General features: G+C 40.2%; 1 long non-coding RNA gene across 2 annotated transcripts; it reads left to right on the top strand.

The window, feature by feature from the left end:
- Positions 1-19,881: 19,881 nt before the first annotated feature.
- LOC141954536 (uncharacterized) lies at positions 19,882-54,291 on the top strand. 2 transcript variants are annotated; one of them, XR_012632199.1, is made up of 3 exons: positions 19,882-19,941; positions 41,539-41,666; positions 53,717-54,291. It is a non-coding gene; the product is annotated as an uncharacterized LOC141954536 (long non-coding RNA). The 2 variants fall into 2 exon arrangements; XR_012632200.1 differs by lacking the exon at positions 53,717-54,291 and adding an exon at positions 41,760-41,934.
- Positions 54,292-72,089: the final 17,798 nt, after the last annotated feature.

Genomic DNA, 72,089 nt, shown 5'->3' with positions numbered 1-72,089 from the left:
TAGAGGTCTGGAGGCATCGTAGAGCTCCAGGAGGCAGCTTGCTCCTTGGTGAACCATGTTCTGTGCGAGGCTGGGAAACTTCTGATGGGATCTCACCAATTGCCCTTCTGCCAAGGAGTCACCTGATACTCCCTTTTTTCTTCCACTCCGGAGCCAATGTCATCAATTTTTGAGAAGGATCATTGAGAAGCCTCCTGTGGGCTTTGCCTTTCCAGGCTGGTAGGACAAGGCTGCAGCCCCAGCTGGCCAGGGAGTGCAATGGCAGAGCTGTCTCCAGCAGCTTGTGGGGGCTCCTCATGGTTCCTTTGAGGTCCCTAGCTAGGCCTGAGAGTTTGACACCTGCTGAGCATACATGCTTTGTGCATACATGTCTTTTCAGAGGAGAAGCACGCCTGTGAATATTAACCTTACTAGTTGTAAGTTGTCGAGACTGGCACAAATTGAAGGCAAGACCTAGTGGGCAGCTGGCCAGCTTCTCATCAGCTGAATGCAGTACAGGGAAGGCATGCTGGGTAGCAAAAGAAGGTGGTGGTTGAAATTACAGCTGAAATACAGGGAAATACATCCAACTCCTGAGAATTCTTTTGAAGGTGACAGGGTGAAGGATAACTTTGAAATTCAAAGTTGAGATTTTGCTTTTCATTGAGTCTCTGGTGTATGACTAGGCTCTGTCTCAGTTTTGCAGCAGTGGGAAGGTATGACAAGAGACCCCATACCTGAGCTTGGCTCCCTGAGAGATCAGTGATCCTACTGAGGCACCCAGATCCTCTGACATGCAGTCTCTGTAGCAGACTTTTAAGTTTGCAGGAAACTCCCATGGCTTTTATGAGATGCAGGTAGAGCAGCAAGCCTGGTTGCTACTAGTGGCAGAGTCAGGCCTTTATGTGGTTAATAATATGCTATGTGCAGCTTTAGTAATCAGTTGAGAGAAATTTTGGCTTCTTTTGAAAAATCAAAGTGATCATTAACTTACACTGAGCTGACACCAGAAATGAGTCAGAAGGGATCTTGATCTGAAAACTTCCCTGTAGGGCATGTAAATGTGTCCTCAAGCTTTTCTCTTCTTTCCCTGGGAGGGCTTACCATCATCCAGTTCGTAACACTTTGACTTTCTGCCTGATGTTGGTAACTTTTGAAAAGTTGCCAAGAGGCAGAATTATCTGATTCACAGGAACCTCTGCACATTCTCAGTAAGAAGGATTTTAGTGAAATACCTTAGTAGAGTGATAATTGTTTCCTGCTCAGGCCATGGAAAAGAGTCAATTTAAGCACTTAGCTGATGTATAATCATGATTTGTTGTACTGTCTGGAATCTTATATCAAAGTGGATGAATGGAGCAATACTGAATAAAGAAAAATTTGAAGATGGGACTTTTCAAAGTGGATTGATCTTGTTATGTTTCCACTTTGCAGGCTTTAACTGATATGCTAGGCCAATATTTGCTTCCACATGTTTTCCTTAGGACTGCTGTATGTACTAAAAAACCTAGGCAGAGGGCTGGAAAAATTATGAAACAGTTTTGCAGTGAAAATAATTTTGCTGCAATGACTTTTAATAAGAAGGAGAGGCACTGAAATAAGACAGCAAAATGAATCAAATAAACTGCTGGTTTCTCTCAGAAGCTCCAGAGTGTTACTTCTTGTAACATCATCAGGAGCTGTAAAGAACAAAATCTGCATTTAAAGGCCCTGCTTGGTTTCCAGAATAAGCGCTGTAGCATGAGGAGAGGGATAATGCAAACTTTATGCTCCTCTCCATACTTGACCTGTGAAATATTTGAGTGAAAAATGAACTTTGCAGACAATATGAAAATAATTAAAGGGAAAGCAGGACTTTGACTTTGTTTTTGGCATGTATAGAGTCTTTAGTTTGATAACTGCTAGAACCAGGTCCTTGATTCTTCCTCTGTAAATGGCCTCTCATCTTTCTGAGAAATCTGCATTCTGCAGATTACCATCTCATTTTCTAATTAGAAGGAGGAACTTAAGTCATCTTACTGCATGAGAGCCTTTCTCTTCATGACATCCTGGTCATCAGTGTCAGTGAGCAGATGTCAGATTCTCTTCCCAGGATGGGCAGGCTTACCGCTCCTGTCCTTTCACAAGAGGATGCTTTCCAAAACTGTTTTTCTGCATGTGTGTGTGCGTGCCTTCTCTCTGAATCTCTCAACAGCTATTTGAAAGCGGTTAAACAAAATTCTCCAGCTGAAACCAGACAGGTCTGTTGCTGAACAGAATTCTTCTACCACAGCATCACTTCTAGAGAGAGAGAGAGGAGCAAGTTCATGGCAGATGATACAGACAGCAGCAACCTGGCAGATTGACAAAATACATAGTCCTTAAACTAAAAATACCCATCTTGTTTTGAATCTTTTGTACCTTCTTGTAATCTTTCATGGGAGATTTTTTTCCTCCACTATCTAGTTTCTAGAATTTTAGAGGTTTGATGTTTGCTGAAGCATCTTTATGAGACCAGTACCCCCAGCAGAAACTTCTGTTTGGTTGTTAAACTTGTTGTGACAGAGAAATGGGTCAAGGTGCTACGCTGTCCCCAGCTGAGGAAGGTGGTTGTTCCTAAGGAACTGTTCAAGTAATTCTGCATCATCTTGAAGAGTGAAGGCAATTTTTAATAAGTCACTACACATTGAATACTGGTTCTGGTCTTCAATTTCTGATGTAAATTTATTCATGGCCATTTCTGTTGATGTTTTGCTTTGATTTATATAGCTGTTTTCAGCCTTGATGTTACCCCTTTTATATCCCTAGAGAGCAATCATATCTCAGCTGAGACTTTGTTTTGCTGGGTTAATAATCTGAGCTCTTTGACTCTTTATTTTCTTTCCTAATTGTTCTTTTAGACCATCCCAGCTTCTTTTCCAGTTTTCGTGAAAATGGGTACCAAGTTGATGCATAGCATTCCAAATCAGGATTTACCATTGGCAGTAGTGCCAATCCTCTTTTTGCATTATCTGATTAATCCTAAATTGCATGATTTGTCATAGCAAAATTATCTCCAGGGTTGACACCTTTGATTAGGATCAACCATATAATCAGTTAAAAAATTCTCATTTTTTTCTCTGCTTCAGGTATTAGTAAACAAACCAGTAACAAAAATTCTTGTTATTAGCCCCAAAGTGCAGTAATTCACACTTTATACTATACCTGCTATTCTCATTCCTGCTATGTCAGGCCTGAAGGATGCTCAAGATTATCACGGGCACTTCACAGTAAAAAAGAAGACATCTTCATTGTCATGAGGAACTTGTGAATTTACTCAAAACATGGCATTATTTGATGGTATCAGGGCTGAAGCTGAGGTAAATCAATAAGCTCACAGTATAGTTCAGAAAGACTAATACACAGCATGATGGGATTAATAATTTTTTCTTTAATGACTAAAATAAATAATTTTATTTATTTATTGGATTTATGTGCAGCAGCAAAAAATAGCTGACAGAATGTTGGAAAACATCAGAAAGGGTATTCAGAATAAGGCAGGGGATATTTTATCACTATATTATACCTTGTAACATCCACATCTGGGGTCTGAATGCCATTCTGGTCTCTGCATATCAAGGACAGAGTGGAGAAGGTACAAAGAAAACAGCTAAGATAATTAAGAGGATGGAGTAGTTGCCTTATGAAGAGAAACTATAAAGGCTGAGACTCTTCAAACAGGAGACAAGAAATCTGTGGAGGTATGATTAAGCTTTAGGAAACTGTGGAGATGCTGGATAACCTGAATATAAAACTGCTTTTTAGCAAATTCCTCAGTGTTAGAAATATAGGGAGCTTGGTAAAGCCAATAGGAGGTTAGTTTAAAACAGATTAAACAATACTTTTTTACTTCAAAGACAGGGAACTGCTGGATTTACTTGCTATAGAAGATTGTGGAACACTATCAGCAGGTTCAAAATAGATTAGACAAATTTGTGATCATCAAGTCCAATTAGAGCAGATTACTCAGAGCTGCATCCAGTCAAATTTTGAACAACTCCAAAGATGGAGGACCCATAACTTCTCAGGGCAACCTGGTCCAGTATTTGGCAGCCCTTGTAATAGAAGAGGTTTTCCTAATCTTTAATGGGAATATTGTATATTCCATCTTGAGTCTGTTGCCTCTGGTCACATCACCCTTCACCTCTGAGAAGAGAGCGGCTCCATCTTCTCTGTACTCTCCCATCAGGTAGCTGAAGATAGCAGTAAGATGCCCCACTGAGCCTTCTTTTCTCCAGGAACAAAGCCAGGTTTCTCATCTTCTCCTCATACATGTTGTTCTCCAGTCCCTGACCATACTGATGGCCCTTCACTGGCCTTGCTGCAGTATGTCCATGTTTTTCCATTGTTTATTGCAATGAAATATGTTACTTTGAAGCCATAGTATTTTGAACCGATGTCTTCCTTTTCATATTTGTCGTCTCAATGAGTTTTTAAATCTGGAGAGACAATAATATCATATTTATTCCCAGCACTGAAGTATATGACATTTGGTCACTGATATTGCTGATTCTACAATTTGGGTTTTCAACTTGAGAGTGCTATAAATCCCCCAATATTCAAAGTGACAATTGCAAAAATATTCTTCTTCCACCTTCTAGAAATAATGTCATAAACATTGTCAAAATTGATTAAGTTTAAAGGGCAGCAAGGTCTAATCTCTGCATAAGGGACAAGATGAAAGCCACATGCTCCAGAATTTTAATGAGAATTCCACAGTTGACTTAAGCTGGCTGTTCCAGTGATGGAAAAGTTCCAGGTATTATCTATATCCCCTGTACAGAATTTCCTCTTTTTACTTCTCAGGCAGAAATCCATTGTGTAGTTTGAACAATGAAGCTGCTGATACTTCTGGGATTAATGCTGTTATAATGATGGTCCAGTCAGTCTACTGAATTCAGCAGAGAAAAAACATTTAGTTGTACCATGAAATCTAAGAGCAAAACGTAGTTCCTAAGGTGCATATCTGTATGGCACAGACCTAAAAGAATGTAGCAACTTGCAGGTTTTCCTCCTCAAAAAAACAGCAAAAAAATGTATTGATTTACTCCACTGCTCCTAGACTGAATTGGGTAATAGCTTGCCATTAGCTTGCAGTTCATCATCTGGTGGCATCTAATCAATAGATCAAGTGGTAGTTGCAGTTAATCTTATTTCTACATATCAATGTACAGATCAGCACAGAGTTTTGTTTGTTTCTTTTCAGCCTCTTCAAGACTGATCCAAGAATTCTTATTGTTGATGATAGGATGGATCCAAAAACCTGCCATATACCCTCTCTCCCCTCTGCAGTTTCCCCATAACCACATCCAGACTTGAGCAATTCACATTACATCCTCAATACAAATTTAATCTTAATCCAAACTCAGTCTTCTCTTTCTCCCATCCCTTCCCTCTTTTCACATTTCAGACATACCGTCAGCTCTTCCTGTACCTGACTGGCACATTAGGGAATTTCTGCACCTGCTTCTCATCAGGTGCCACCTGGGTTCCTCTGCCCATCTCTTTTGTTGAGCCCCCTTCCCAGTCCTCTCTCTGACAGTTTCCCACAAACCTCTACTTGAGCAGTTTTTTGCCCTTTCTTTCACAAAAACAGCAGGCTTTATCCTATAAGTATTTTTATCCTGGACTGCTGTTTGGCATTCCTGACTTTTTCATAGAGCTACCTATACAAGACTAATCCATCTCATACGGTTCAATAATTTGGTTTATTTTTCTAATGCTATGTATAAACTAATTGGTGCATGTGGTACAGCAGCACCCCTGCAGTCATAGTCCCCTAAAGGTTCAGGTCACGGATAGATCTGATCATATATTCTGGCTTTCACTCCAGGGAAAACAGTGGATGTCAGGGTGAAGGAGCTGCTGTGTATGCCTGCTCTTTGCTCAAGTCCAAATTTCTGGAGTGTATATTTCAGCCCGAGGAGGCTGGAAGTGCTCCAGGGTGCCCAGCTTGGACACAGCCTAAAAGACCAGAACACCCAGGGACTATTTTGTTTTTGTTACTTATCTGTGTTTGGGCCCAAGTCAGACAAAACAGAAAGAAAACACAAGGCTGCATTTGTGTTGCCTGCTTTGCAAGTTACTGCTTTTAGTAATGATACACTCAGATGTATTACACAAAGCTAAGAAATAATGTTCTTAGAAATAACGGTATGGACTTTCATGGAGAATACCAATAAAAATAGAAACAAATCAAAATTAAAACAAAGACATATCTGATCTATGTTTGACATTTACAAATCATGAACTTCAGATTTGTGTTTGACAGGTCTGTATTGATCCAGCAGAAAAAAAAAAGTATTTCACTGTGAAGCAACTGAGATAAGTATTAGAAGAAAACATGTGAGTCACAGAAAATGACATTTGGACCCACAAATGAGTAGTGTGGGCAAATTAACTGAGGACATGTGGCACAAGTTTTAAAATGACAGCAACGAAAAAAGAAAGATGAGGTGAGAGGGATGCAGGGATGCAGTGAAAAGAAGGAACTGAACGGCAGTGATTGTGCTTGCTTTGGAATGGGCTACTAGCTAGTGGGAGAAGTAATGGATGCAGCTGGAAAAATTACTGAGTTTCAGATGAATTTTGCAGCTGGGATGGTGACATAAACCGGTGGTCACCAAGACTCTTGTCATTGGTTTATAAGCTGGTCACCCATCCATCTTCAAACATCACTTTCCCTATAGTGTACACTTCTGAAATTGTGCCCCTCAAAACTGGGGAAGTCATTGGAACAATAAAGAAAAATAGAAAAATAGTTCTTTCAAGAACTAATAGTTTTGTTATCTTGTATGAGTCAGCTTGTGTGGGAGTTGAAGAGCTTTGTAGCACATTTGTTAACTCTGTGCAGCTAGTGAAGTTTAGTGTTTAAATGAATGCCTGTGAAAGTTGTCTCATCCAACTAAATCAATTTATTTTAAGTCTTTGCAACAAATCTGTTCTTACAATCTCTTTGGTATTGGGTTAAATTCCTCAGTATAAAATGAATTGCTTATCAGATTTTGCACATTATGAAAGCTGTGCCCACAATGTTTCCAGGCTTTAGTCTATTAATTGGTGGAATTTAAAGATGAATACAGATGGTAAGCCTATTAATAAATGAGGGTAGGGAAGTACACACCGATTCTTAGAAAAATATATGTGGAGTGTACTGTGTAGTTTAAGATAAGACTGATTTTCATCCCCAAGGAATTTTTATATATACTTGCAAATTAGACCTAATATATGATTGTAAAAGGAAAGGGCAACTCTGCAGCAGGATGAAATTGCTCACTTTTAGTGTAAAATAGAAAGAGTCTCATTAAGACAGATTATTAAACAAAAGAGAGAGTAAACATCTCTTGGCTGAGGATAAGGGAAAAAATGTTTAAATCAAATACAGCATCTCTATCCAGTTTAACACACTGTGAAGAGGCAGTCTGTAACATCCAGACATGTACTTTCAGAGCTTGGTACAGATGTGCATGTGCTTTGGAGGGTTTAGAGGCTGTGGCAGAGACAGTGCAATGTTTTATGAGAATACCGTGAGTGCCAGGACCAACAACCAACTGTGTGATGCTGCCACAGTCCTACCTGGTTGTGACTTTGGCCCCAGCTGGGGTGCGTGCGGGTGAGTGGGGCTGTCAGAAGCTGACAGCAAAATGGCACTTAAAGAAGCCTGCTTTGGAGTAGGATATGTATATGTAGCCCAGGGAAAGTGAAAAGCTGCCGAGGTGGTGCAGAGAGTATGATACCACATGCTGAACTATGAATGTCTTTTGAGGTCTGTGTTACAAAAAATCATAGAATCATAGAATGGTTTGGGTTGGAAGGGACCTCAAAGATTGTCAAGTTCCCACCCCCTTACTATGGCAGGGACACCTCCCACTAGATCAGGTTGCTCAAGGCTCCATCCAACCTGGCCTTGAACACTTCCAGGGGTGGAGCATCTACAACCTCCTTGGGCAACCTGTTCTAGTGCCTCATCACCCTCACAGTAAAAAACTTCTTCCTTATATTTAATCTAAACCTCCCCTCCCTCAGCTTCCACTCATTACTCCTCATCCTATCATTACAGTCCCTTGTAAAAAGTCCCTCCCCAGCCTTCTTGTAGGCGCCCTTCAGGTACTGGAAGGCCACTATGAGGTCTCCCCAGAGCCTTCTCTTTTGCAGGCTGAACAAGCCCAACTCTATCAGCCTGTCCTCATAGGAGAGGTGTTGCAGCCCTCTGATCATCTTGGTAGCCCTCCTCTGGACTCGTTCTAACAGTTCTATATCCTTCTTGTGTTGGGGGCTCCAGAGCTGGACACAGTATTCCAGGTGGGGTCTCACGAGGGCAGAGGGGCAGAATTACCTCCCTCGACCTACTGGCCACACTTCTTTTGATGCAGTCCAGAATCTGGTTGGCTTTTTGGGCTGCAAGTGCACACTGTTGGCTCATGTTGATCTCATTATCCACCAACACGCCCAACTCCTTCTCCCCAGGACTGTTCTCAGTCCACTCATTACCCAGCCTGTATTTGTGCTTGGGATTGCCCTGGCCCAGGTGCAGGACCTTACACTTGGCCTTGTTAAGCTTCATGAGGTTGGCCTGGGCCCACCTCTCCAGCCTGTCCCAGGTCCCTCTGGATGGCATCCCTTCCCTCCAGTGTGTCAACCACACCACACAGCTTGGTGTCATCAGCAAACTTGCTGAGGGTCCACTCCATCCCACTATCCATATCGCCAACAAAGATATTAAACAGTACCGGTCCCAGTACTGATCCTTGAGGGACACCACTTGTCACTGGTCTCCACTTGGACATTGAACCATGAAAGAAAGAAGGATAAACTCAGATCAGTTCCTTTTCAGTTGATGAGGGTGTAGGAGTGTGGAGATCTTGCAGGACAGTCCTGTAAAAGAGTTTAAACAGAAGGCTTAATGACCAATTCTCACCTTCTTATTTCAGCAAGCTTCTTTCTGATATGTGCAGAGCCTACCGGTTCCTGGCATGTACACCACAGCCTCAAGCAAGAATACTTTGTGGATAACTTGGGCTAGGATCTAACCCATATTACTCTCCATGCAGTACTGGGGGCTCTAAGAGATATGCAGTGACTTTAAATTCTGTGATGCAAACAACGAGGACTTGACTTTAGCTGCTTAAAAAGAAGCCTTTTCTTACTGAAACATCCTGCAGAAGTTAATCTGGGAGATGAAATGAATAAATTCAAACTAGTCAAATAGAAGTTTTATGAAAGTGATTCTAAAACCCACAAAATGTAATAGGCAGTGATATTACCAGTGAAAAAGCCTACAGGATTGGCTAAACTGTCTATAGACCATGCTCTGTTTAACTGCACCACTGTTACTCTAGTAGGAAAAAACTGCAGATGGAAATAAATACTAATTTGTTATGACTAATGAGTGGTTGTATCCTAACCCTATCCAAGTACCTTTCTAGTATTTCATTTAGCCTGGGAAATTATATCTGCTCCTTTAACTGCAGTCTCTCTTCTGGAACTGCTGTTGTCTGAACTAACTTCAGCAGGCTTTGTCTTGGCCTGATGGTCAAAGATGTTTTTAGCTGAGCACAGAGTGAAGTTACAGCTTTGTAAACAGCTTAACTAATGACTGTACTTACTTTAATTGGTCTACAGACAAAGTGTTATATTGTGTGTCAGTCTAATTCATTTCTGAGAGACTGATGGAAATTGCTATTTTAATTATTGATCCTTTGACTCACTAAGCTCCCTGTTAACTTCCCAGACTTACACTGTTGCCCATAGGTGATAAAGTTTTAAAGTACAGTGGCCCAGTATGGCTGTACAATATTATAATTAATATTTTTATAAGCATTTAGAATATGGTAGGCACCTCAGAAAACAAGAACATGTCCTTGTCCTAAGAGCTGCATTTGCGATGACACAGATGTCCATCATATGCTAGAAAGCTAGATAACAGGGAAGGCATGAGAAGAAAGAAGGATAAAAACACGGCAGCATGGGTATGCACCAAGGTACAAATACAGCAGTGCAGCTTCTTTTCATTACCTCTCTCACCCTAGACTTCTCAAAGGAAAAATAATGGAATTGAACTTTTGGTGTTGACTTGAGTAGGAGGAAGCTGATGGATTGAGGGAAGGTTGGAAGAAGAACACCCTTCATGCTATGAAATTACAGAAAAGCGGATAAATATAAGTTAAACTTGCATATGTACTGATTTAATCCTGAATGCCAATGTGCAAATTTCACTGTATATTATAAATGTAGAATAAAGTTCTTACAAAACTTAAGTTACCAAGCTCCCATTGGCATAACTGCAGCCTAAATTTTACTCATCTTCTTCACTGGTTTAAAATCTCTTGATCAAATCCAAATCACCTTTTTAAGACTCTGGGATAATCCTTCAGGAATAGCTTCAGTAGTTCAGGGCTGTAGTTTGTGCTGCTTTATGATCAGTCTTTTGTATTTCCTGTACCTAATTATGCATTTTAATGAAGCTTGCCTCTATAACTTTCATCTCCCAAAGAGATGATAATTTTCACTTAGAATAATTTTAGAATTCTTTTAGATGATTAGTATTCTTTAGAATATATAATTTTTCTACTCTGCCAGTCGGAAAAATCATACTAGCAATTTATGCCTGTTCTAGCCTCAAAACCTACATGAGTTTAACCAAGCCAATTTTAAGTCACACTGTTAGATAATCTGTGGAAATCTATCTGCGAATATCCTTTTGTATTGGTTTGGACTGATAGATATTGATACAAATAAAGAAGATGCAAGCTAGGTTTAAGTGGATATGACAGCATTTGCAATACACATTTGCAGTGATTCCCCTGTGTCAGTTTTTACATCAGTTTAAGTTTTACTGCTGAAACGTGCTTCAAGACCTTCAGTTTTTTTCATTTTACACACAGAAGCTGACCTTTCAGCCCTGTGCCAGCAGTAGGTCTGGAGGTCTGGTTGGTATGGATGTTACCACCCACGGTCTCCATTGACTGAGGTGGACGGTCCCAAGGTACCATTGGCAAAAGGTCAGGGGAGTGAGCAGGCGGTGGGGAAGATGTGGTGGTGGCTGGGCATGATGGGTTGCTTATTTGCACAGGCACAGAAAAGATTGGAAATTACTGAGTGAAAACAGAGATGAGCAAGCTTAAAGAGCCTCCCATGAATTTGTGACTTAGAGCTGTCAGTGTTGCCAACTATTTTTAATGCTTGCCTTGCGGGCACAGCTAGAAGTACGAGTTTGATAGCAGGCACAGGTGGTGCCATGGCCTATCCCATATTGTCCTAGGTCATGGGGCGCAGAGGAGAATATTACTGCCTGGAGTCCTCACCAGCTAGGTGGGGAGCTGGAAGTGGGGGTGATTGCAATGAACGTTGAGTAATTGAGAGCAGCGACTGCGTGTGTTTGTTGGGGAGGGCTGGAACAGCTGGAAGTGCTGACACAGACCCTTTGCAATCCTGCTGGGATCATCGTCCCTTAAATGGATTTTCATAATTGGAAGAGTACGAATAACATAAATAAAAGGTGGTGATTTACCTTGCATTTCTTCTTGTTGTTTCCTGGTGTTTTATAGCATAGTTGTGTGCTGTCTCTGTTAGTAGGCAATGCGTAGTCTGCTCATATGAAATATTAATAATTGCTTCTAAATTATTGTTTTGTTAAATATAATCTTCTCTAATGAAAACACTGAGGATGAGTATTATTCATTGTACATTTTTGTGTGTTTCTGTGAAGGTATTTTTATTTTGCTTGCTTAAGGAAATTACACTTATGCGGTAACACACATAAACATGTGTGTGTATTATGTTTATGAAGGCATATGAATACACGTGCCTTAGTGCCTTAGTGCTTGTCTGCCCAATTAATTTTTCAAGCTAGTGACTGATTTCTACCAAATTTAATAAAGCAGTAGGAGTCACTGTGTTCTTGTACCTTCTGTAAAAAAATAGACATCCTTGTAGAGGAAAGAAGCCCTTTCAGGGACCTCACCAAAGGGAAGGCTACTGTCCTTAAAAGACAGCAAGGAATCCCTGTGGAAGGTTTCCCCCTTGAGATGTAAATCAGTCATTAGCTCCACTGCTGAGAAAACTACTCATTTACTCTATTTGGATAACTTCTGTTATCCATGTCAGGATATTCGTGTCAGGAGACAATTGATTTGCTAATTGTAATGAGAACTTTAAAAGGACTATTGAGGAAGTGGAGAGCTATTTTTTCAAACAACTTATGTAAATAATAGGAGCTACATGGTGTCTCTGTCCCTTCTCAAAAGGGACCATAAAAGCAGAGGGAGAATGGGTGCAACACCGGAGTCAATGTTCTCAGTTACTGAAGTGGTAATTCAGAGTAACTCAGGAATCATGCTGGGATGCCTGAGAGGAAAGTTTAAAAAGACAAGAGGAGATGTGAATGAGATATGAACTGTGGGAAGGAGAACCCATCAATGGTAATGGGAGAGGATGCAGGCTAAGTATAAATATCAGATAGGAAATATGATTGCTTTGGAGAAGACATACCTGAGCCATCTTTAGTTTAGGTGCCATATATATAGGTGCTATATATAACAAACAGCTGCTGAGAAGCACCGAGCTTCTGACTCAGAGAAGTCACCTGCTTCTCAGAAGCTGTTGAAACATATTAATGGGGTGCAACATCTCAGCCCTTCCAGTTCCTTTCTTGCACAGCTGCCATTGCAAAAGATTTCATGTTACAGGAATGGGGGTCATTTGGGATCTTTGGATTGCAAAGGAAAATCCCAGAGAAACTGGAAACAGCCTGGGACTTGTCAGGGTGGATGTATAATATTTACAGATGGAGGTTGGCATGAAGGCTTGAAGGAGGTCCAATTAGATCAGCTTACTCAGAACCATGTCCAGTCAGGTTTTGAACAACTCCAGAGATGGTGGATCCATAACCTCTCAGGGCAACCTGGTCCAGTATTTGACAACCTTTGTAGTGGAAAAGGTTTTCCTAATCTTTAATGGGAATTTTGCATGTTTCAGTTCGTGTCTGTTGCCTTTGGTCGCATCTCCATTCACCTCTGAGGAGAGTGGCTCCATCTCCTCTGTACCCTCCCATCAGGTAGCTGAAGATAACAGTAAGATGCCTCACTGAGCCTTCTTTCTCCAGGCAGAATAAAGCCAGGTTTCTCATCCTCTCCTTGTACATCTTGTGCTTCAGCCCTGACCATACTGATGGTTCTTTACTGGCCTTGCTGCAGTATGTCCATGTTTTTCTTGTACTGGGAACCCCTACTGTACACAGTCCTCCAGATGTGATCTCCTTAGTGCCAAACAGAGGAAGAATCACTTGATTCAAGCTGCTGGCTACACTCCTGCTAGAACAGACTAGTATGTGTTGGCCACCTTTGCTTCAAGGCCATGCTGCTGATGGTGTTCAATGTACTGCCCACCAAGACACCTAGGTCCTTTTTGAAAAAGCTGTTTTTTCCCATTTTTTTTTCTCAGCTTGTACTGTTGCGTAGGATTATTGCATCTACATTGGAAGATTTGGCATTTGACTTCTCTGAACTAGGTAAGATTCCTGGCAGCCCTTTTCTCAAACTTTTCAAAGTCTCTCTTGCATAGCAGCTCTACCTGCATCATATCAACTGCTCCACTCAGTTTGAACTCATCTGTGAATTTACTGAGAATGTCTTCTAGGTCTTTAATAAGTACATCAAACAGTATTTGCCCCAGTATCTATTCCCAAGAGATGCCACTAGTAATCAGCTAACAGTTGGGCTTTGTGCCACTGATCACAACCCTTTGAACCTGGCAGACCAGACAATTTTGTGTCCGTCATCCATGTATCCAGCCAATATCTCACCAACTTGGCCATAGAAGACTATGACAAAGGCCTTGCTAAAGTCAATGTATAAATTATCCTACTGCTTTCTCCTTTCCCACTGTTCCAATCATTTATTCATACAAAGCTATCATGTTAGTCTGGCAGAATCTGCCTGTGGTAAATCTATGCCGGCTGTTCCTAGTCATGTTCTTGTTCATGTTTTTGAACATGTGTTTACATATTTGAATTGTTTCCTTGTGTTGTCTAGAGTACATACTAATTAAAGTATTTTTCCCTAATTAAACAGGACATGGTGAATCACTCTACAGAGGCATTAGTGCAAATGACAAGAAACCTTTAAGTGTATTAGGAACAGCAAACTTATAAAGGAAGTGATGGCTTTTACCAGCTTTCAAAGAATTAAACAAATGGTTATGACAGCTGAACAGGCTGCCAAAAACCTGAATAATTTCTTTGTATAGGTCCTCCCTTCACAAGATGTCAGGCAGTTCACTACATTGATCTTACTTGTGTCAGATAAAGATGGAATAGTGTCAAGGAACAATTTTTCAAAGGAAGAGGTAAAAAAACTCCAGGACTGTGTGAAAGAACACCCAGGAATTGCAAAGACATCCAGTAATGAGGATATTAGTTAAAGCTTCCAGCACTGACACATGACTCGAATTGAAACTGCCACTGATTAAAACCACCACACAAAGAAAGAGAATAGTAGCAAATTTGGGGATGATCCTAGAAAAGTCAATAAAACTTATATTAGATGAACTGGATGAAATGCTAGCTAGAAATAGTTATAAAGCATCCAGATGACATGATATGACAGAACATGAATGATACTTATGTAAAGGAAAATCTTACATCTGTAGAGCAGGAATCCTTTAAATACTTAAACAAATAAACAGAATTCATAGACACAATTTGTTTGGATTTTAAAAGCTATTGATATCTACTGAAGTATTGATGAAGTAAATAATTATTAGTGATGAGTTAGTGTGAATAGATTTAAACAAGTAAAAACTAAATTTAAATTAATTTATTTTAAGTCAGTAGGCTGTAGGCCAAGTAACCTGTAGCCGGCATAAGCAACAGCTAACATAATTAATTTATGGTTAAACCTTCCTCCCCCTCTCCTAATGAAGAAGAGTAGCTGTTGCCATTGCATTATCTAAGACTCCCTAAGCAAAACAGAGGGAGATAAGGAAAGCCAAAAAAAGCCTCCTTGGAAAGATAAAGAAAGGAATGCAACAGCTGAGGGAGGAAAAGTGACTGCTGAGGTAAGCAGAGGCATTACCAGCTTTAAACAAAGAACTGGAAAAAAATTATAAAAGGTGACCAGAACAGAGAACTTGTGAATGCTTTGAACTTGTGAATGCTTTGAACTTAAAGGAGTTGAATCTGCATGATCTCTGCTGTAGACCATCTCCAGATTCTCAAGACTCACAGGACATCTGGCCAACAGACTGGTGAGATTTTATTAACAGAGGCTACATTTCACCGCTTAGCTCTGCATAGTTGTGTATGTTCCAGTAAAGCTTGTCTGTTAGGGTTAGACTTTTTTATCTCAGCTGTTGACTGCCCGCTACCCACATTTATCACTTTGGCAACGGATTTGGCATTTCTGGGTGGGCTTGAAGCTTAAGTAAACTGAGAGAGATAACCTTCCAGGACTAGAGGTTTGAAGGATCATAATTTCCTTCTCTGAATTCAAGGAAGGTGATAGTGCTGAGATAACTTTGTTTTAAATAGGAGCAGTTATCTCCTCATACATTACTATAAAAGAGATTGGAAATAACTGGAAGTTAGCAATTCATGCTTCAGATGTATATCCCTCCCATCTGGTCACCTATGGCATGCCAGGAGGCATACTTGTGGCATGCCAGGAGGCATACTTGTGGCATACCTGGTGATGCATCTGATGTCAGGAAAAGCTGATAAGGGTCATGCATCAAACCCTGGGCTAACAAAGCAGTCACTGCCTCAGCTGAACAAAGGGGTCACAGTAGAAGGTCAGGATCTGTCTCTTTCTGTCTAGATGAAGAAAAAGCTATGGAAGACCATGAGGGCTTCCTATGCAAACCAAGACCCCAGAAACCACTCTTTTTGGATGGCACTGTTAAAGTGAGAGAGCCAAAAAAGTAGAGGGTATGTTGGTTGTTTTGTAGGTAGGCCAGACTACTATGGAGGGGGGACACCTCACATGGGGTATGTGATGGTGAGTGTAAGTACTAGCAAAATGATCCAGGAAAAGTTGCGGTCACTTTATGCTCAGACTGACAGGTGGCAGCATTAAAAGACACAGTGGTGGACCAACCACTGCCAGGATCCTGTTTCAGATTGTGTAGTGAGGAACCAGCTCTTGATCTGGAGGAAAAGGGCACGCAGACAGTGTGGCAAGGCCAAAAAGTCTTTAAGAGATGGCCTGATCCACCATCTCAGGTAAGAAGGACAGAGAGCTTAAGCATGATGGTATTGCAAGCACGGTATCTAACCCTCTCAGTTTTAGTGGAAGAAGGGGAAAGTTTGAGATGGAAAGTGGTAGGGTGTCACAAGTCTATAGACTTATACAAAAGCTGGAGAGTGCCTGAACATGTACAAATCAGGTACATGAGCTCATCCTCGGAGGAATTCAGGAATAAACAAAGCCTTGACAAGATTACAGTCATTTATAATGGTCTAAGGTAAGAGAAGATGTAGAAATGGTTGTTAGGAAGAGTATAACTTCATGACCAGCAGTCAACATACAAAAGTAATAAACTCACTAAAGGATTTCTAGACTATGGAGCAAGTTGTGAAATGGACCCTTCTCATCCCAAACTTATGCTAGTTTCACCAGTTGACAGAAGTATTTCCAACTTACAGCAAGAAAGCCAGCACAGCTGCTTGGGCGCTGATAGGACAGATGTTCCTCTGACAGAAACTGGCTATGAACCTGGGCCTGTATGTCACAGGAAAATTATAAATGATTGCATCTGGCATTAGGGTTTGCACAAAGGCTTCGCATTGCTGGACATCCCCAGGGAGGACTGCTGAATACTGAAGGTGGCTCTGAGAGAAGTTGTAGGGCTACAAGAGAAAGCCTGAGAAATGAATCTCCCAATAATCCTAATGCTGGAATGAGGAACTGCTGCATCTCCTGGAATAGAAGAGACTTGAGGATGCTCCATTTGTGATTAGGAGCGTGGCTGCCAAATAAATTACAACCATATGGTCCAACAGACAGATGGATTCAAGGCATGTTAAAGACAGTGTCAGCTACACACCACCAGGTAGCCAGACATACATTAGAAGCAAATGTTCAAAAGATGGATAAAGTAGCATGCTTGTTGCACCTGGTAGAATGAAATATTGGAGACTGAGTAACAGAGAGCCAAAGAAAAAAAACCCATGCTGAGACTTCAGAGGATGAGACCTCTTTGAAATACCAAGTAGGCCAGTCCCACCAGCTAATAGTGAGAAGGGGAAGAAAGACTAGAAAAAAATGTTAATTTTTTCAAATTTATATGCATGGAAAAGATATTAATGAAGCTGAGGATTTGACTTGTATTTTGCAGAATAATAAAAATGAAGCCTGGTTGGGACTGAGAAAATTATAAACCTCACGTTATCTCTGTCCTTGTTTGAGTACAAGTACTTTCAAATTTGTGATTTCAGGGTTTCCTTTGGTTGCTGGTAGATATATAGCACTGAGTATAGGATGCACCTGACTAAACTTACACACCTGTGAGAAGTTTCGAGGGAAAGGTAATCATTCCCTGTTAGAAAGACACTCTGGCAAAGGAGTCAGCATCCAGCACATATTTAAAATATAAAATATAGATATAAAAGGCATAATGAAAACAAAAAATACATGATGAAATTAAAATCCAAAAAAACCTTAAACTTGTCCAATGTTCAACACTCAGGCTACATGACACACCTTGTCTGTCTACCCTAGACACAGGATAGTTGACTTGGCTTTACAGCCACTTCATATATGAAGTCTGTCTGATCCTACTTGCTGTCTGTGGCATCGAGAGGAGCAGGAACTGGGGACCTCAGGCAAGTTAGCATGAATGCCAGAGCCTCCAATTAGCTGGAGTCTGCGGAGTTGTACAAGACCTCTAAGTCCTCCTAACTGAACAATAGCCAAGCTATAGTACTGGAACAGTGGTTGGTAGGAGATGTGTTGCCTCTCTGGAAAAAAAAAAACAAATAAAATGATCAAGTGTTACTGAAATTATTAGAAAGTGAAAAAAAAAATATATACACTCCCTTGTTCTTGGTTGCATACGGCATTTGCAGCAGATGCACTGAGATAGAGACAGTCCTCCCCACTGAGATCAGAAGGATTGTGTTGGATTCAGCTGTGGATGAACAGTGGCAAGTACAGACTTGATGGAAACTATTCACTTTTATCCAGGATCAAGTCCTCAGTTAAGTGATTGCCTGGTGTGTCATTTTAAGATCACTTTGCAGAAGTATAAGAAAATAGCATTAGCTTATGTATGAAAAGGATGTGTGTGTTTCAGAACAATGTGTGAATATGATTTAATTAATGACATTTCCAATCAAACTGTGTTTACTGACTCCAATGTAGCTGTTATTGGATGCCATCTTTTTTTGTATAAACCACCTGTGTTTTCTAGTTGATTACTCATTAAATACTGTACCCGGTATCAAAATATAACCCCAAATGCAACTGATATGAAACTGTCGCACATAAAAGAAATATTAGAACATGCACATTTTCAATAACTATTAGAAATGCTATGGAAGCAACCAGAATGGCCTCGATAATTGTATATCACAGTGGCAGATACTGGAATGAATTGAAAGAAGGAAGAATATCACTGGTGGGGTTTTCTTTGGGTGGTCACCTGCAGCTGCTGGAATCTTAAATGCATCATTGTAGGATCTCATTGTGGACCAACTAACAGTGCTAATAGTGCTAATAATGTGTCTACGGATGTAAAAATGTCTCACTACTGGTTGAGGCAAGCAAAGCACCAAAGAGACAGTCTGTTGCACAGACCAAGGACTGGATAGGTGACTCGTGTCTTAGTCAAAGACAAGGCCTCTGTCTTGGCCACCAAGAAGTGTTGGCTCCATTACTGGCCACCACGCAGTAAGTCTTAAATGGCACAGACATGTGCCATGCCAGGCCTTGATGTTGATAATGGTCTCATTTATTACAAGAGGGCCTTCAAAGAAGGTGGGACAAACAGGCGGTAGCTGACATGGGCTATAGTCAGCATAATAACTTCTTCTTGAGCATTTTTCTCTTGCAATGTCAAGCATAGGTGCTGACATGTGCTGTTATGTGACACAGGGAACAGAACAGGAAATCTGGGGAAAATGTCCTTAAAAAAGTTAAAGTGATGTAACAGCTGAAAGAGGAAAAGCAACTGCTGAAGTGAGCCTCAGAAAAAGAACTGGGAAGAAAGTTAAAAGGTGTCCAGAAGAAAGAAGCAGCGAACACTTTGAACTTAAAGGAGCTGAATCCACATGGGTCCCTGCCCGTGACCACTGCCAGGTCCCAAAGACTCCCAGGATGTTTGCGTAAGAGATTGGTGAAATCTTCTACAAAACAGTGCTTGGTTTTGTATAGTTGTGGATGTATGTTGTGAAATTAATCTGTCTTTTGTGAAATTAATCAGTCTCTTGTGAAATTAATCTGTTTCTATCTCAGGTGTGAAGTGCCCGCTATGCAGATTTACCACTTTAGCAACAAGTGCTGATTCTGTTCTCAAACCCACTTGAGTCTGGTAAAATACAAAGTCAAAACAGAGTAAGTCATATCAGAACCTGTGCTGCATCAGCTCTACTAACTTTTGTGAAATAAAGAGGATATTGAAAGTGGCGTGAGTTTTCAGCACAAAATGCATTCATTTCAATTGACATACTGGGAATGGAAAGTTTATAACAATAAAGTACTTGTTAACTTATTGGATGCACAAATTAATTATTGCACTCTCTTGTATTTAATTGTTTTCTGTTTGCTATCAGTTTTACAGTCTTCGATTTACTCTTGGGTTTATGTCCCTTCTTGAATACATTTGATATTATATCCATTACTATGTATTTTTCTCTTTCTTTAACTCATTAACTTTCTGTTTTGCCTTTTAGACCAATTTCTTCCTGGAATTGTTTCAGCATGGGTTTTCTGCAAGTTTCATCTTTGAAAGGTAATTTAGGGCTTTCATAGTGAAAGTTCAGTTTCATTGCTTAAAAAAGGCCTTGTTATATAAGAACAAAAAATGACTGATATGCTAAACTTTTTCTTTCCCACTTTGGTTATTAAACAAGTCTTCTGGGGGTTATATAAGCTCAGAGATTCTTGAACTTCTGCCAGAACCGTGGTACACTTCCACTGGGTATATATAACTCTTTAATGCCTAGAATGCAGCTGGATATGTTGGGTTTACACATACCCAGAGTCTAATGCACGTTGTCTGCTCCAAAACCGACTCACTCTTTTGCCATAACTTACTAGATTGTTATACAATAAAGAGCCAGGTGCCAACAATCTTAGCAACGATGCCCCAACTAAATCTACTTTAGATGAAAGTGCACCTGCTAGAAGTATTTCCCAGGACATGCAATCATTTAGTCTACAAATTCAAATAATGCTTATTCTCTTGGTTAAATTACACCTAGAAGTCTAGTCAGATACATAAAGAAAACTTAGTGGATACGCCAAAAAATGAATAAATAAGAGTCTCTGATCACTGATACAGATTTTACAGCCCTGGAGCTCTATGAATTCCAGTGGAGTTACTTCACATTTATACCATTTAAGTATGAAAAGGCTTGGAATTGCTTGTAAGAATTTTCTATTATTCTCTGGAAAAATATTTACAAAGGTGCGTTCTCCTGCAATTTTACTGAATTGTGTGCAGTAGTAATGGGTACATGACTTCTGTGCCTGTCCTGAACCCTCCAGCCTGATTTTGGGGCTGGTTGACTTTCTAATCATGGACTGTTTCAAAGCTTACCAAGTGAAAGGCTGTCTGCACTGCAGGGGGAATTTATTGTCTTTAATGGATGCAGATTTTCCCCATTGACTTCGCTGAGTATCAGCACAGAGTACCAAGTCACCAAAGGTAGTCTACCTTTTGTTAGAGCTTTTGTTGAATAGTTACGGCTTAGGCCTGGAATATAGCATTCAGAGCCTAAATGGTTCTTTCTGTAAACTGTTGTAAATCAAATGTTATTCCTCAGAAATCACCCTCTTGAAGAGCCTGTTTACTTCCACTGAATATAATAGAGATTAGCCTGAATATGGGTGGTGAAAGTCCACACTGTGTTAAAATTGGCTGAGGGAGTAGTTGCTTTAGAGAATTAAGGAGTACAGAGAACTTTGTTTGCAGATCTGTTCAAATCCAGATTCTGGATGACTGAAAGTTATTATTGTCACACAGCCATGAAACATTAGATCATCTTATGTCATTTCCCGCACAGGCTTATGCTCACCAGAGTTGTCTAATTAGGACTCCTGCTGGGTTGTCCAGCAGAAAGGAAGGACTGGATGGCAGACAGACTGGTTTAACTTCTCAAGCCTTATTGCCATCATGATGACTGTGATTAGAAGTATATTTATAGACCACTATGAGGAACCCTTCTCTGCCTTTGCCCACACTGTAGAGGAAGGCTGTGCCCCTCTCACAGGACAGTCCTTTTCTATCTGAATTTGTTGGTTTTGCTTTTCAGATGAAAGCCAGTTTTATGCTGTGTGCACAGTAGGTGATAATAGGTCTTCTTGAATGGTCTCAAGTTATCTAAAACTTTATCAAGTTTAAAATTAAGAATTTTAAATTCAGAGATTATGCCAGTTCAAAATTCAGATAATTTTGTTTCATTTTTCAAACCACTACAGTGTCTTCAAAAGTCTCTGCTTTCTTTATTACGAGTAAAACTTCTGTGTGAGGATGAAGTAACAACATGTTTTCAGAAGTTGTGAACATAGTTTTTGAATAAAAGAGAATATAATAGTAATTATGTTCCATGATGATAAAGAACTAATTAAAACAAATTAATAAATGGTTTTACTCATATAATTTTAAGTAAGTGTAGTGTGGCTTACTGTGATAGCCCACAGTGGCTGTGCCCTAGAGACATGCAACCTCTTCTGCTGAGGAGTTGGACCAGTCCGGCTTCTAATTATTCTTATCCGGGGTTCTTCTCTGCTTCCAACGTCTGCTTGGATAAAACACAACTGTTGATTTTCATCTTCAAGCAAACATAATGAAAAGTAATTAGTCCAATGGTTCCTATTGCATGGCTCAGGTACTCCAGGCCACAGTTTGTTATCTCTGATACATGGAACTGAGTTGAATGGTGAAAAGTATGGACACCCTCATGGTCTGTGAAAAGCTTTGAGGGGTGACTGTGATCTGTAGGTCCCAACACTGGTTTCAGCTGTCCTCTGTGACTCATCTGATGGACTACCTGTACTGCCAGAGGAGAGCTTGGGGTGGGTTCCTTCACCAGGGTCTGGGCATGTTGCTTTGCCCCAGCAGCACAGAAAGTAGCCCTCATGTGAGATGGCATTAGTGTTAGAGATGTAGGATCAGCATACCCGATTTCAGGCCAACTTCCCTCCTCTCTCAGAGAGAGGATTAGGGGGGGAGGTGTCTGTGAATGAGGAGACTCTGCTGTGGTGGGGTTGTCCTTGACTAGCAGTTGTTCCCTTAGGTCTTATGCCAGAAAATATAAGATCTGAGTAGCCCTAAGTGTCTTTCAACAGAACTGGAACTGAGAGTGGGCTAGAAGTAGATCCAGAGTCAGAGGGTCAAAACTGATTTCTGTGTGTTTTCTTAGCTATACACAGCAGATTCTGGGCACATCTGAGACTATAAAAAGCTATAAACATGTTAATGTGGGTAATATTGCCTGTTCTTTTGGCACTTAGCTTCCCTCTTGGAGGAAAGCCAGCTCATCTCTTGATTTTTTTGTGTATATAGATTCTCCTGAGATGCTACATACTCAGGTCAGGCTTTGTGATTTCTGTTAAAGTGCTGTAACTGAGAGTAAATCTATTAATTTATTTCAATGTAGGAATTAGGAATCTGAACCCTTACTGCTATTGCTGAATCAGTAAACAGAGGTTAATAAATTGTGCCAATCTGTAGATTTTTTTTCTGCAGACAGGAACTCAGGAAAAACTTAAAGGTACTTGCATGACATTAAGGACGAGTGAATTCAATACAATTTTAAACTTTCAGTCTTTCAGGTAACAGTGTGGAAGAAAACAGACATTATAGGGTTTTTTATTGTAATTCTGAAGCTGGGGAATTGAAACCATTTTTGAGTGACTAAGTTTTGCTGTGAAAAAGAACAAGTATCAATTGCAGATTAGGGTGATTTTGAAAAACAAGCTTAGCAACTGCACAAAGGTTTTATCTGCAAGAGTTATAAAAAATACATTATCTATAGGAGACCAGAAGTGAAGCATTACAAAGGTGATAAAGAAAACAAGTAAGCCAGGAATGAAAAAGGTATAGTTTGGCTGGAAAGTAAGTGTTGAGTGGTCTAGGCGTCTGCACAGTGCAGATGGGACTGATGTATTGTAAGCTATTGTACATATTGAGAAATATTTAAGATTACAAAGGTTGCGGCTATATAATTTTTTTCTGTGAGTACTGTTAGCAAAATTCACAGCTGGATTGAAGAGAGAAGTAGATTTGCTCAGAGAGATAGATGGATGATGATGATGATGGGCTGAAAATTGTCTTGGTAAGGAAAAAACTGGGAGGAGAGTGGCACAGTGTTGCAGGAGAGACTAATAATTGGAAGGCTGTCAGTGACCAAGAGTCAGAAGAATGAAGCTAAACACAGTACAACTTTTGCAAAACCTGTAGTGCCACCAATCCAGATCTCAGCTTGGGAGATTTCAGTATTGTAGATCAGAACAAGTGCTAGTTAACAGATCCCTTCCTCCACTAATGGGAACAATGTAGACTTCATCCATTTCTTGTCACCTGAGCCTGAACACCAAACAGGTGACTGCAGTGATTTTTGTTATAAGCTCTTACAGTTGGTGGCTCTGGTGCACATGATGAGTCCTGATAAGGGTCATGTGTAAGAGAGAGGTGATGAAGGCAAGCAACTGGGTACTATTATACAAACAACCATTTTCCCTCATAAAATAAAGCTGATGTGAGTGCAATCTATTTGAATACTCACATAATCTGAGTCTTGTTGTCTGATTTGACTTAGAGAGCAAGAAAAGGAGCAGAAATTAAACAGGAAGAGAAAAAATTAAAGGAGAAGGAGCATGAACAATTCAAGATATGGGATTAGCATTTTTACTGCAAAATGAGGCAAATTAAATGTTGATCTGTCTTTTTGAAGGGCTTCAGAGACTTCCAAAAGTTACAAAAAGGCAGGGTTTTGATTAAGGTAATGGGATTGGTTATAGTGTGGTTGTTGGGAAGCATTGCTGACTTTGCTTAAGTGCAGAATAGATAGAGAGGATGCATATAAGAGCTTAAAGAGATCAATATTCAAGCAGTGACATTGGAAGGGTATTTGGCTATCAAAATTTGTTAAGATTGTTCAGCTTTTCCAAATGCTACCTATAACTAAAAGGAAAACAAGGAGGAAAAGTGTTTTACAGCCAGTTTTATGTAGATTCCAGACTCTTACTGGTAAAATTGCTGAAACTAGAAGCATCTGCTTGGAATGAGAAATACATTTCAAATGACAGAGTTGTGTTTTATTAAGACATCAGCTAGAAGGTGGAGTTATCATGGCTGAGGGTTAGGAAGAGGAAAGACAAAACAAAGGGAAGGAAAGGTGGCAATTCTACATCAGTATGGTTGAATGCAATTGCAGTAAGGTGTTATTTAAATAAAATAAAAAACAACCCACAGGTCACATTCTAATCTTGACTTATTTCAGAGTTCTCTTACCAAAACCAGAATTTGGTCTTCAATTTGAGTTATCCTTTTTCATTCCAGTCCATAGGCAAGCAAACAAAAGAATTTAAGTTAGGGACTCACTTGTCCAAATTAGAATACATCTGCAACAACTGACTTAAATGCAGCCAAAACCGAGACTTTGTTGTGCAGGAACATAATTTATATTTATTTCTTTGCTACATATAACTAAAGTATATGACAAAGTGTTGCTATCGAAAACCACTAAGGGAATTAGGAGCTTATGGATCTGTTTCTGTACACAAATCTGTCTCTTTGGCTACCACCATGCTTTAGGATAGTCTAGACACCACAGAAATCTTTTGCCTCCCAAACATTACGTGACCCAGTTGGAAACATGTAGACAGAAAAGGCAAATGCTTTTACACCCTAGCTCTCTCTATCATTCTTTGGCAGATATAGGGGGACCATTGCTGTTTGGACAGTGTTTGCTGCCTGAGCCTTCTTGTCTAGCAAAAATACAGCAGGTTGGATGGAAAACATCTATGGACTGGACCTGAGCCACAGGCTGCTAGTTGGACTTTGGGGACTGGATTATTGAGAAAGGCAAGTCATGTGAAGTGAAGAATATAGATAAATTCAGGAGACTGGTTGGTGTCACAGAGAAAAGTTAAATCTCATGGTGAAGGTGTAATGATGGTGAACAAATATGGGGCGTGAGATACTGTGAAGCTACCTGTCATTCTTGTGATTAGAAAGGCAACATTCTCACTTAGATTATATGTGGCATGTGCAGCTTGAGAAATACACCAGAAGAGTTACTTTTCTACTTCATAAGCTCACTCCCTTATTGTTCACTAACCTCTTGTCATCACTACAGGCTCCAGCCCAGACCTGTCATTAATCACAGTTGGAGAGCTTTGTAGTTCTCACACCAGGGGAGGGAGCCAGGTTTTTAGTTCCCAGTGATCTTCTCTTGTTCTTAAATATTTTTGTTAGTTTGTGGGAAAAACAAAATTATCTTTCTGCTTCTCTATTCTTGACCAACCATGTGACTTCTGGTGGAGTGCAGATACCATCAGTGATAATGCTCGAATCTAAATGGTCAAACAACAATTACAAACTCAAATTTCATTTTAAAACAAAACCAGAAAAATACATGTTTGCAAAACAGACAAGTACAAAAATGCTAAAAAATCTTCAGTGATGAGACAAGGTAACATACAGAACTAGGTATGTTCTGCTCCCAGCTCCTTCGACAGTACTGGATGATGAAACTCACTTCAGGTTACTCTAGATTTTCACTAGTGAAAGGAAGAGCAAAATCTAGCACATTTTTAAAATCACTTGCCTTCCTTATGATATCAAAATTTGAAGAGAAAAATGCTTCTTTTTCAGGTCTTAGAAAATCCTGATAGTGCAGAATTCTGCATATCAGGCTGGAGCTTGGAGCATGACAGGTGCAGATTTATGCGTCTAATACTGGGTTCTTAGATTTAGTTTTTGCTGTTGATTGAACTAAATACTATTAAAAGATTGTATCGTTATGTTTATAATAATGTTTCTTTAAATTATTTTGCATGGCTGAGCTGAGAAGTACCTAGCATTTCAAAGCAAGAGTATTATTGTAAGACCCTGTTTAAATAAAACTGGGGTATGAACAGAAAATAAAATAAACCATCTATTTTTCTTGAACAATGTGCATTTTTAAAGCTCAGATCTGTAACTTTCCTAGAAAGATGTTTCCAAAGCCAAGGGTAAATTGAGGATATTCTGTGTTACAAGAGGTCAGTTCTTTTGGTTGCATGACTGTTCCTCCAAAAACTTTTGAAAGGTTCACAATAAACTCAATCAAGAGAGTTTTCTATTGAAATCTAATGCTTTCTGTCACATCTTTTGCCTGGAGACTGAGAACTTAGCTAACCATACCTGGAGGCAGGGAAGCAGAGGACATGTACAGTGACTGTAAGTGGAAGTGAATGACCAGTAACTGCCCTGCATGGGATAGGACGGAGGGCTCGGCTCAGGCTGAGGCACGCTTGCAGGGTTGTCTTGTTGTTCCCTGAAGATGTCCTTTGTGACCCCTTTCCTTTCCTCTCCCTTTTCCTGGGGCGAGAGGCCCCAGCAGGCAGAAGCAAGGGCAGGGGAAGATGGCCGAACTGGAGGCACAGGCTGAAATGGGGCTATCTGCACTTTCCCAGCGGCAACTGGAGACAGAGCAAAAGCCTTGTCTTACATCTGCTCTTGAAGGGGGGCTGCTTTCGGGTGCACCCTTCCTTGTGCACGCTGAGGCGGAAAGAAATGTTCCCACATGCAGATGAGGATACCAGAGAGCACTTCTCCTGTGGTCCCTGAATCCTCTGGCAGTCTACACAAACAACGGCAATTTTTCTGCTCTCCAGACATTTATTTATTGAGTGGAGAGGAGGGCTGAGCACTTGCAGGACAGCAAAGTAGAGAAATTAATAGGATGTTCAGAGAATTAATAATGTCATTGTGGAACTATTCCTTATTTAGTTACCAGATGAAAAGTGGCTCAATCAATTAAACAGGCATCAAACCATCCAGTGCCTGGCTGGCCTCCGTGAAAATAGTTTGCATGAAATCCAATTTTGAGTGTACAGACATCACTCCCATTAAGATAATTTATCCAGTTAGTGCAGACTGGGATTCCTGTTGTCCCTCTCAAGAATCAGACTAATAATGAAATAGCACCTAAGACTTTTCTAACCAGGCATCATCTATTAGTTCAGTTTTTGGACTTGAGGCCTTTCTAAAAATTCTGGGAGATGCCTATATTTTAATACTGTAGATTTATTCCAGAAAGGAGAGATAGGGATTTGCAGGTGCTCATCATGTGTATGTGTTAGTGAGAGAAAGATGGCCAGTTCATTGCATAGGTGTCTGTGCAATGCAGCAAGTCTGTCAAGTTGATGGAATCAAATGACATGTAGTGTGTGCAGTGCAAATGAGCTTTTTTTTGTACGTAGTATTTAAATGGGATTTTTTTGGAAGTCAAACCAACAGCCTGTGTGAATGCAGGCTGAACAGGGGATGTGAGGCACAGGCAGCAGCTGCAGCTGTACTGCTGTCATTGCTCAGCCTTTCACCTTGCACGTGCTTACTGATTGTAATGGAAATTGTAAAATAATAACAATTTCTTCCTTATCTCTTTCTTCCTCTGTAAAATGCTAAGTGACAAAGTAGTGTCTAAAGAACAGGCATTTTTGTGGTTGAGGAGCAAGAAAGTAAGGTAAGATTGGGGAAGATGCTCATGAAGGGGCATTATCCTTATTTCGTCTTGGTGTTAACAAAAGCCTTAAGAAGCCTGGAGTCTTCATGCAAAAAATATGGCAGCAAGTATGTGGCTGTCCCATGCACACCTGCTGCTGCAGCTGGGTGGGAAGGTGGGAGCCAATGGAGGTGCCAATGTACCCCCTGCATTGGTTTCCATCGCCATGGATGGGGCGGCGAGTGGTCCTCACCTGCCCAGCCATGTGCATCCACTTGCCGTCTCATCCACGGTTATTGTCCTCAGCAGCAAAAGAGTGTGGCTGAGGCAGAAAGCAGGGTACTGGCAAGGAGCAGAGCCTTGGGAATGGTGGTGTGGTTTAACCCCAATAGGCAGCAAATCACCACACAGCTTGCTCACTCCTCCACTCAGTGGGATGTGGGGGAGAATCAGAAGGGTAAAAGTGAGAAAACTTGTGGATTGAGATAAAGGCAGTTTAATAATTACAAAAAAAAAAAAAAAAAAAAAAAGGAAGGAAAAAACAACAAAGAGAGGAGGGGCAAAAAACCCCTAAGGAAAATAAGTGATGCAAAAGAAACCAATTTCTCACGACCAACTGGTGCCCCAAGCAACAGTAAGCCCCACCAACTTCCACCCCCCCAGTATTATTGCTGAGCGTGACATCATACGGTATGGAATATTCCCTTGGTCAGTTGGGGTCAGCTGTCCCAGCTGTGTCCCCTCCCAACTCCTTGGCACCTCCAGCCTACTCACTGGTGGGGCATGTGAGAAAGAGCCCTTGGCTCTGTGTAAGCACTGCTCAGCAATAGCTAAAACACCCCTGTGTTATCAACACTGTTTTCATCACAGATCCAAAACAGAGCCCCATACCAGCTACTAAAGAAAATTAACTGTATCCTAGCCAAAACCAGTACAAATGGTTAGGGATGCTGAACCACTGCATTGCCTCCAATCACTGTTCCTGTGTTCAAGGAACAGGCTAGAATCTCTGGTGCTCCTGTTGTGTAGGAGAAAGAGTGACTCAGTGCTTGCTCTGACACTGGTTCTGATCCTTCAGCCAGGGCTTGCATAAATCTCCCTCCCACGCCGGTAAAATTTTTTGATGTATACAGGCATGGAGAGGGGAGCCAGTGTAATTAGAAGAAAAAGAAAAAAAAGCTGAAGGAGAAATAATTACTGCAGTCATTTTTTTCTGGCTTTGTTAATGAGGAAATGGAATTGGGAAACAGAGATACTGTATATGAAACACTTTGACAGTTTAAAAACTGTTAGTTGCATCTAGTGAGACTGCTCAATTTTTAGTACTAATAGCAGAGCCATTCCCAGAACAACAGTTCACTGCAGTGGTACTCTGGGGATGATGCTGCTATTTGTAACAATATTACTCCTCTTGTTCTTTTCTTCTTTTTTTTGTTTTTTTTTTTTGTTTTGTTTTTTTTTAAAGCCTCATCACTCCCCGTTTATTGTGGTACTTGCTGTGTGTGATGAGAACAAGGGAGTTTTGCACATTTGGAGTGGTTCCTGTGTGTCTCAGCACCTCTTATCCAGCTCGCCAGAGGATCAGAGGAACAGGCAGCTGCCTTCTTCATCCCTCCTCGTGCGGGTACTTCAGCAGTCACCAACTTTCACCCACCTTCAAAAGCAGGCGAGGGGCAGATCGCTGATGACTCTTCATGCAATGACAAACACCTAACAAAGAAATGTGTGTAAATTACTATTCTTTGCCAGGATTTTACACGATGTTCAGTACAATAGTTGATAACATCAGGTAAAAATAACACACTTATAAAGGGAAATGCATCTCTCTGTAGCATTGACATTTTTGCTGTAATACAGGATTTTGTAGCAACTTGAAGAAAACCATGTATCTGCTTCTTACCCTGAAACAAACAAAACTTAAGAGACAGAGGAGTTGGTATATTCTTTTTCTTTTCTCTTTATACTTTGTTATCAAAAAGTTATCTTATAATATGATATACACTTATGTTTTTTAATGTAGGCATCTTGGCATGAATCCATTTGTAAACATTGCTTGGAAATGCCAAGCTCACATTGAAGGCAATTGGGGTTTGAGATGTAAAGGATCAAGCCCACTCAGCTGTTGTGTAGATTTGCTGATTTACATGAAAACTCACACGCATTTGTTCATGTGTTCAACCACTCCCTTTTTTTGTACAAAAATATATTGTTTCTTAAGCACATACTTTATCTTCTCTCATAAATCTACAGCTGTTGAAATCCAGGCTGCATCCTAATGCGGTTCTTACTACCTCATTTTTTTCCTCTGGAATGAAGGTTGTGTTGTATAGACTAATATGTATGTAAAGTGTCCACAAAGAAGAAAACGCAGAATTTTCCATTCTCTCACATTGACTCGCTACAACCCCAAAGGGTGCTGCACTGGGTGAGTTCCATTATAAACATGAACATTTAAATCTGCTGCACAGTGAGCCAAGTTCAGAACTGGTATAAAGTCCAATTTGTCTATTAGGTTTGTGAAGAAGGGGATTTCTTGCTTTTCTAGAGAGAGTGGAATTGCTTTCAGTGTAAAAAATATGCATTGGCACAAATATCTCTTGAGCTGTGCTTTCTGCAACAGATCTGAATTTGACCTAGTGTGCAAACATGATTTTCACAAATTTGGGACTGAAAGGGAAGTCCTGGATTACTGCACGCAGTCCTTTGTTCACAAATGAAAACAGGTTATAGAATTTCTTTCTCAAGCTCCAATTTACTCCAATTATGTATTTTTTTGCCCCACTGTAATATTAGAGAGCTGTTCAGGAACCTTCTCTTCCAAACGTTATTCTAAATCCAGTCTTACATATTCAGGAACAATTTATACCCATTTGTTCTCGTGCCAGCATTTTCCTTTAGCTTAAATAGCTCTTTCTTCTCCGTGTGTTTACCTCCCCCCAACATATTTATAGGCAGCAATCATAACCCTCATTGTTTATCACATCTCTATTTACTATTTTAATTAGAAATAGCAGCCCTGATTTCTTCCTTTTTCTTTATAAAATAAAAGATTGATTATCAGATATTTGATGCCGCCAATTTTCCTTCTTTTTTTGGTGTTAATTTTAAATGGCATCAATTTATTTAACTTGCTGCTCATATGGAAAAAGAATGTTATGCCTAATTGGCTGCATTTTCGTAGCTACACAAAGGGGACATTGCATAAAGGCAAAGCAATTGGATTCGTTGTCAAATCAAATTAGAAAGTATATTTTTGGTTCTTCTTAGGGAACAAAAATACTTGGTTCCTCTGCAAGCTGTATAATCATTTGACCTATTTATGACCTCAGGTGCACTTGGTTCACCTCCAAAGACCGAATGAAGTGATAACTGTAGCTAGTCAATAATCCAGGACTTAGCTGGCCCTGGAGACATTAGTGTTAGTGTCCTATGGGTGATGTCTAAATTAGATGGCAGTCAGGTATGTGTACACTAGAGTGGTCATTAGAGTGGGCAGATGTGCTCAACTAATGGCTTACAGTGGGGATTGCTGCAGGGGGAATTCCTTGAGAAAAAAAAGTGAGTTAATATGAGACAATAGGCTATACAAAAGGGTGCTTTTCTGTGAGCTGTGATGAATATTTTCAACACACAGACTTGTTACGATTACTTGATGGACAAAATAGGTGAATTATTAATTTAACATGAAAGATGAAACTATCTGGGTGCACAAACACTGGCCAGTAATACCATTCAAAGTAAGCTTTTCATTCTAAATATGTAAAAACACTGGACTAAATCAGGAATGCAACATAGAGCCTTATGCACAACAGAATAAAGCTCTACACATGTAAGCAAAAAATATCTATGATCTCATTACAGCATTGAGAGCTAACCAGCATTACTCCCAGATCACAAAGAAAACTAAGTGCATAAGTGACCTATGTACCAGCATCTATGCAAATCTCAGGCAGATGCAGAGATTTATACACACTTTACACACCCCTGAGGAAATACCCATTTTATATCACTGATGGAGCAGATGTATTTTCCTCTGTGAAATGTGCATAGAATCTAATCAGAACGAAGTGTTTAATGTATTCAAAACAAGCACACACCATCCCTTAACTTTACTAGTAAACTGGAATAGAGAGCAATGTCATATCTGAACTAATTAGAGGTTTTATTGTGTGCTATGACTATACATTTGCATGAGTGCATTAGCAGAATCTTGTGCCATTCCAACTGCACTGAAAATTCTTACCCAGGCAAACATAACTTTTATTCTGATCATAATTGGCAGTGTGATGAAAAGCTGCCAATGAGAAATATTACAATTCCTTGAAAATTTTGGTGTAAATTTCCAGTATTTCCTCCTGCTCCCCACAACCCTTTTAACTTTGTGGATATGGAAGAGAGAAAAGTGAAAAAGCTCTGGGCAAAAGTCAGTCCCAAACAGAGCCTTCTAGAGCAATCAGGCCAGTCCTGCACCTGTACATTTTGCAACAGGAAAGTGAGTATTATGCTGCAAAATTTGAACTTGTAAACTCTTAACTGTTTTGGTGTTATACCATCAGAATAAAAGAACATGGTGCAGTTAATGTCTGTGTAATCCTAAACAGTATGAGATGTATATTTGAAGCGTCAAGGCATTTGAATGTATCTTGTGATGTGGTCATGGACAATTATGTAAGGATCCATGAATGAAACATTTTTATTATATAAACAGAGTAGAAATATAAGAAAAAAGGAACAAAACATGCAATAATGAATCAAGAAGGAAATTAATCCTTTAATTTTTTTCAGACTTTGATTCATAGCACTCCAAACAAAGCAGAATTACTCACAGTAATGTCCAGATAAATAAATAATTTACAACCTATCCACTACAAGTATTTTAATCCTCAGGTTTTTGGTGAGCCCTACAGATGGAGAAATTATTGTTAGCCTTTCTAAGCCTTTGATACTTCAGTGAGGAGATCCAAAAAGGGGCGCATTAGTGTCCGTAGATTTAAACGCAGGATTAGCAAGATGTTAGTGTTGAATTCAGAACAATGAAAGCCAGTCTTACAAAGCAAACTAATCGCTCATCTTGCTTCTGGCATCAGCTGGCAATAACATTGCAAGGACGACCGCTTGTTCCAAGGAACTTTTAGCTCACATAGTAACATAGATATTTGTCAGTCTAATGAAAGCCTAGGAGAAGGCAAGATATAATTTGTAAGTGATTTCGGTAGCTGAGTTATTGAGGGGTTAAATATAATACAATTATATCAATATGTGGCAGCCAATTTTGAGGTATGACTTTTTAATGATAAATGGGTTCCTGTGATTATTTAGGATGTTATTGTTGAATGCTAGTGAGGCAGGTTTTGGTGCGTGTTAGCTGAAAAGCCAAGATCTCTCAGAAGTAGGTGCTAAGGAGATCATTTATAATGACTAATAAAAATGAAGTGTTCTGGTTCTAGAACTGATTCTTAGTAATATCATTTTGCAACTAATGAAGTGATATGAGGAACGTCTAAAATAAATCATGTCTTTCAAGGCTGTTGCTCAGAACAATCAGGCCCTTCTCAAAGTGCAGACCTTTCTGTTTGTGAATTAAATTTAAGCTTTATTTTGCTGATTGGGCTTTATTTGGATGCTCATCTGGAGATGCAGTAACTAGAGCTAGATTTTCCACTGTTTCCTAGGTTGGCATTGGTCCAGTGAGTGGTCAGAGCTAATGAGCTCCACAGTTGAGAATCCTCATCCCAAGTTGTACCCGACTGAGTTTAAATGGCTTTAAAGTCTTAAGAGCTTATGCTTCTCCAAACAGTTTTTATGGATTTAACGCAGCCTTGCAAAATGTAATTCCCTGGACACAAGCATGTGTTTAGTGCTGTAGAATAATGAATGATGGTAAAGCAAGGAAGGGTTAATTATTTGATCAGATTTGTTGAGGGTATTTGCCATCTTTGAGAAATTCCAGGATCTGGAAAAATAACTAAGTTGATTTGGGGAGACCAAAGAGGGAATCTGAATGTTTCCCACTTAAGGGAAATTCTGAAGATTTTGTTGAGAAAGAATAGAAATATTTTAATTAAAAAATTGGAAATGTTTGTGTGACCATAGCTAGGTACACTTCCTATTAAAAGGCTTAGTGACTCTATACAGGTAAGAAGCCAGTTTTGAAAGACTTTTGAGGTCTCTACATTTGCGTGGACTGTTTTTCTACATTTTCTGATGGTGAAATTGAGAACTTTTGACTGATCTCACAATGGACATAGGGCTAAGGATTGTCAAAGAAACTGGACTGGTGGCACAGAGACCTCAAGTGCAGAGCCCCTGTGGTGAAAAGGTGGAAGAGAAAACTGATAACAGGTTGGAAGAAAGAAAAACTGGAAGAAGCAAGATGAGAGTTTTGAGAAATCAGAATTTCTAATAGAGGAGGAGATGTAGTTTAAAAGCTTGAGCATGGACAGAAAAGCATTATTAATTTTCACCCTTTTCTCCATTAAAAATGCCAATTTTGCCTATTTCCAAAAGCTGATCTACCTGATCTGTTATTTGACTGGAGAAGCAACACTGACTGAATATTTGCCTACTTTAGCAGTAAGAACGAGGTCAACCCTATGTGCTGTTATTTCTCCTGGAAATAGTCTTATTTTAGCAGCAACCATTTCTAAGTTACAGCAACATTTTAATATCACTCTTCCTGAAAACCCTTCAGATTCCTTGCACCTGTGTGACAAACAGGAGAGAGACAGTGCCTGAGAGAAAAGCATGTACCAAGGCTGAGGGGAATAGTTGAGGCAGGGTGGATGAGGGTGCTGCTCAGCCCTGGTCTCTTGGAGATAGGGTGAGATGACTCCTTTCTCCAGCCTGGCTGGACAGTAGTAGCCCAGGGGAAGTGGTTATGCTCATCCTCCCCTTCCCCCTCTACAGGCTGGAGCTGATGGAAACATCAAATGACAAGAAGGAAAAGCACAGAAATGAAAAGAGCATGGCAGAAAAAAGATGCAAGCATGCCAAGAGGCAGGATCTCCTGGTGGAGCAGGAGGTGAGAGGGGAAACCTGTGTGTCTGCGAGCTCCTTGGTTGTCTTCCTTGGCCTGCAAGAACTCTGCAGATGAAAGCAGCTTGCTGTTCTGTGCTGGATGCAACAAAAACTTTTCTTCTTAAAAAAATGAGAGAGTATGTGCCTGGGAAAGGTGTTTAGGGCACTGTGCCTGCCTGGGAGAAGCCCACCTTCATCCATCTGCGGTATCAGGCTGCTGGCCAAGAGCCTCAACCATGGGCCTGCCGCTCCTGCAACAGTTCAAGGAGTATTTCACACTTCTGAGTATTCAGCTTTTTTTATAGAGATTGAAACATCTTCGGTGAGGCAAGCAGCGACGCTCAATCCCTGGGGCCTCTCCTGGGGCATGAAAAATTCAGCTCTGAGGCTCTTTTAAGTGCTTGCCTTTCTTCTGAGTCAGGCAGAGCAGGTCTGGAAGCTGGGGTTTTGTGCAATTCCTGATGTCCCTGTTACAAGCGCAGAGACAACCACCTTTTTTCTCAGTTTAACCATATACTGCTGCTGAAAAGGATTTGCTGGCAGAAGTTTTGCTGAGATTCAGATAAACTCCATGAAAAGTTTTAATGTAGATGAAGTAGTGTTTTCCAACTGTTTTGCCAGAAAACTTTCAGTTAAACTTTATTTTGTAGCAATGCATCCTTTACAGGAGACTTACAGGGGGATGATTGCAGGTTTGTAGACATGAAGCAATAATAAAGACTGGATTTGGAGCCTATGAAAGGCAATGTCAAGCACTGCCCCTCTCCTGTTTGTCATACAGGTGCAATGAATATGAAGGTTTTTCAGGAAGAGTGATGTTGAGAGTTTTCTCTTCAACCTGTCTTCCCCTCAGTGGGTCTTTCAGTGTACTCATGCAGCACCAGCTTGGTGGGAACCCAGAAATTCCCAGTTGCTCTTTAAAATCTCCTTCCCACAACAGACACAGTTTACTTGGAATGAGTCAATTAAATTAGCGGTTTATCTCAGCTAACTGCCTTTTAAACTCCTCAACTGTCTTTGCAGTTCCTAGGGCAGCTTCCTAAATACTGATCACACTGGACAGGAGATAAGCGATGGGGTGATGGGCAGCCCATGCTGAAACAGAGCACCTAGTTCAACTTGTCAGCATTTTCAGCCTTGAGGATGAATATTATTGCTGCAAGTGCAGCAGCTCCTGTGGGAAGAGTTTTCTTCTCACATTATCCGCTGGAGGCTCTTTTAAAATTAAAATTCATTCCCCAGGGAGACTATAACAACCTACAAGGATACTGGGGAGGAGAAAGACTATAAAGAAGTGCAATTGCTCTGAAAGAAACTATTTTACTAATGCACACTCCGTTTTCACTTCCATGGCTGTAGCCTGGACTTGCTGTGCCAGTACTGGAGGACAGCGACCATGGGGTTGCAGGGTCTGAGGCTCTGCTTGACTGCACTGACCAAGGAGTGCTCAACCAGGAGCTCGGCAACTTCCAGCTCTCTCTACAGCTGGCTTTCTGTACAGCAGAAGCTTCAGCACGTGGCCTCTATGAGCACTGCTGTGTGCTTTGACACCAAATGAGATGAAAACGTAATGTTTGGAGTACACACACAGGTTTACTGCCTGCTTTGTCCTGTCTTTGCATTAGGAATAGGAATGAAGGAATCAAGTTCTCTGACTTGGGCTTGAATTTCTGATCTGACACCAGCTTCTTCTCTGTTTCGCTTGTAATTAGTCTCACTGAGAGGTGCTGGAACTGTTGAGAGGGTCTTGGAGGGGATAACAGTGTGCATATATGCCTTTTGGCCAAAGCACAAGGGGAAAAAAAACCCTCCTGTGTTGGCATTGCTGGAAATTTTATCTGACTAATTCTTTTATTCATGTTTGGACACAAATGATCTTTTGAAGCTTAGAACAGACAAGGTTACTGCTACTTATTTTCTTTGGGGGCTGTGGACAAAGAATGACAGGGTAACTAAAGAGTGGCATTTGGAGTGAATGTGGTCCTGGGACCTCTGGGAGTATGTTGGTACCAGGAGCTTGTCCCATGGTAGTTCTACAGCTTTTATCTGCTTTCAGCACAATTACAGTGGATTTGCAGGGACTTTGAAAATTTCACTTTAGGCTTAATTTGGGGAGCCCTCTGATTACAGAATTGATTTCTGCCTTTCTAAAATTTCTTGCTGATCATCCCATTAGTTGAAGTGGGTGGAGGATGTGAAATGGGAAGCTACAGAAAAGGAGGCTAACCCTGTTTATTTTTTGCTCCCTCTGATGCCTCGTTCTGCACCCTCTGTGCACACACGCTAGCCAGTTACAATCTTAAAAGTGACAATAATAATTCAGGCCACAGCCTAACAAAGCATATATAAACATTCATATCTTCTGGCATGTGAGTAGCCCCTGTGAACATCAGGAGTTTTATTACCCTTGCTGTTTTTCTGAATAAGAGATTTTCCATGTGTCTCAGCAGATATGAGCAATTAAAGAAACTAATAAGAGAAATGAAAACCAGTTTTGAAATGTTTTTTTTGTTTTCCAAGGGAGTAAAAGATACATGTATCCATTCGATTTTTATGCTTTAAAACTTATTAGGAATCAATATGAAATATTAGATATATTTATATTAAATATATTTATTTACACGCTTTAAACATAAACCTAAAGGGAGTGTTTTGATCAATATTTCCATATGAATTTCATTAGTCATGGAAACCAATTAGTTTTCCTAGCAATATCTGTAATACAGATGCTTTCCACTGGGAATTTTGATGAAACTTAGCTCATTTCTCATAGGTCCCTCGACACCCATGAGAACAGCAATATCTTTCAGAACTACTGCTGGCCCTGAGTGGCAAGATCATGATGAAAGGTGCCACCTCCCGCTTTGTCCTGTCTTTGCCTTGTGAGGAGAAATGAAGGAATAAAGATTCAAACTTCTGGATTTGGCAGTCTCTGAAAAAGTCCTGTTTTCCCATTGTGAAGGGCGTAAATAGAACACAATTTACTAAGACAAAAGGATATTATATGTAAATATATTTTCAGCCAGGGTTTCCTCACAAACCTGGTTTCTTGGAAATGATGACTGACTGACTTCTTTGCCTATTTTCTGTAGTGCTATTTGAGCTTCTTTTTTAGCAATTGTATGTTTTTATTTGAACTACAAGTAATTTCTTGCCAATTATGCTGATGAAGTGTGAAGCTCATTCACAATTCCTTTTTCAGATTCCAGTCCAGTGCACAATAATGTTCAAACTACCTACGGCTGGATTGTCAAGGTAGAAGTAGGTTATTTGCTGCTGACATGATTTGACCTACATTAGAAGGAGGAAAGAATAATCTCTCTCCTCTTTGTTGGTTCCATAATCTGTATCTACAAAAATGTGGAAGTCCAACTTCAAGGAAAGAATTTGGTATCCCAGGCCAAACAGTGTCATCATAACTCCAGTTAACTGATATTAAAGTGACTTCACTGCAGATGTAAGAAGAAATAATTTAGTCTAGTATTGGTAAAAACATGTTTTAATTTGAAATTTGTGTGTGCACATGTGTCCTTCAGAGGAGCTGATTCAAAAGAAATAGATGAAGACTAGTCAGCAGCCTGAAGGATAAGGAATTCCCTTGGGGTGGTAGCAGCCATGGTTTGAATACTGCAGACTGGAAAAAGACTCAAACACAAGCATCTCGCTATTCAAGCAAATGCTTTAACTATGTCTAAGGTGACCGGTGCCGGCACTTTTTACCCCAGTATGTTTTTCAGTGGATGTGCCCAGGGCTGTGGTGCATTCAGGGATGAACCCAGTGCTGCTGCTGCTGCTGTGCATTATGTGTGGTCTGTTTGCCACAGTACCTCTTGTATCGTCTCTCTGAATTACAGCAGTGCTTAGGCAGGATGTAGGACCTTGTGCTTCTGAGTAAGAGCAAATGTTTTTGTTTAGGGGTATGGGTAACTGTATAGTTCAAAAAGATATTTTAAAAAGTGTGGCCAGGGATAGAGAGCACTGGAAAGCCAGTCTTTTTAATCACCTCCCAGGCTTACGGCTGCCTAGGTCCCAAGCTTAGTTGAGAATTTTATCTTTTCTATCTACACTCTACAACTGAAATTTATTGCACTTGGCTTTGTGTAGTTGTGTTTTTGGACTGTACTACATTTCCATTATGAACTGTCTGAGAATAACCCTCTGATAAAAAGCTGTTCTCAGTACGAGCAAAGTTACTCTGGGTGGACACTGGTGTGACTGAGATCAAAATTTATCCTTCGGGAATTTAGGAGCAGACTTGTGTGGCAGAGAAAGTAAGAGTTAGTTTGTATTCTGGAAGATCAGAAGCTTTTGTAGAATTGATGCTTTAGCAATCAGTTTTTTGTGGCTGGTACTCAGCCAGTTACTTAGGAAGCCTTAGCACTAATAAAGGCATGTGAAACAGTTTTTACTGAAGTTTAGGTTACAGTCATCGTACTCTGAATAGTATTTAACTCCAAAGACAAGCCTGCTGCAAGCAGTCGGGCTGTTTGCAGTCTAAGGTACTCCTCAGTGTCAGTGTGAGGAATTTGGCCCATACTATCGCACTGAGTGTGATTCTGAGACAGGAATAATTCAAGAAGAAAATAATTAAAACTCCTAAAATTGCAGTACCACTTTCTCAGTCATATAGCCATACTTTGTATGTTTTTTGTGGACTTTCACCTGACAAATAAAGCTACATGATCTGCTAAGGGGTTAATCAGTTTGGTTTACTTAAAAATTCTTAACCACAATGAAAACATTTTAGCACCTAAGAGGAGAGATTGTGGGTGAAAAACTGAAGATACATGATTTATCACTCCCCTCACAAATAAAATTTATTCATTGCATCCACCAGCCATCACACAGATGGTCAGAAAATTGGCTTTGTGTAGGGATGTGGATTCAGGCATGAATATTAATATGAGACAGATGTAAACGCATATTAATATGCATTTGCTTTGCATGGACTGACATTACAATATTTTCATTAAAGAAACCGCATTTGAAATGGAAAGTATAGGTCACCTTTTAAAACATAAAATAGTAGGGTACAATGTATTTACACTTTCCTGGAACAACAGAAACAACCCAAAAAAATTTTTTTTAAAAAAAGAAGAGCGTGTGACACTTCTTGTAGCAAAATATGTTGGCTGCAACATAATAATTAATAAATCAGGAAGACATTTCTCACTTTGTAGTTAAAACACATTTCCTCCTTTTTGCCTGCCTTGTTACACTGGCAGTAATGCAGGCTGTAACGTTCAGGTGATAGATACAGGGCTCCAGATCGGCGAAGTTAAGCTAAGTTAGCTAGACTTACTAAACTCATCCTGTCTCAAAAGGCAACATTCAATATGTTGTTGTTTTCCCAATGGCAGCAATGCATAAAACACGTAAGATTTATGAAGATACAGTACTTCATGGGGTTTTTATGGAAGGCACAGCATTGATGTTCGCAGCAGCATTCACATCTGTGCATTGTTAGTATTTGCTCATCGTAACATCATGCATTTGCCCAAAGAGAAACATGGTGTCATTATATATGTCATATTATAAAAGGCAGTTTCACAGATATTTGCTAAGCATTTTTTGCAAAGGCTCTATAACAGAAATATAATTTCAACGGGGAAATTGGATTAATTTTGTTCTTAAATAAAACATTCAGGTGCTTTCTAGCTGGTAGCCATAACACTTGAGTGTCTGAGTAAACAGTTTTATAATTATAAATGTTTTGTAAGGAGAGGTTGTTGAAGTTAAGATGAAAGGTATCAGCAGGCTGTCTGGTGTCTTGTCAGATCCTATGCACCCTTTGAATGTAACTGTGGGCTTATAAATCTATGGAAGCACCTGGGCTGGCTTCTCCTTGCATTGCAAAGCAGGTAGGTAGCCCTCTGCATCCTGCACATGCAGGTGTGAACTCAGGGAGCTGACTCACTCCTCTGCAGCTGTGTAATTTAAAGATGGCACGAGTGCTGCTGTAAGCAAGACGGAGATTTTTGTCCATGTCCGATCCCTGTGGCTAGTGATGAGAACCTTGTGTATAAGGTGGAAATAATAATTACACTGCTGTAAATTGTTTTGAGTGATGAAACCCACAGTATGTTATTGGCCAAGTCATGCTGCTTGCTGCCAAGCACAGGCTGTGGCACAGAAGCGGTAGCCCCATGGGCTCCTTATGCTTTTCCCTGCTGTGAGGCTACTCGGTGCGGGGCAGAGGGGCCCCATGCTCTGCCCTGGACATGGCACATGCCCCTATGAGGGGAAGGGATTTGGAAAAGGTGTTGTAGAGGCAGCTGTGACATATTTGTGTTGCCTGTGGATTGCCCCACATAGGAGGCATTTTTGGTAGCTTTCTGAGCAACCAACCATCCCACTTGGTATGATATGGGTGTAGTATCTAGTACCTCAGTGTATTTTGGAAGCCTCTATGAAAACGGTAGCCTGGTAGCTAGCTCTTCATGCTGACACATGCCAATGGAGCCTTTTGTATTTCTTACACCAGATGTTGGGTAAATAAATGTGGATTCTGTGACCTTTGCTACAGCCCTCCCAGGTGCTGGAAAGACTCTAAGGCTCCTCTGCATGTGTGTGTGCGTGCGTATGTCAGTTTAATGATGGAAGGGGAGAAGGAAAGTTTATATTTGCTTTACTTTTTCTTTTTTCCTTTTCAGCTTCCTAAGTTTCAGAAAGTTGCACACAGAAGACTGCTCTGTAGCTCCTGAGAGCGTGCTGCCCTTGTTTTCCCTGTGGCTGACTTGCTCCAACTCAGCTGTCAGTCAAACAGAGCATCTCCAGAAAGGTAATGCAGAGGGGACCCGGCTCCCGGCTCATTATACGCTTCTGTCAATAGAACAGAAGAGATCTCATTCACATAACATATTTTGTATCACAGGTAACTTCCTCAAATTCCCAGTCATAAATCTTCATAATTCAATATTCTGTGGTCTGATTCATCTGGCAAGCCAGCAGAGGTTTCAGCAAGTCTGGCAGCTCCCTGCAATGCTTTTCTCTCATGACTTCCCCCTCTAGCCCCATATCCAATGTGCCTCTTCTCTCTCTCCCTTTTGGTTTCTTTTTTCCCCTCACAAAATCCCAGAGAATCAGTATTCTTATTCAGCAAGTTTCCTCAGAAATTATTTTCAATGGAAAAATATAGAATAAAAAAAAGTTGTGGTTTTGGTTTTTTTTTTTTTCCTAAGTTATTTGAGTTTGTTGAAAAATCCTAGCTTATTTCTGGCTCAAATCAGCTCAGCATTCAATTGGATCTCCCTGGGACAGCCAGGGAAGTTGCCCTCAGGGAGACCAATTCCTTGTGTCTCACACATGGCGAGACTCTGGCCAGATGAACTGTCACAAAGTAAGGATAGTCTTCCCTTATTGGCATTGTTTGCTTTCTGAAAGTGTTCAATATTCACATTTCCCATCCAGATTCAGGATAAAACAAAACATGGAAAGTGCTATCTTTCACTTAAGCGGAACACAGGCCAATGGTTGGGCAATGGGAGGTAGGAAATAGACACGGGTGTGACAGGGTAGAGACCTGTCCACAGAGAAGATCTCACTCTCTCATTAGGCGACAGGAAGTTTTGGTAAGAATTGAGTCTGTGCTTAGCTTTGTGAATCCCCAGTTACTTGTTTCCCTGCAGTACATTCTTCTGAGGCAAAATACTACATGTTAATAGGCTGGAAAGCTTCATGTTGATAACTTGCATCTTGAGATGTATACTTTGAACAGTGAAGGGCATTCTGATGGGTACCAATGTGGGTCTGTGAAAAAAAAAAATCTGAAGAGTGTGCTGGTCTGTGTCATGGTACCTGTGGTGCTCCTCCAGGAAAAAAGAAGCTAACTGAAGGCCAAAAATAAAGTCTTATTGTACATGAAATAATTTTTGGAATATTTTTTTCTATTTATTTTTCATCAGTAGACTGAATCACTGAAGAAGAGGAGGGAGCTGGGATCTGCCTCAGCATTTGATTACTTATTTTGATTTGTATACCACATGATGAGTTCTCATCAGATCATTTTCAGGACAGTGGTGCTAAGACCAGCTTACTGGAAGTTTCTTCGGTTGCATTGGATCAGACTGCAATATCCTCGTCAAGATATTTTCTTTCTGTCCCAACAGCAGTTTGGAGAGGTAGGGACTGCAGTGTTCACCTCCATCCAGAGTGGCTCTTCAGGCTCTTGTGGGCAGGGGCTTTGCCCTCAATTACATTGAGTAATTTTATCCTTCTCTGTTCAATCCTCTTCACATCTTGCAGCTTCTGTACCTTGTGCCAGTTGCTCGTTTCCTACTTATATGCTGTTCTTTGGAGTATTAATTAAGAAGTCAAACTCTGTTTTTCCCTTTGTAGAAAATACAGATTTTTATGAACAGTATCATTGTGAGCAATGCCTTGGGGAGCTTATGGGTTTCAATGACTCGCTAACATCCTAGTGAAAGCCAAAGAGCCTACTGGGGTTGTCACTGGTATGAGAGGAGAATTCTGTCTCAGTGTTGTCTTCCTGTTTCTAGTTTCTGTGGACCTCTGCATTGCTTCCTTCTGGATAGTCTGGGGAGTGTGCTGGAAAGATAGGACACTTCTTCAGAGCCTCAGCCTTTTCTTCTATTTTATTGCCTTTAAATCACTCTCAAATCAAGCCAGTTAAGCACAAATAAAATATTCACAATATCCAAAATGGATAGCATACAAATGTTTATAAAACATTGGTGTGCAATTGAAAAATGTGAAACAATATATGATAAATTTCCCTGTGTGGGGTTTAGATGGGAAGAGCCTCCCTGCAGATGAGCCACGGCATGGTGGCTGGGACCATGGGGCTTCCTGAGGGTCTGCCTTTGGCACGGAGGTGCTGCTGCAAGCCCTGTTAGCCAGCACTTCATCCCCTCACCTGACGGCATTGCTCTTTAGTCTGTTAGTGGTGTCAGGGTGATTAACCTTCTCCCCCAGACTTTTTTCTTTCTGAAAAGACAGACAGATAGACCATTTCTCCTAGTAAATGCAGCTGCTGTTTCCCTACCTGAGTAATGCCGAGGCATCATCCCCGTTGCTTAACTGATCACTGCTGCTCCAAGTCAGCGAGGGTAAAATTCACCTCCCTTGCTCCTCTGCACACCCTATTGATCAGTAATAGATAAGTTTTGATATAAAATATGACTTTCACTCAACCTTACATTTTAAGTCCATATGTACTTTGTCAGCCACACTCTTACAAATTTCTTAAATGGGGTGTAGCCATTTTGTGGTGAAATAGTCTTGGGATGATTTGACCTCAACATCTTTTTCTTCGATGGGTACTGAAATAACCATGTATTTCTGGTTCAAGTCAGTTAGGATCATTTTCTGTCTGCATTGGATTTGTGAGGACAGATGGCTTCCAACATCTAGAGCTCAATCCAAGTTAAAACTGGAGGGGAAAGTTGTTTGATTCTTTGCAGGAATTACTGTCTAAACAAAACCTGACTTCAACAGATTTCTATGCAAAACCCTTTGATTCCCATTTTCCATCTGTGAGAAATTTGGGATGTTATTGTTGGATTTATATCTTTCCTTTGATAAACATATTAAAACATGGTTCAAAATACCTTTTTATCTTCTAAAAGATATAATGTGAATGAAATCGCCTCTGACTCCTATGGGTTTGGAAGCTGTTTTTCTGCTTTTGTTACACGTGCACCAGGTTTCCATAATTCTTTGCTTGTGGCTCTGCTCACATTGCTAGTGTAGAGATTGTGTTTGGCTCAGGAAACAGCCATAAAATGGACTCTGGTACCTGGATATATTAATATTTCCCTCACCTTGACATTTTCCGTATTTCTTGCCTTTGATTGCTACCTCCATCAAGAGTGAAACCTGGAGTCTTGGCAGGCAGCTGTTGGGAGGGATGCTGAATACCACACTTCTGAGGTCAGGCTTGAGAGCGTTCTCACGATTCTTTTGCTTTCTCAGTGGGGGATTTAGCTCCCAGGGAGCAAGAACTCAGAGCCTTCAATCTTTAATCTTCTGTATTTGTGTCTTCTCTCATCGAGCAACCCATAGCTGCACAAAGAGACATCACAGTTGTCAAAAGCTTATGGTCCATATGATGATGGTCAGTCATAGCGTAAAAGTTACACCTTTTTTTTCCAGAGTAGTCTGGATATCATAAGAAGGTTACAGGCAAAGTAAGGAACACTTCTTCAACTCTGTTCCCTGTTCTTTCCCTGTGAAAATATCCTACGTTTTGACCTTCTCTTTACTGGTAAAGGTATCATCTTCATTACCAGCAATAGTATTATTATCGTCTACCAACACCTGTGTAGTTGATAAGTCCAGTAATCTCAGCTGTTGGTCTGTAGCTGGAAATGTTGCTGTGTTTGGCTGGGGCAGCTGTGGGCGTCCAACTTCTTGAAGCAAGCAGGACCTGCCTGCATCAGCAGCTGTCCCTCACCATGCTGCACCAGCGTGTCAGACCTGGGCAGTGTGCCTGGGTGCTGGGGGGATTTTGTTCTCTGAAAGACCCTACCCCTCACCATGCTGCACTTTTATGCACATTTTCCTATGATTGTCTCTGGCTGTGGAAGGCAAAATGTGAAGATCTTTTTCTTCTGTGTCTTTGTCCTGCTGGATATGATTTTGATAGCACAAGGGGTAATGGTTTTAAACTAAAAGAGGGTAGATTCAGACTAGGCATAAGGAAGATATTTTTTATGACAAGGGTGGTGAAATACTGGAACAGGTTGCCCAGAGAAGTTGTAGATGCCCCATCCCTGGGAAACATTCAAGGTCAGGTTGGACGGGTCTCTGAGCAACCTGACCTAGTTGAAAATGTCTCTGCTTATTGCAGCGGGGTTGGACTAGACAACCTTTAAGGATCCCTTACAACATAAGCTGTTCTACGATTCTATGGTTTTCAATTTTCTTTCAGTCTTCATTCCCAGGCTATGGCACTGGGACAGTAGAGGTGAAACTGTTACTATATTCTCTTGATTTGAACAACAGCATTCATTGCTTCAGCGAAATAAGAATATAACCCAAAACCAAATAATTTAACAGACAATATTTTACTTGCAAGATATTTTGACCCATATCAAATACTGAAAAGTCTACCCACTGGAAAGGCGAATTTCTCACACATCTCCTGTACTGAGAATCAAAAAGATTCCCCAGAGCAATTCCTTCTCCCCAGTGTAGGACCAGACAAGGTGACCTTGACGTGGTGAGGATGAAATGCTGCTGGTGCAGCCCCAAAATCAGCCAGAGGACTGTGCTGGGCTCAGTGAGGTTACAGAACACAAATGGATCCTCCAGGTTGTTTACTGTCTTGCTAAATTTGGGTTTGAAAGTTGGATTCAAACCCAAGCTCAGCAGTTTTCATCTTGCTAAGCTTTTGGTCAGTGTTGACACACTGTGTACTTTTACTTCAGTTAATGGGTTATTTCTGTTGTACAGGGAGGATTAATTGTACCGTACTCATTTTACAGTTAGTATGTCATGGATATTAATCAATCTGAGTCTGGAAAAAGATGAGTATTGATCTGTGATATTTGCTAGAAGTACACTGCCACATTTTTGCCTGAGAGCTCCCTTACAAAACAAAGCAGCAGCATTCCCACTGAAATAAGTTGGTTGTGCAAGCTTGTAATGAAAATTCAGTCACAAGAAGAGCTAATTAAAAGAATTGTTTACTATTTTCATATTAATTCACTTTTCAGTCATTCATATCACTGCATGTCTTCCTGTGATGAATGTGGGCCCACAACTTGAGGCAGTGGGACCGACTGGAAGAACTGTGTTGCTGAGCACAGTGCCTGAGTGCCCAGGGGAGAGGCAGCTAACACCAGCTGAGCGCCCACCTGTGCCTGTGTGTCTGAAGTGCACTTGGACTCTGAATGAGGTGTTGGGGAGTATGGTGCAAATCTGCATCCCCCACCCATCCTCCATCCCTGTAGCCTGAGGGTCCCCTCTGCCTGTCTGTCATCAGAGAGCAGCTCTGGCTCCTCTCTTGGGCACCTCTGTGGGGCGGCAGAGCCTGGGGGAGTTGCTGTGGGGCCCAGGGCCCTCTGCCCTCCTGCTGAAGCTCCCCATCACCTTCCTGTGGGACAAAGGGAGGCATACTGTGGAAAACAACATGCTGAAGATGTGACTGAGGCCACCAACTGTTATCACGAAGGCTACAGTAGAGCTATGAGCTGTTGGGAACAGCTTTTGGGCAACACCAATCTGGACTGAATTTAAAAAGAAATCTGTCTCAATGGTTTCTCTCTCTCCCTTTACACTCCTTTTTTTTTTTTTTTTTTTTTTTTTTTTAAATCTTCAACACTTTAGAGCCTGTTTTCTGGTCTTTGGTTTTAGACAGATGAACAGCAGGGCTTTATAAGCTGATTGTGTTCAGATGTACATCTGCAGCAATAATTGGGATACACAGGGAATGGTGTCACTATAACATTTCTCAGTAGATGTTGGAATGAAACCACAAATAGAAACCACATTCTGTTGTTAATTGTTTGATTTAAACCCAGAAACCCAGTAAAACTTAAAGACGTAAGAACAATAAAATCACATGGTGCTGTAAAAGGCATGCAAGTTTTGGGACCAAATTCTTGTCCCCAGATTAACATCAACTCATGCACAGGTCTTATGAAGCAGGTTAGGATATGTAAAGTCTTTCTTTCCAGCCTCCTGCGAGCAGTTCTGCGGAGGGAAACTGGGATGACCTGAATGCTTCAGGAATACAGGCACTTCCTACCCTCTCCCCTTTCTTTCCCCCTCCATACCCTTTTATGCCACTTCTCCCTCTAGGCACCTCCTGTGGTAGATCTTGTTTTGATTCACCCAGGCTTTTCCCTTAACCACTGTGTTGTCCCAAGGAAGCAGCATTACCAAGGTTTCCAGCTTGCTATGCCGCTTTGTTGTGGCCACCTTAGACCTCAGTGGAAATGCAGGTCTAGTAGGAAAGTTATTGTATTCATTACCAAAAAAAAGTTTTGTACAGCTCCTTCCCCAAATCCCAAACCTTCAAAACCTTTTAGTTTACAGGATTTGGAGTTTTTCAGTAAAACTTTCCAAATTTCAATCACAAACAAATATTCCCTGTGACTGTCTATTCAAATAAAAAATGACACCTTTTCATAGGAAAAAAAGTAAGTGAAAGATTTCAGTCACCCCTAGGTAATGGATTGTTCTAGTTTTGACCTTTTTTTTTTTTTGAGAAGAAAATAGATGATTCCTTTTGTTCAGCATAGCCTAAAGTTGCCTGAACATGGTCCTGTTTTTCCTATTCTGGCTATAACGGTAAAAGCAAAAGGTGCTGCTCCCAGACAGGAATAAAGAAGCATTACAGGAACTGGTATGATCAGCTGCTTTGCACTGAGACAGACTTTCTGTCAGTTGTGGGTCAGGGAAAGGAGATGAATTTTCACTGTTTTGCACAAATAGGAGTAAAATTTGTCTCAATTCTGAAACAGTCTTGACTAGGATTGATGAGTCTGCTACAATAAGGACAAAACCATATGAACTTGGCCCAACCCTCATCTGAAACTTTTTCTGGAGATTATGGTATGGTACACACAAATATATACAGAGCAGCATGTGATAGAAGGTATAGAATTTGGTTATGTGAATAAATATTTGCATTCCAAACCAGCAAAGTGGAAAAATTGGGTCAAAGCAACTCTAAAGCATCTGAAAACCAAATTAGAAACTACCATGCTGAAAACTTGTTGAAATCAGGTCTGGTGAAGTGAAATAAACCTTTTACTTCTCTGAGTTTTCAGGTAAACAGTGAATAAATAATACTCACACCTTTTCTTATGTAAGTTTTAGCCATTCATATTCTGCTCAGGCCTCTGTTGGCCATTCAGTCCTTTGTTTCCAAGCTTGTCCATTTTCATTTATCACCTCCTCTATTCCTCCCCAAAATCATATTCTGGTAGTTCACCTTCCTGGAAAAACTTCCTGTCTGCTTCTCTAGACCTCGCTTCTAGCATTAGTTGAAAGTATTTTTCCCCTTTGCTTATGGAGCATTGATTTTTCCATTGTCATTGTTATTTTGTCATTTAATTTGGTGACTGCATTCTTTACAGCATTTCTGTCCCAAAGCTTTGGATGCAAGGCAAAATAAAATACATTAAATCTGCCTCTCTGGGCTGAATTCCAACCTGATAGCAACCCTGAAGTGTGTGCAGCTACTCACAGCCCTCTGCACTGTGGCCAGTCGTGGCTAGTCCCCAAATGCTCCTGCTCCTGGGAACTTCTGCCTCGCCACGGCTTGGTATCAGCAGAGACGCTGTTGGGGTTTAGTCACTTGTGGAGAAGCTGCAAAGCAGGCAGTGTTGACTGAACTGATGAATACCAACGTAAAGTGTAATTAACACAGACAGGCATTTATTGCCAACAATAGTAGGAAACAGTTTTATTCCCTTATTTGCTGCCAGCTCTGGCAGGTTAAAGAGCCAAGTGTCATATCAGAACATTGTTGGTACATGGGGAGTTTGGTGCATGCTTATAGATTCAGTTTAAAAAAAAAAAGCAAGCAAAAAGGAAGGATAGATTGGTGTCACTTTTGCTGGTGTGGGATTCTGTCAGTAATATATTCCTGTGAATTGTTACAGGCTGTTTTCCATACGCTTTTACATTACTAAAGTTCCTTTTGTGTGCAAGTGAGCGTTTTATTATGAGAAATTAGTGAGGGGTAACCATCGCACCATGGGAAAATGTACCGTAAACAGAATGCTCATATTATTAATTTGGCTTCATTTTTCAAGGAAGAATATGTATATAAAAATAAACAGTAAGTCAGGAAGAAAAGTATTATAGAAATGACATTCTTCTTCCACTTAAATCTTACTTCACAGGAAGAAAAATATTATTTTAAGAATACTATCAGCCTCCAGAAAAGATTATTATGCAAAAATGTGGCAACACTGCACAGTGTCTTTTTGAGATGTGAAAAAGTACCCATATAAATCTGCACAGAATAACATTTATCACCTTTTTCTGAACTACAGTTTTGGAAGACTACCCTTACATTTCCAGGTTTGTCGCTGACATTCAGTGGACCCAAGAAACCTTTCCCTAAATTCGTTGTGTGTGTTTTTTAAATCTACAATTCTGGGTTTGTAGAATGGAAATTTGTAAAAGACTTCCAACCAGCTCTACTTTAAACTTGATTACTTAGTTGTTGTAAATATGTAAGAATAATTTAAATACAATAATCAAATAGAAAGGAAGAACAAAAAATTCAGGCTTTGTGCAGCTACTGGTATATATCTATATAGAGTTAGCAGCAAGATTAGGGCTTGTGAAATGATCATCACTTTTTCTTTCTGAAGAAGAAGTGGACTTTATTTTCTTCTCCAGGAGATGGAAGGGATGAGCAAGCTGACACACCAAACGTGAGCCCTGTTTCAAAATTTTTTGAAAGAAGTGCACTGAATTGGCACAGAAAGCATTTCAAAAGAATGAACTTCTTTCCTTGATGCTAAATTCAGGGTGTTGGATGCCAGGCAGGCTTAGTTTAACTCTGGAAAAGATGGAAGCCCAGGTATTTCTGGGTAGTTCCTTGAGCTTTGCGTAGGGTGGGTGCCAGAATCAGCGTACGCCTGTGAGAGCCTGGGCTTATGCTTTCCAGTAACTGAGCTACTGGCATAAAGCATCTACACAGTGGTTCATCCAGCCAGGTTCTTCCAAGCTACCACTTTTCAGAACCTGCATGACAATATTGAAAATTAAACCCAGTTAATAGAAAAAAATGTTAAATCAATGGCCATAAAATTTAATGGGTTTATAGCAGTCTTAACACAGTAGGACTGAATTATCATGTTAATTTAATTTCCATTTCTAAATGAACCAGAAGGCACAATAAAGGTCAATTAACCACTACCTTCCTTGTCTTCTTTTTTCTTTTACTGCCACTTTTAAATCATAGTCACCCTCAAAGCATTCAAACCCTTTCTAGAAGCTCATGAGTTTCTCTTAGAGACTCTGTATAAACGGAATACAAACTAACATCATGGGCTCAAGCACACTGACTGCTTTACCATGTTCTGTCTATATCTGTCATTACATCAGAGGTAAATAAATGTTGCAGAGTTTTATTTGCTGGTGTTCATTGCTATTTCATTATTTCTGGAGGAGCTTTGGGCTTTGGCAGATTGTTGGTAGCTCCAACCTACGTCTTTACAAAGAAATGCTGTGCGTGCATCCTTCCCCTCCTGCCTCCTCTGCTCACAAAACACTCCCCATCACTCTTTGTGAAGCAGCTCCAAACCCTTCCCTAAAATTAGTGTGTGCCATAACGCCTAAAAAAAATTCACAGCAGTTAGCCTAAAAGACTGCTTAGCACATTGTCCAGGCTTATCTCTTTGCCATTACTCCTCTGTACAGTGGGTGGTCATCTCCTGCCTTACACTTGGAGTGCAAGGTCTCCAGCTGCACCATGATGAGCTCATCTTGGTCCTTGTCCACAGAAACAGAGACTGGGCACTTTAACAGGACAATAATAATTAATGCTCTAGGTTGCTTCAGAGGCACCTGTGGTTTCCATTGAGTTGAGCATGTCAGCTATGTGCTTTCTGGTATTTGGTATCATGTCACTCTTGCCAAATTTATCTGTATGTTGTTTGTGTGTGCTGGGGAGGGTCTGTGGTGCCCAGTTACAGATGCTGTTAAACTGCAGGACAGATGAAGCACAGAAGGTAAGGTCTCAGTAATGCTGAAGTGAATAGGAATTCTGCTGTTGATTTTAATAGGGCCAAGGTTATACTGGAGATGTTTAACTTCGCGTTGTCACACAGAGTCTCAGTGATCCAGCTGGGGATGTAGTCAGATGTCTTGGTCTGTACCTTAGCTACAAAGTAAATCTTCCCTCCCTTCTGAGGAGTCAAGTCTGCACATCTCTTAAGGCTTCCTCTGGACTGTATTCCTTATATGTTCTTGATTATTTTCTTTCCTCAAAAGCCTATTTGTAGACAAAATTATTTCCCTTGTTTCTCTTTCCATGATGAAATAGAATCAAATGAGTCATGATTAGAGCAACATATGTACTGGAGTAGTGTTTTTATTTTTTATTTATTTTTAAAGTTTGTTTGTTAAGGGATTGGTGAGCTTTCCTGCCTCATATTTAAACATTCTTGAAATAACGATCTAAACAGATGATCAAAAAAGATAAATCTTAAGTTTTACATATTCTGCTGTCTGGAATCACACAAAGCTTGGAATGGTGCTATATCAAATAATGCTATTTGTATGATCATATGTGCAGTATGAGCACAAAACTGTACATGGCCAGAGGCAACTTTGATTTTTATATCCAAGCAGTAGTATTACTGAGGTCCACAAAACAATGTAGATAACACACACACTCAAAACCCCATTGTGTACTGGTGCAGAGAGGCTGTTGTGGGACCTCAGCAAGAAATGGAGAGGAGCTTCCTGCCCAGCTGACTGGGGATGCTCGGCCCTGTCCCCTCCAGTGTGTGGGCACAGAGCAGCTGCGTCTCCGGTGTATTTAACAAATCTGCCCCAGGTCTTGCTAAGCAATGTGGGTTCTGCTGGGCTTTTAAGGGACGTGGCAGGTGAGTAAGGTCATGTGTTACTTGGGCATTGCTTGAAAATTCAGCACTGTTTCCTGAAAGTTCAAACTTTTTCCTACTTTGGGAAATGAAATAAATCATGCCCAGTGGGTTTCTTAAAGCAAAATGCAGACTGCTGTTATAGCAATGTAAAAGAAGAGTAAAAATAAAGATAGAGAACTAAAGTTTAAAGGGATTTTTGTAATTGTCGATTTCAAATGCAGAAGCCCCTTAGGCAAGTGTCAGGCGAAGCTGGTAGGAGGGAAACCAAGAATAGTCTATAGAAATAACTCCAAAATGCCATAGAAAAATAGAAGGAATGAATCAATTATATGGAGCTTTTTAAGCCATCCATTAAAGAAAAATAATTCTCTGCTAAATGCCATAGGATGGATGAGGCAGAAGATCTGCAGAAGTAAGTTTATTCCTATTAAACCCTAGCTTGTCTTCTGTAAAGACAGCAATGCTGTCTGTTGGCCTGTGTGAATTCCTCAAGATGTATTTATAAATAGTTATTCTGCTGAAACAATTCAAACCTGTATTGATGGTTTTCTAGGGAGGCTCATAGTGGTAATTTTTTTGCCTTTTTAGCTTTCAGTGTGTCAGATCCAAATACACTGATCTTTGTTTGTGTGAAGGCTCGTGCTGGGCATGCCTTCATGGCTATCTCAACATCACTTAGGTTTCAATTTTTAAAGGCTTGCTGGACATCTGGAAATGATAGCTTATGATCTGACATGAGCAGTCATACTCCTCACCTATCAGCAAGCAGCCAGATAGCCAAAGGGAATAGCTCAGGGGCTGAACTCTTTGCACAAAGTGTGCTTAGCTCAATGGACAACTCTGAATAAAAATCCTACAAATTTCAAACCTGTCCTGGAATTTCCTGAGCAGAAGAAAGACATTGGAGAAGTTATTTGATGTTCATAGCTCTAAGTTTTCATTCAAAAGAAGTTGCAGTGTAATTGGAGAAGCTAAATATGTCCAATATGTTGGGAAAACAGGAAAAATTCCTTGTTAATAAAATGTGTGCTGAGGAAATCTTGGGTGGAGCTGGTGGGCGTCATGTACCACCCTTGACTCCTATGTGTAACTCTTAATTCCAAACAAAGATCAGGGAAGTTATTATCTAGAATTTAGGGACATTAGATAGCACTAACTATGTATGCCAGGATTTTCGAAGTGATTTTGGATGTGCCAGATTTGAAATATTTCATGTTTTATCCACCTTAAAAGCTGCTTATTCTCATGAAATGCACAGAACATACACTGATCACCTTCTCCCTTTCCCCAGCAAAGGTCATACCATGAAATCACTGCTCCCCTTCTGCAATCCAAGTGCTTGAGAGCAAGCAGCCACATAAAAGCTGCGAGGAAACACACTGTGAAATCAGAAGTCAGAGCAAAGTCCTCTTTGCAAGACCTTCAAGCAGACCAAAAGAGCTGCTGTTGCTTCAGGTCCCTGCCAAGGGCAGTACCATGGAGCTGGGCTGATGGTTATGGTTATGGTGACTCTCATAATGCCTTTTCTTTGGGGATTTTTAAAATTACTTTGCTCCTGTTTGGAGTTTTCACAGCACTGTTTCAGTTGACAAGGAATCACCTTGTTTGCTTAATTCTTAGTGTCATGTTAGTTAAAAGGAAGAAGGAAACAAGATTCTTAATTCACCCACAGTTCTTAAATCTCTCTTTAAAGTTGATTTCACTGTTTTGTTTTTAATAAATGATACAAAAATGCATGTGGTTAACTGCCTTTAATTACCTTTGATTTAGTAAAAGTAGCCCCTTTGATAAGATCTGAATAGCTAAAGCTACAAAAGCGTGTTTGCAACTTCTTTTTCTAAATGTTTTTGTTGTATTTAACACAAGAAATTCTTGTCCTAGTTTTTTTAATGACCACCTGTTAGATTTTTGTGTGAGACAGAGTATTATTTTACAAAGTGTATTGACGCTTCTTTTTCTGTACTTAAAAATAAACAGTCTTCAGGTTTCTTTTCACCTTTTTTACGGATACTTGTTAGTTCATTTTTATGACCAGAATGACTTCCTATGACCAATTTAATTTGTATCACAGAACATACAGTGTGAAAACAGTATCTGTTTTTCCTGTTCTTCAGACAGAAATGGCTATTGGATTAAGCTGGCAGTGGCTTGAACTGCTTTTTGGGGGATTGTTACAGTGTTTCAGCCAATTAAAGGAGAAACTTAGATATTGAATGTTGTGAGAAAATAATTTTCTTTGACCAGCTTGGCCACTGGGAGGAAACTGCCAGTAACATTATTTCTCTGAGAGGAGTGTAACCTATGTGTGCATATGTATTTGTTTTCCGCTGCGTCTGCCAGGAAAGCTGGAGAAAGATGTTACTCATTACCTACTTGGAAACATCTGTCCATTTTCAGAGCATAGCTTTTACAAGGCATGATATTAAACATTACATTTACACATCCTGAAAAGATTTACAAGGGGAAAAAAAACTGTTACAAACAGTGAAGGGAATGTGGTTAGACTTAGCAGACAGAAATGAATGAACGTGTGTTCGTGGAGGAACACTCTGAAAAGCTGCTGCTGAAGAGCAGGGGGCTCCCCGCCTGGCTTGGGGACAAGCCTGTCTGGGGTCTCCTGTCTCTCTTCCTGACGCCCTCCCCCTCTTTTTTCTAACCAGCTCGCGTCCTGCCTACATGTCACAGCTGTCCTGGTTGGCAAAAGTACAAAAGAAGCCCAAGACCACTATTGTGTGCACACAAACCTACCTACCTCTGCCTCAGTAGTGTGCTTAGAGCCTGATGGGCTCCTGTTTGCAGCACTGGGACCTAGGCTGGTTGCTGGAAACTTCAAGAAGAGGATTATGATAAGACCTGAAGTTCAGCTACCAAATTTATCAATTACCCTTGACTGTTATTGTTCTTTTAATAGTAAAGTACTCTTTTATTTTCTGCTCTTTTAGTCATGAAAATTGAACTAAAATACTGACTCAATGTCCATTTTACAAACCAGCGTCAGAAGGCATTGAGGAGTAAGAAGCCTTACTATTGACTGAAAAACAGATGGTATAATATCATAATATACTTTTGTGTGAGGAGGCGAGCCAGTTCAATGCATCTCTCCCTTGCCTCACATCCCCTGTACAGACATATAGAGGAGGGACACAGATGACATCTCTGGGCCTAATGGCCCTTCTTCTATTTTTATTTCTCAGTTGGGGGTTGACTGCTTACATTTTTATAGTCACTTGTCCTTTTCAACTCATAGAAGGGTTTCTTTTTATTTTTCCTTTTTTTTTTTTTTTTTTTTTTTTTTTTGAGGCTAGCTGTCTTTCTCTAGAAAGTTTTCTTCTTTTAAAAAATCTCTAACAGAATTGCAAGCATTGTCTCTCCATTGATAGTGCGGCTTTTAGTGTTACACAACTCCATTTGTCTAAAGGAAATGTTTATTAAATGCAGATACACATTACTCAAGTATAAGTTTCACACTATAATTTTGACCATAGCATCCTGCAATCCACTAGGGCATGATTTGGTAGAAAAATTATGACTGCTTTATGAACTCTGTAAGTCCACATGTGTTACTCAATGCATAGCTCCATTCTCAAGAGATTCCCCACAGGTTTACACAATGCCAGAATCAGATGTCTTTTTTTAGATTTAAATTAGGCTCTAAAACAGTGAGATCCTTTAAAATTATCCACACTAAAAATATTTATAAGTCTGCAAGTCTGTATCTAAGCAGCTTTTAGTACAGTAAGTTGCAGGAAAGTTTCCAGAATTTAAATTTTTGTTTAATGCATCAAAATATTATGTAGGAGCATGAAATAAATGGCAGTGATGCTTATAATTTGTAAGTTAACAATATATTATCACTGTAATAATGTTCTAGTGTGCTTATTTGATTACAAATGCAATCATTCTTAAAATCAGTATTAGACAAATTTTAAGCGGAATTAGTCTTAAATCTCTGATATGTTATAGTGAAATGTAAGTCTATTTAATTTAGCTAAGGTTTAAATTAACAAAATTATGCAAAGCAGTCAACCTGCTTGAATGTTTGCTTTTTACTTTAGATATTAATATTTAGATTTTTATTCAGACAAACATTCATTTTGTAAGTTTGAAATTACAATGGTAGCATGCTTTTGAAAATAACATATGTATGAGAAGATGGATACCTGTGTATTTGTATCAGAGTGATAGAAAAAAATGCTAATTGACTTTACAGTTTACATATCACTCAATGTGGAGAATATGGTACAGGTCTTTGTTGCAATCTAATCGAATCATCTATCAATTTTTGGCTCCTGTAACAGCAATCATGCTAGTAAGCAAATGCTTATTACTACAGAGTTCCACCGGGCCCAAAAATAAAATCAGGCTTTGTTTGAGCTTGTAAATTTCCACTCAGCTGAGACTCTAACCTAACTCATAAAATAACTCAACAACCTGAAATTTGTGCTTATACTGGGTCCAAAACATCTGAGTGGCACAAACTCAACATCTCCATCTGTGCTTACGCACACTTTTTTGGGTGCACAGTTTTTAAGATGAATCACGCGCTCAGGAGATCAGCTCATGTGGGTCAGAGACAGGCTGCCCACTAGTTCCTCGTCTGTCTGTGTAGTATATTGCAGGCTTCAGATTTTGGATATACATCTTATCTTTTTTTAAGTTTAGCATTTGTCTAGGAGAATCCATAGTTCACCATTTAAAGACTATGCTCTTCTCTGGACATTTAATGAGGACATATTAGATGCTTTTTTACCATTTTAGATGGATTCCAGTATATGATAACATTCTAGATCAGTGGTTCTCAACCTGTGGTCCGCGGATCCCTGGGGGGCTGTGATGTTGTGACAGGGGTCCACAAAGGCTTAAAGCAGGGGTGGGGAATGTCCAGCCCAGAAACATTTGGTCTGGCCTGCAGCAAGCACTGAGCCTCCTTTTCCCACAGCCCCCTACCCTCAATGCTCCTCTCATACTTAAGCCCCCCACTGCCCCTCCATGCCTGCCCTGACACGCTAGTGTATTCGGTGCTAGTATGGCTGGTGGGACCCACTTTAACTAGGCGTTTTTTCTCTTAAATATATATTCTTAACCCAATGGCTGTCTTTAGGGCCACAATGGGACTGAAGTCTGTTCCTCCAAGTGGTGACCCTGGACCTGTAAACAAAAATATATGGTGACTGAACACAGACAAACAAGGGGGGAGGTGAGAAGAACTGTAAAAACTTTTCATCAAATTTTAATGTAAAAATTGACATCAAATTCAGAATTAGCATGTTAAAATACCACAAAATGTGCCATTTGACCAAGAAGTGTTGATGTTATTACTTTAAATTCATATGGAATCATTGCAATAAAGATATTATAATAGGAGTGTATGCATTAACAGATTAACTTATTTCCCCTTCTCTCCAAATTTGAAGACCCTTCATGAGAAAATTGAAATAAATATTTGATGCAGTCAAGTGCTTTAAATCTTGAACTAAGCCTTGGTGGTCCATGGCCACAAAAGGTATTTAAAGAAGGGGGTCCATGGTGAAGGAAAGGTTGAGAACCCCTGTTCTAGATGACTAGATTGCTTCTTTGTCCAGTTTCCATGCTGACTGTTTATTAGAGAGTCTTGCTATCCACCACGGTATCTGGGTATTATTTAGATACTGGAATTTAATATGAGACCAAAAATATAACAGGTAGCCTGATTCCTGTCTTCTTCACCTGTCAACAAACTGAATACACACAATAAGAAATGTACAATTGGGAAAGTCATATTTAGGAAATCTCATTCTGCAGCCCAAAGCTGGACCAATAAGGACCTTGTGAGATCTCAGCAGAAACATGTTCTAAAGATAAGGCTGTTATATACGACCTCTGTGATTTCATATCGCATGTCTGTGAGTCAGTAATAGAAATATCTCAGTATATTCCAGCTACCATACTGACACAAGGAAACACCTGGCTATTACATTAGGTGATCTAGAAATAGCTAAGCTGGACAGATGAGGTAAAAGTGGGTGAGGGACAGTAGTTTCTAAGATGCTTATTCATGTGGTGTTCAGTAATAGTATCCAAAGAGATTTTCACCCTAAAGGATCTGAGGATGCCTTACAGATGACATACTGTCTTGAAAATCCCAGTGTCCTGTTTCTGGAGCACGTTGTTTCTGGGATGAGGCTTGGGAGCCGTTCCTTTCATTACACTGCATTTGCATTGACATCTTTTAATAGAACAGAGATTGTGCTGATGGGCTTCTCTGATCTCCAAAAGCCTTTGAGACACACATAAGTGCTGATGGCCCCTTTTATACAGAACCTGATCTCTCCTGAGCAGCACGTCTGAGAAATGGAGTTCACTCTGGTCTGCTGAATCCAGTTACTGAGGAATTTCAACCACTGACCACAGTGAATTATGCTGTAAAAAAGACCTTATGAAACCAGAGATTTTATTTGCAAGGTGCAGTATTGACCATTAGCACCAAGCCTAGGAGATTTTGAAATGCTGCTTTCCTCTTAAGGCCAAGAGGAGTTTCACAGTGCAGCTCAGTCCTCAACTTTGCCAATCAATCAGTTGTGTGTCTGCTGAGAAATTGTCCTGTAATAAATTGTAATAAAAAGGACATATATATTTTTACTGTACATGCACTGGTCCTGTCCTGTGGAGTTACATTGGTCCTATGGTTGCACAGCACTGAACAAATAAAATAATTTTGCTCTGACAAGGTGCTGTATAAACTGAAGTTGTTAAATGGAAACAGCTGTGTTAATTTTAACTTTGAAGAAAACACAAAGAAAAAAAATAAATCAGTGGGTGCCCTATAGAAAGGAACAAAATGGATAGGGAGAAAAATAATGTTTTCCAGCAATCATAACAGAGTGTTGCAAAAAAATGGATATGAAAAAGCCCCCGAAGCAGTTAAGGCAGAACAGAAAAGCACAGTTAAAATATATGTTTCTCCTCTGAAACAAAGGGATATTTTAAAAATTGTATCTGCTCTTCCTTTTCTTCTAATCTAACATGATCATGATTGAAAAGATATTCTTGGATAAATTAACACTGTGTGGTGTTAAACACACCTTGTTCCTCATGGAGGGAGTGCACTCTTTTTTTTCTACTGCAAGTTGCATCATAAGACAGCTAATGTTAGGCACTGCATCTGGGTAATGACTTGATAAATTACTCAACTCAGTGGTTGCTGACCTCGAGTTTATAATGTGATTTCATAACAAGCCTAATGGAGATAGACATGGGACTTTTCTAAATATAGCAGTAACTTAGAGAACAGTGAAAAAGATAATTACAAAAGTTATCCAGCACAGTTCTCAAGTTTCTCTAAGACACCCAGCTGTGACAAGCTTCTGCTGCTACTATTGACAACTGTTTTAATGTGCTGGAATATTTTAAAGTACTGTCCTATGAAGGTACACTGATAATAATTAGGATAACAGTATGGGACAAAACATGTAATATCTACTTTGTACTTACGGTATCTCAAACTAGATGGTTTAATAAAGATGTGACCTCTTGCTTATGAGCTGGTACGTACGCTGATGGTACACATATGACTTGTTTGCCACCTGTTTGGTTCTTATGTTTTGAGGACCTGATTTTTTCCCCCCACCTTTGTTACTGAAGGAAAAAAGAGAGAAAAGTATAGGAATGCATGAGGTAGTATATGAAAGATATTTGAAAAAGACTAGAAACCTCCATGGATAGTGGGATGGAGTGGACCCTCAGCAAGTTTGCTGATGACACCAAGCTGTGTGGTGTGGTTGACACACTGGAGGGAAGGGATGCCATCCAGAGGGACCTGGGACAGGCTGGAGAGGTGGGCCCAGGCCAACCTCATGAAGCTTAACAAGGCCAAGTGTAAGGTCCTGCACCTGGGCCAGGGCAATCCCAAGCACAAATACAGGCTGGGTAATGAGTGGACTGAGAACAGTCCTGGGGAGAAGGACTTGGGCGTGTTGGTGGATGATGAGATCAACATGAGCCAACAGTGTGGACTTGCAGCCCAAAAAGCCAACCAGATTCTGGACTGCATCAAAAGAAGTGTGGCCAGTAGGTTGAGGGAGGTAATTCTGCCCCTCTGCCCTCGTGAGACCCCACCTGGAATACTGTGTCCAGCTCTGGAGCCCCCAACACAAGAAGGATATAGAACTGTTAGAACGAGTCCAGAGGAGGGCTACCAAGATGATCAGAGGGCTGCAACACCTCTCCTATGAGGACAGGCTGATAGAGTTGGGCTTGTTCAGCCTGCAAAAGAGAAGGCTCTGGGGAGACCTCATAGTGGCCTTCCAGTACCTGAAGGGCGCCTACAAGAAGGCTGGGGAGGGACTTTTTACATGGGACTATAATGATAGGATGAGGAGTAATGAGTGGAAGCTGAGGGAGGAGGGGAGGTTTAGATTAAATATAAGGAAGAAGTATTTACTGTGAGGGTGGTGAGGCACTGGAACAGGTTGCCCAAGGAGGTTGTAGATGCTCCACCCCTGGAAGTGTTCAAGGCCAGGTTGGATGGAGCCTTGAGCAACCTGGTCTAGTGGGAGATGTCCCTGCCATAGCAGGGGGGTTGGAACTAGATGATCTTTGAGGTCCCTTTCAATCCAAACCGTTCTATGATTCTATGATTCTATGATTCTATGATTCTATGATTCTATGATTCTATGATTCTATGATTCTATGATTCTATGATTTATGGTTGGTTTGTTTGTTTGTTCATTAATACGGACATTGCCTGACAATGCTGTAGAGGCTACCTATAACTTGGCCACTCTTGCAGTGAAGCCACCCACTTATTTCTGGGATGTTTTATGCAGCCAGACAAGCTGGTGTGGATCCCATAAAACAGTATGTAAAGTTTACTGAGCACTGGTAGGGGAAGGGGACATGTGCAGTCAGAGCTACAAACATGAGTGTCCATGGACTTGGCTATATGTATATGGTTATAACTAACTCCAGCCCTGGAGATCCTGCACTGAGTTACTACAAAGTCAGATTTAGTGAATCACGTATCTGGGTCCTAGTCTGAAACTGGCTTGTCTCCATCGAGGAGGGATGCAGTGCAAGTTAGACATGCTCCAGGGGACAGCTTGCTGCGGGATCTTCAGGTTCAGCCCTGCAAGCTATTGAGAGCAATTGCTGAAGTGGCTGAAGGAAGGGAGGGAGAAGGGAAAAGCAGCAATAGGACTAAAGAGTGGTGGGGGTTGAGGACTCTGGTGAGTCCCCAGGTAAATCCAGTGGAAACAATCTATATCACCTGTGAGATATTTCAGCAAGAGAAGGCAATAAATTACAAAGGGGTCAACAGCCCTCACATCCAATATTTAAATTTGGCAAACTGTGTTAGGTGGAGTGGTGGCAGGCTCCTTGGGGTCACACATACAGCTAGTTTATTTCTAAAGGCAGCTAAATACATAAAGTGTCTTCTTTATTTTTAGGGATTTTTAAATGTTTGTATTGCATGTTGTGGAACAGTCATCCAATGAATATTTTCTGCCAAAAATGAGGTAGATTTCTTAAAAAGGTATGAGTCTTCAACGAACTTGTGGTAAGACTGCAGAAATGCTGAATTTTAATCCTGACCCCAAACCTGTAAGTTTTAAACTTTGTATGATTCCTTTCTAATTAAAATAATTTCTAAATGCCTCTCCTTGTCTTTTTGGCCTATTGTCTCTTAACCTATCTAGGAAAAGGTAGGTATCTACATCACTAACTCAGGCCAAAGGTTGACATGTTTGTGAACGTGGAATCTGAGTTTTTCTCCCATCATTGAAATTGACATGTCTGTAGGAAGACTAAGGAAATTTGCTTTGCCACTGTAGAGTAAAATCTAGCCTGTTTCTTGACCTTTGGTGAAGAGGAATTTCAATTCTACAACTTTTGCTGGCTTTATAAAACTTGAAACTTCAAAAAAAAATCTAAAAGTTATCTCTATTGCCAAAACAAAAACACTGCCAGCTCCTACTGGATGCCCATCAGCTACTGCACTCCACTAACGACAGTCAATCAGCGATGAAACTGGAAAAAGCTACAAGAAATTTGAAAATTTGAAAAAGTTTCATTAGTATATCTATAAGTCTAGTCTTGCACTACCTTGTGTCTGACACTGCACAGAATGGATTTAAAATTCTATTAAATTAGAATATATGTCCATACAGATTTAAAAAATGTTTATATTTATATTCTTAGGGTATTCATTATGATATTCTCAGAGTACATATATGATCGACACCAGTACTAGTTACATTTTTATTTGTTCCTCTGGTAAATCAATTATCAATCTTTAAGTATCCCCAGGTCTCTCTTAAATAAATAAAGATATCTGATCTTACATTGAAAGCATATTTTAATTAAGAGTTCTGTTTTTCCTAATTTCTGATGGACATCTCAGTGACATTTTTATGTGGCAGTTGTTTGCAGCTTTGGCACACTGGACCTGTTCAGACGAACTTGTAACACTTGAGAAACATAATTTTATTGTTACCACTAATGAACTTCCTGACTATCAAACTTTTAATTTGAGATCTGATTTATATGGGGCAAATGTAATATTTTAAAAACCCCAACACTCAATAATCCTTTGCACTTCTTTCCTTCTTTCCAAGAGCTCAGAGTTCATTATTGAAGTTAATGAATTACAGCTCACAGCACTATTATGGGAAATATTGTTCATTGATCTTACACCTGGGGAAACAGGTGTGGAGAGAATTTGAGATAGATCTGTAGAAGGATCATGGCTTAGTCCAGATCTGATTTTCAACATTGTCTTTCTTTCAGTCTCAAATGGATTTTTGCTCCCACTAAGGGGAGTATAGGAAGAAGGTTTATTTTCTTAGCACTTTCCACCACATCATAAGGAAAGGGACCCCAGCCACCTTACAGCATGAATCTATTGCCATCTAATCTATTCTTTGTGCTGTTGCTCTCCATCAGTGAAACGTGGACTGATTTGGTGCTGTCTGCACCGGCAGCTCCTTTAAAGCTCTGCAGGCTTTGAAGTGCAACTATGCTAAATATGACTGAATTTAGCAGATTTGATTCTTTGTGGAGGGTCTGTGATTGCAGTGCAGGAGAAGATTTTCTAATGATGTGGGCCCTCAGTAGAGTGCATCATCAAACCGGAGCACGTTCAGGGGTCTCCAATCGCTTTGGCATTCCCCTCAGTCAGGCTTCAAGTTCGAGTTAAAAGCAGCATCTGCATCACTTTTGAAAACTCTTTAGTGGACTTTAAACTCGATCGGGTCTTGTCTGATTGCGGTCACCTCTCTGCAGTTCCCCAATCATTCACAAAGCCAATTAGCAGTGGCCTTCAGTCCTTCTTCCCGGCTGTGGGCCGAGGGAGGGAGCTGAAGTCCATTTTGAGCTCTGAGACACCACCTGAGTCCTGCAGCCAGTTTACCGATGTGCTCCAAGGGCAAACACGCCACAATGCCCTTCCATTCACTTCACAGTTCCTTTTTTCCTCGAAAACAACTGATCTGTGGGCAGGAAAACCATTTACTCAGAAATAAAGAGTAAAATGTTTTTCCTCTCTGATAATGTTCCCCGTTCTTTCAGTAGGTATTATGTTCTGTAATGTGCTGTGTGTGCACCCATTTTGTCATCGCTTTGGGTCATCCTTGCTCACAATTGGTTATTTACTCAGGGGCTTTTGAAATTATTGAGTTGACACATCTGTCAGACAGCAAAAGCAGAAATGCTAAAAGGTCACTTGGAGAGAAACCAGCTGCTTCAGACAAACCTTTCTGCCTTCAAATAGCACAATCATTATAGTCTAACAGATGGGGCCTCTGCTTTCATTTCTGTTTTTCTCCTTCACTTCAGGTATTTAGATATACTACCTCATTGCCAGGTCAACACAGGCCTTCTTGTAATTACCTACACAATAGGCAGCTCACCACTTAAGAAAAAACAGCTCTGTTTTCTGTAAATGGGGAACCTGTTTCCTCACAGATATGAGTTACACAATGCTTGCCACAAACTTTCCTATTAACAGATTAATTTTGACAGCGGTAAGTATGTTTTTATTACTCCTGCTCCAGTCATTACACTATGAAACATGCATTTAGTACTGATCTAATGCTTCAGAGAGCTTGGGGGCTTTTGGCAAAGATGGTGATAAGTAGAAGTGAGTGAATAATTCTTAACAAATAATTTATTCAACAAATTTGGACTCCTTCCCTGTTTGGTGAATATTATCCGGGCGATTGTGATTTCCTCTGATTTATTCAATATCCATATTTTTGGAAAAGCGTCCATCCAGATGATTTATATCACATCTGGTGAGTAATTGCAATTCCAAGTCGAGGTGTTGGGCTGCTGTGAGTCATAAATCACGTGATATTGTTCCTGTGTTGTGAGTGGGCAAAGAAGGATTGCTTCTGACATAATCACTCTCCTGTTTTAAAGTTCTCTTTTGGGGGAAAAAACTGTCAAAAACTTGTTTGCTCATCTGTATGAGGAAAAAGAACAATGAGAAGCTGCAGAAGTGTTCAGATGAATGGAAAAGAAAGGGACTCACCAAGTTTCTTTTATTAAAAGTCTTCTTTTCAAAAACATCACATGTATCTACACAAATTCTTGTACAAGGAAAAGACTCATTCAAACAGCAAAAGACCACAACAAAATCAAAATCATTACAATTACAATAATTGTTTCAAAGAACCAATTTGGTTTCAAATCAAATTAATGTTCAAGATGAAAGTTGTGTATTTTTACAGAGATTGCACATTTGAACTGTGTGAAAATCCTTGATTTTCAATAGACATAACGGAACATTTTGTTTAATAAAATTCTTGCATTGTAGGCAAAAGCAGAAAACCGAAAAGTTGTCCTTTGGGAAGGTTATTGCTCTATAAATTAAGCAGGTTTGGAAGCGGCATTTTTGAAGTAAGTATGTACTTGTTACACATCCCATTTCAGAGAGTTTTTAACACCAAGTGGCACCAGGACACAGAAATTTGAAAACAAAACCAAACCCATTCTAAAAGTGTGATTCTGTAGAAACATGGAAGGAGGTGGAGGAAGATCTTTGCAGGGCTGATCAGCTGGTATAAAGAAAGAAAGAACAATTCAGAAGGTTATCTTTTGGTTTTGGTGGTGGTCGGTTTTAATGCACTAGCTCATTTCAGTTATTTTCAGGTAACTGTGGTAGGATAGGCTAACCCTCAAGCATGGTTAATAAATTTGAGGAATACTGCAAACTGTATGAAAATGAATTTTAATTAGAAGGATTGTAATGAAACAGGTCATAAAATTCTCCATAATGTGAAGTCTCAAAAATCAGTGTTTCAGTTTTGAGAGTCTGACTGTCTGGTAAGAGAAAGGACCAGGACTGCAATCTGAGTCAAGACATTTAGGAAACTGTGTAATATCTAGATTTTCTCTTGACTGAGCATTTGAGCTTGCAAAAAAGCAGAAACAGCTCAGTCCAGGATGAAGCTTTGGAAGGGGAAGACAGTGCTTCCCAGCATTCTTGTGTAATACTAAATGCTTCAAGAAAAGAGATGTCATATGTGAAGACCTGCAAAACTCAATAACAAAGTCTGCAAAAATACCTGAGGAACTGCTGTGCATCCTGTTACAGCTAACTTAAACTGGGATAATCTCTGACAAATGGAAAAGATGCAGAAGACCAGTGACACATTTTCATCCTTTTTCAAGAGTTTGCATGTGCTGACACCACAGCATACGGTACAACACAGTAAAGCAATATAGCCAGCTCAGATGGACTTCTAAGAAGAATGGACACTACTTAGTGGCAATAATACATGTTGAGAAAAGTCGACAGCAAATTGAAATGTGCTTTACTCAACAGGTAACAAGAAGTTGCAGATTCCTTAGAAAAATAAATTACAAAGGAATTCACAGCACTCCTTTGATATGAATAGGATTTACTGCTGTCACTTAATAGCATGGCGGCTAATACATAACAAGCATTGACACTCCCTGTGGTCAAAGAGAGGAGTTTTATGGGAAGCCTGTGTTTGGTGAAACTTGACCAGGTGTCACTTACCATACCTTTGCCAAAGTGAACAACAGACATCATCTTGAAATAATAACAATTATTGTTATTTCATTGAGGTTTTGTGACCAGAAAGCAAAATGTAGATGGATGGGTGTGGAGTGACAGGATGCCCCCAGGACTACTTGCCAGCACTGCAGTAGAAACAGGCCCAGAACAGGGTATCCTAAGCTTGTCCAGATCCATGTGAAGTATGGACAGAGACTGAATGATTTTTGCAGAAAGGCCACTAGCACAGGGAGGTCAATATCCCATGCTCCAGACTTCTGTTTCACAAGTTGAGGAACCCATAGGTCTAGAAGTGCCAGGATGTCACTCCCTAGAATGGTACTGAAAAATGTATTTACATGAATACACAAAAGTTCTCCGGGAACTGAAAGATCCAAGGAAGGGCCAGTACTTGTCCCAAATGATTAGTGACATTGAGGAAGTTGTCAAGGCTTGGAATGTATGCCAAAAACACAGGCCAAGTCAAGCAAGAGAGTCCATGTTGTTCTCCTGGAGCAAAGTATGCACAGAATTGTTTAGAATGACTGGAAAACATTATGTACTTGTCCTAGACTATTATTCTCATGTCAGTAAGATAGCTTTACTAGAAAATACTAGAGCTAAACTGTGATTATGCTTGTCAAATGTGTTTACACTAGACATGGAATACCTGGCATAGCAATGCTTGGCAATGAAGTGCAGCTTAGTAGGCACAAGTGCTGGCTGCTAGGGGTATATTTAGGGTTTAGATCTGTAATCCCCTGTCTTTTATTTACACCAGTCCAATGGGCAGGTTGAAAACAGTGTCAGTATAATAAATCTTCTCTTAAAAAGAGATTATAAAGTCAGACTCTAATCCACAGTGAGGACAAACTGGTAAATTGCTCCAAGAAAATGACGCTGTGTGTAGCTCTGAGCAGAACCAGGGGTTGAAAATGGCAGTGGTATCCTGGGAATCATCAGTCTGATGACATTGTCATCACACTGAAAGGAGATACACAGTCCTACTGCTTTACAGCTTGCAAGGTAAAGGACAGTGACAACTATTTTTTTTCCAGAGAAGCTGTTTATGCACGTAATATTTCTGGAAGGTTAAAATAGAAAAGCATGAGGATATTGTATTTTCAGACAAAAGCAGCTTACATGGTAATTTCTGCTGTTAAGGAGGTGGTGGAGTGCTGTGTGCGGCAATGAGAGGCCTGCACCTCTGAGCCCTCCTTCCTCCGCAGCGGCTCTGCTGAAGGATGTCCTCTTGCACCAGAGCAGAAACGAGCACCTAAAATAATGTGTCATGATGGTTCCTGTGTGTGCATCTTTAAGGCCCAGGGATGTACTGAGGCCTCCAGAGCCTTTTGTATTCAAGTTATTGGCTATGCAAGTCACTGAAAGTCATTACCAGCCTAAGGTTTTGCTATGTCCAATATGAAATAAATTGGTTGTGCTTGACAGCTGGGATAGACCTTAGATGCTTAGATGCAGAGCATATTGTTATCAGGGTTTTTCACAGTACACATCAGAGATTCTCCTTTTTTTTTCCAATTCCCTTCTTACCATCAGATACTCTGTAAGACTTGCTGGGAGCTGGATTGGCAGTGTTCAGCCTGGAAACTACTTCCTGCACTGCCCAGAAGTCCCTGGTCAGGGGTAAGCCTGTGAGATCTGATAAAAGCAGGTCTAGATGCTTTGAGGAATGGTGGCAACCTGAAATCACTAAAAATCCTGAGGTTAAGGAATTTACACCAAAGGGAGCAGAATGTAGTTTGGGTTAACATTATTTCGTGTGAGCTTCAGCTGGCCTCTTTTAAAAAATATCTAAAATAAAAAATGCTTAAAATTTATACCTCCTAACTTGGATCCTAGGTGTTTCATGATGTGAAGAGGTAACATTATTATCATCCATCATTAAATCCACTGAGTGTCAAACTTATCACCTTGACACTTTAATGATCCTTAAGATGTCCTTGTAAAAGCTGGGTACCATGGCAACCACTCAAACACAGGGCCTTGGCACTGCTGAACTTCTCTTAATAAATCAGGCATAATTGGCATCTATGTATTATAATAAATTAAAAGTTATTCAACTGGAATGATTTTATATTGTACAATATTAAGTCATTAGGTTTGCTGTTCTGATCTCTCCTTTGTGATATAATTCCTGCGTGTGCTTTTTAACACAGAAAATTTTATCTCCTCTTCTTGCAAGATATAACTGGGGGGTTCGAAGGTGCAGCAAATTGGTGTATAGTCTGTCACCCCCAGCCATACCGGCTCAGTTTCTGGTTAAACCAGGACCCCACTGTAATGATTTATTCCCAGGGACCAAAGTAATTAAATTAAACAGATGAAAATTACCTGTACATGTACTCAAGGCACTGCACGATCCTTACGAGGTGATCTGTCCTTCTTCCCCTTGTCCTCTGCTTCAGTCCCCTGCTCAGCCTGTAGACCTGTGCAACAGCCGAGGTGGACTGGCTTGACAAGGGGTGTGGGGGTGTTTCCCTATGCAGCCCCCAGGTAGTACCTGGGCACGGTGAGAGGGGATGTGCCATCCCCATGCTGCTGATGAGCCAGTGGCACCCAGCTCTGCGCCTGCTCCATATCCACTCTGTCCTGCCCTGTCTGCCTCTGGTGACCCATTGGAAAAGGACTGGTAAGGAATTACAAACCCTTGAAGGTAGGAGCCTGCAGTCACTGGAAAGCAGAGGGTGCATGCAAAGAAAATTGCCATATACCCAAGCTTTTCCTATCTATTTTGTCCTCTATGGCAACACCAGCTGCAGACAGCAGGGTTTGAATTCATTGCCTTTGGGCTGCAAAAGGTCACCGTGCTATCAGCGCAGTGTTTTCTGAGAACAGACTGCCTGAATGGAATATCAAATGTTGGGTGAAAAACTTGCAAAGCATATTAAAAATGTTCCCACAAAAGAATGAATAGGCCTAATTTTGAAATCTCATCTCCTTTATTTCTTTAAAGATCTTTTATTTTATTTGTTTTCTGAATGGGTCCTTCTTGTCACAGTTATATTTCAAAAATTAATTGTTTTGCCCATAGGAACTCTGCAGTGTGTACCATGCAAAATTTCCATTTCTTTTCTTCACATTTGGATTTTTAAATGTCTAGATTTTAAAGTATAAATCTATTCTGGTAATGAGACTATGAAACAGAAAAAGAGGACTTTTCATTGTATTGTATCATATTTGTTCCTTAGCATCCAGTGGTGTTCCCACAAATAGCTTAAAGCATTACTGAACCTCACCAAGTTGAGGATAACAATATTCCCTCATGGCTGGGAGTGCCAGCTGACTTTGCAGAGCTGTTGGCTAGAAAGAGAGATTTGTATGGGCTCAGGCATGAGCAGTCCAATGATAAACTGGACAGATCTTGGCCCAGTGCTCCACGCCTTGAAGCTACTTTTGTGACATAGAGGGATGGAGAAATCCCAGTAGCTGGGCTTTTTCTAAGGCACTGCGACCTTCACTTTCCCAGCCAGGAGACAGTCAGCTCCCACGTACTCCAGGGACTCTGGATAAAAGAAATGTGTGGCAGACTATGGAAAAAGACCAAGAGAGTGAATTCACCATGAAAATACCAGATGTATTGGTAAAAAGTGGGAACACAGAGATTTGTCAGGTTCTCAGTCGAGTCACTGTGAGCTTTGGCTGGACTGAGGTCTGTCTGAAAGCTCTTGTTATCTTGTGTGACCAGATTTTGTGACTCCGTGTACTGACTTGTTTGACATGTCCAGTTTTTACTCGATGCCATGGTGATGGCTTTCTGACCTTCCTCTGATTTGATACTGAAAATCAATAAAGTCAAAATAAGTGGTCCTATCGAAATTTTTGTTAGTCCATTTACCAGCAAGCAAATCACGTGTGAATGCTCTTTTTGTGGGCACAAGGTCTCTTTGTACACTCTAATGGTGGTGGCACAGTAGACAATAACACGTTTCTGGATAGTCTGCATTAGGCATGCCTAAGAAGTTCTCAAAACAGCAGAATATTTGTGTATATACTTAATTTGAAGCCTGTTTCAATATTTCACTGATAGAAAAAACCTGCAAATACTTATGCAGGTGTTTATCTGAACTGCTGAGCCATTTAAGACTGGTCATCTAGACAGTGAAGTTAAGTCAAAACACAAACATCTACCTATGTGTCATTGTGATTTTAACTATTATCTTGATTGCCCTTCATGTCCAGTTGTTTCTTAGGCTTACTGATTGTGTTTTATATTCAAGTATCATTTCTCAAGGACAAAGGAAGGGTCTGAGTTTTTGGTAGCAAACAGCTTTAGCACACTTGAAGATGCTCAAAAAGAATGTGAATCATTAAAGAGATGTTAACAGTCCCCTTCTTTCACCTCTGCTGTGCACTTATATCAGACAGTACATGCAATAGTTGAGAGGAATAAAATAAAAACATATCCTTGATCACAGTAACATCATCAATGCACAGATAGTTTTTACATGAAAAGTTTATTGTTGAAATATGTTGTTTAGCAACATTTTTATTTTTAAAAGCTTCTAAATTAATATTGAATCAAAATCTAAAGAAAGTTGAATTTTGTTACTGAAATTTATGTGCTTTAAACTGAGGGCCAAGTTCTGATTTCTTCAATTTCTGAAAAAGCTCATTTATTGTCCCAATTTCAAAAATATTTTCATGAAATAATTTCCTTAGTATTATATGAACTTTTGTTAAAAGTATTTTGGATACCGATACACAAAGACTAATGTTTGTCTCTAGAGAAATATTAAGATCCCAAAGTAAAATGCAGTGTCCTAAAAGTTATTACAGTACAGTTTGCCACACTAATGCCTAGTGTGATAGATGCTGGTATTTTAAAAATAAACTTCTGAGAGGCATTACTTGCAAACAATTTCAGGATGATTTTAAGATATTCTTCTAAATGCTTTTACAACTCACTGCTTTCACAATTCCTTTTGCTACTGATGAACTTTGCGTGTGAAGCTCTTGTGAAGATGTTGTGCACTATGCAAAAGAAGGGCATTGTTGGATGGTGGAGGAGAAAAACCGAGGTAGAACAGCAGTCTGTACAACATAGAGATCTTTAAAGTTTAAGTGAAGGCTTGGGATTTTGACTGTAGAGTTATTGTTATTGGACTCCTTGTTTCTGCAAAAAAACTTGCTTGTTTGGATATATTAATGTATTTGTTATCACATCTGAGGTGCCTTAGCTGGACTCAAACTGTTTCAGCTATCCTAGCAAGAGTTTCCAAATAGCACATTTTTTATAAACTTTCTTTTTTTCTAAAGAGGAGTTTCTACTTTAGGTGTGCCACGAATTCTTACGTTCATGAATTTCCCATGAAATCTACATTAAAATGTTCATTTTGATCTACCGTATCCAATGAAAAAAATGATTATCAGGTTGCTATGTGAGATAATTTATAAACAGCTAGTACTTTCCCATCATATCCACCATTTAGGAACCTTAGCCAAGCCACTGTAGTATTCAATAGATGCTCTCCTCCAGGCTTGCTGCTTGTGACTGTTTTGAGGGTGCCATTTTGATTCTTTAGAAATAGGACTTTTATTAAAAAGAAGTAAAGGTAAGGAAGCCTTAAAAATAGGAAATAGGTGCACCCTGATGCAGCTGATGTCAGTAATGCTGATGCTGAGGGATACAGCCTGCTTACTCATC

Source organism: Strix uralensis, chromosome 1, assembly GCF_047716275.1.
Source record: "Strix uralensis isolate ZFMK-TIS-50842 chromosome 1, bStrUra1, whole genome shotgun sequence".
NCBI lineage: Eukaryota > Metazoa > Chordata > Aves > Strigiformes > Strigidae > Strix > Strix uralensis.
The sequence above is the reverse complement of the archived record's forward strand: the minus strand, read 5'-3'. Positions and strand labels throughout refer to the sequence as shown.